Source organism: Mustela putorius, unplaced genomic scaffold (genome assembly GCF_011764305.1).
Source record: "Mustela putorius furo isolate JIRA1106 unplaced genomic scaffold, ASM1176430v1.1 tig00001012_pilon_pilon_pilon, whole genome shotgun sequence".
Taxonomy (NCBI): Eukaryota; Metazoa; Chordata; class Mammalia; order Carnivora; family Mustelidae; genus Mustela; species Mustela putorius.
Genome location: NW_025421531.1, coordinates 3,117,286 through 3,188,462, shown reverse-complemented (window position 1 = coordinate 3,188,462; position 71,177 = coordinate 3,117,286). Strand labels below are relative to the sequence as shown.

Below are 71,177 nucleotides of genomic sequence, written 5' to 3'. Positions count from 1 at the left end.
TTGTAACATGGCAATATCAGCTTCTATAAATCGTTGGCCTCTTTCAGCCCTTTATCAGACCATTAGGGATCCTTTACATCATGCCAATATTAATGGGAAATAATAAATAACAGCCCAAGGGAGGTGTCATTATTATTAAATGACTCCCAACAAGGGAGGTGGGCAACTGCTCAGGCTATTTTTTGGTTTTGTTTTTTGGTTTTTTGTTTTGTTTTGTTTTTTGTTTTTTGTTTTTTTTTAGAATTTACTGCCACCTACTGTCTATTTTCAAATAGATTTCTACGGGTGGTTTCAGTCCCTCCACCATCCAAACCAACCTGATTCTTAATCTTCCTACTTCTCCTGGCGGTGCCACCATTTTCTGGGCTACTAAAACTTAAAATCCTCTTATTTGACTCTCCCGTAGCCCCTCAGATCTCTGCAGTCCCTCAGCCAACTAATGTGACCTCCTATCTACACCCACTTTCCTATTCCTACTATTACTATTAAACCGTGCTTTGTATAAGGACAAAGCTCTATTAAAGAATGTTTTCCTCTACATTGGGAAATCATCAAGGACACCCGGGCCGCTCAACGTCATTTAATACGTAACACGGACTTGAGGCTAGCCTCCGTTTCTCTAGCACCTCTGGGAAAACAGCACTCTTAGACTAGTTAGTCTCATGGCAGAAACAGTACCAATTTTACATGGCACCAAGTGGGGCAATGACCCAGCACAGCTCCTTTTTTAATCTTCATAATACTAGGAAAATTAGGGGCATGTCCCTCTGCCTTAGGAAACAGGAAGGCTAGCCTTTCTCCTTTGAACCAGAGGCATTGTTTTATTGTCTTTGACTAGGAAAGGTCTGAAGCAACAATTGAATTTGTACTTTAGCTATTGCCAGAAGGGACATTAATTAATATAAATTACACCATAATTAAATCATAGAAATAAGTAAGCATTCATCAAAATTTAAAAAGAGCAATTTTATTTAATCTTCTCCAACTGTTTAAATTGAATCACTCTACTATTTAAGTTGCTTTTTCACACTATTACTTATTTGGGTCACCTAATAGACACCTTCTTCAGCAAAAAGTACAGAATGATACAGAAGTTTGCTTTGGGAAGGTATAGACACGTGATCACAGCCGAAACCAGTTGTTAAGGGAAGTCTTGGTTTGCCGAGTAGCACGGACTAGAATTCCCAAGTCTGACCAGTGAGTACTGCTCTCTATCAAGAGCAGGACCTCCACATTCAAGGATACGTATAGGTGACCTCTGAGCTCCCTGAGCTTTCAAGGCCCTCATCTGAAGAATGCAGAAAATAATGGTTTCTCCTTCACAGGGTTATTTAGAACAGGGCCCAGGACATTATCCAAGTATGATTCCAAGCTCTCCCCACCCTTTGCCCCACGCCGTGGGGCTCATGCCTGTCTGCAGGGGTCAGCCTGTCTGAGAAAAGAGTTCAAGTCCAGCTCTTACTATTAACAACACAGAAGGACATGTCACTTTCCCATCGGGTATCTAAATTGGATAGCCATCATTCTAACGAACAGCTCAGAAAAGTCTATATTGTTTGGAGGCTGTCGTTGTTATTTCTAAGTATTTCACATGTGCATGGGGGATCAGAGAGGGTCCAAGCTGGTAAGCCGCTCCAGGTTTTATTCATGTGATTTTAGGCCTGGAAGGAAGAACAGGATCACATGTTTTCCGCCTGTGGAGGTGCCTTACCACGTAGCAGGTTAGTATGTAAGGGCAGCTGCTCTTCTTTAAGAACAAGATGGGAACCAACTGATTGACTCTTCTGTGCCACATAAAACCAGGATTAGGTATCTTTCACGGTGTTGCCTAATTCCCTTTATTTAAAGGTCCCTACATTAATTCTGTCTTGAGCTGTCTAGAGCTGAGTTTTAGTCTTCTTATTGTCAGAAAATGGGAACTATGTCATCTAAATATGTTTGGCATTTGTGTTCACTTCCAGAAAGCTGATAACCAGCTCATTGCCCATGCGTGCCCATCTGTTCAATGTGAGTGTCTGGTTCACCACTCTCTTTGCATCCTTTGACCGTACTCCATAGGACTTTGCTGTGAACTGCCTTATCTTGCACTGCATTTTCTTTCCGACTCCTTTCTGAAAAAAAAGTTTTCATGCTTAAATGAAAAAAAATGAAATAGCAACATCAATAAAAGCAAAAATACTAGGTATTATAAGCAATGTGAGTAAATCACTGGATGGTATTCAAGATTTCTGTTCAGAAAGGATTAAATAGAAGCAATGAGTAAAAAACACTGGAGATGTTTTATATAGGCACATATAATATATAGATAGAGAGAAAGATATATCTATATGTGGATATATATATACAGGTATCATATCTTATATATATCCCATAAATCATATGTATTTTTATGTAAATACTATATATGCCTATGCAAAGTTATCAGATTCTAAAGTCAGACTGTCTAGGTTTGAATCCTAGCTTCACCCCCCCATCAGCTCTATGTTCTCGGGCTATGAGATTTATTGTGTCATTCTCAGGTTCATCATTTTAAAATAACAGGTAAAAATACTATCAATAAATGTTGCTTTGAGGATGAATGAGATAGTTATGATGTGGCAAAGATTCAATAAATACCAGGTTTTACTCTTATAACTCCCTTTTACTCATTTATAATAACAATGTTCCTGACAACGTTTGCAGGTCCCATATCCGGAATTTAAAGAACATGCTCACATGTTTTAAGGCGGTATCTTCCCAAAATGCTAAGGGTTGAAAAGTCCTTAACTGTACTTCCTGTAAATAGTGCCTCACTCAAACTCCAGTAATCTACAACATATGAAGATCTTTAACAGGCACAGCTGGCTAGGACAGAAGCAGCTGTTATTAGGAAAGAGGAGCTCAAGGCTTAGTAACCCAGAGCAGCCCCCTTCCTTCTGCAGGCCTCTCAGGATACACAAGGATCATGGTAGAGGGAAAAAGATTTTATTTTATTTTTTTGCTTCCAGAGCAGTAGTTGCATGAAGGCTTGCTTTGCTGTTTCCTCCAACCTCACCAGGGTCAGGTCTTCCGCTCAGTGGCCAGCCTTCCAGGTATATGAGGTCAGAGGAGGGGGCCTAGCAAGATAGCAGCCTGGGATGATGAGCTTCTACGCTGAACAAGCCTCACACCCTGACAGTCAGAGACAGGGTCACAGGGTGGGGTCGGTGGGTGCATGGTGACAAGGACATCTGCTACCTTACAAGCTCAGTCTCAGTTCTTGAACACCCGCCTTGGTCCCCTCTTCCCACATCCACCCCAACAGCCAATGCACAACACCCCCAAGTCCTTTTGGCTCAAAATCATCAGCAATCAGATGACACACGGAAAAAACAAACAACTGGGTTGCTTATTATGTTTTATTGTGTTAAATGGTTTAGGTGGGATAGTCTATTTAATATAATATGTAATAAACAAAAATGTGGTGGAACTTGTGAAAGCTAGGTTTCTGAAAGCTGAGTGTTCTTAATTCTTTCTTTTTTTTAGAGATTTTATTTATTTATTTGACAGAGAGAGTGAGAGAGCACCAGCAGGCAGAGCAGCAGAGGGAGAGGGAGAAGCAGGTACCACACTGAGCAGGGAGCTCGATCTGATGCGGGACTTGATCCCAGGACGCTGGGATCATGACCTGAGCTGAAGGCAGTTGCTTAGCCCACGGAGCCACCCAGGCGCCCAAGTTTTCTTAATTCTTAATTTATATTATTATTTCACTGTATCCTTACTCAGAGGAGCCACATAAATTACAGTATATTTTTAAAGTATTGGTTCATGAGTGGTTTTGAATATTCACTGAAGGGAATGGAATCCAAATCCCCTGCTGGAGGGACTGGAGATTCAGCTAGGAGTCTGCCAGGGCTAGCTACTACATAATCTGAGACTGTACTATCCAATCCAGTGACCACTGGCCACATGTGACCACGGCACCCACAATGTGGCTAGCACCACCAGGGCACCACATCTTTTATTTTCCTTCATTGCTATAATTTGCGTTTCGAAAACTGAAGCAGGGTAAAATATTTTTCTAATAACACCCCTTGATCATTTTGGCAGGACCACACGTCACATCAACCATTTCTCTGGTGTGACGGCATACGTGGTGAGCAAGCGGGCTGTTTCTAGTATTACTTGTAAGCATTTCCCTGACCCTTTGGTGGCCACCTATGGATTCAATTAAAATGACTTTTTTCTGGGGCGCCTGGGTGGCTCAGTGGCTTAAAGCCTCTGCCTTCAGCTCAGGTCATGATCTCAGGGTCCTGGGATCAAGCCCCACATCAGGCTCTCTGCTCGGCAGGGAACCTGCTTCCTCCTCCTCTCTCTCTCTGCCTGCCTCTCTGCCTACTTGTGATCTCTGTCAAATAAATAAATAAAATCTTTCAAAAAAATGACTTTTTTCTGTATGCCAGAGGAATATTATGATGTGCTTATTTGAATGTTCTATGTAGACGGTACAAGTTTCAGGGATACCCATAAATCTAATTGGTAGTTAAATAGAAAACATTATCTTAGTTTTAGCACAATTTTCATTTTTTAATTCAAAATGAGGCTGTACGACTACTGCTGCATTGCTTAGAGGTCCAGGAGTTAATACTATCATGGAAAAGATCTGTTGTAAATGCCACATTGAATGGCAATCATCATTTACTGAAGTGGTACAAGATGAGGAAGCTGATTTTTGTATAAAAGTTTTAAAAAGATAACTAAATGTGCAAAAGTAAGAGACATTTTCACCAAACACGTGGCCATGGTGAATTTGGTGAGTTTCCTTTACATATTAAAAAAAAAAAAATTGTTGAAATTGTATTTCAAATTAGAGTCAAATATTTAAGATTTTTTTTCTTTTTTCCCTTTGTAGACAATCTATTTTCTTTCTTTAAAGTTTTTAATTTGGGGGGTGTCTGGTAGCTCCACTGGTTACGTGTCTGACTCCTAATTTTGACTCAGGTCATGATCTCAGGGTCAGGGGATCCAGTCCAGGGTCAGGCTCCCTGCTCAGCAGGGAGTCTTCTTGGGATTCATTCTCTCTCTCCCCATTTGCCCCTCTCCCACTCACACTCTTTGAATAAATAAATAAATAAATAAATCTTTAAAGTTTTTTATTTTGTTTTTATCTGATGAATTTGACCTGTTGCAATTAAATATTTAAGGTGTACAGCATGTTTCTTTGGTACCTTTACATAGAGTCATATGATTGCCATTGAAGCAATATTGATCACATTCTGTCATGATAGTACAGCATTACTGACTGTATTCATTATAGCGTGCATTAGATCTCTATGGCTTATTCACCACTGGTTATAAGTTCATACTCTTAAGCACCATCAATCTCCCCAATCCCCATCACCTGGTAACCACCATTTTACTTCTCTGGTTTTTTTTACAGGTTTGACTTGCGTAGATTCCTCATCTTTTTTTTTTTTTCTTTTTTACAGCTTTATTGAGATATAATTGAAATATTTAAAACTGCACATACTTAAATGTAAATAATTTGATGAATTTGGTTGTATGTAGACACCTGTAATATCACTACAGTCAATGAAATAAACATATTATCACCTCCCAAAGTCTCCCTGTGCCCCTTTGCTGTGTGTGTGTGTTAAAAACACTTAACATGAGATCTATCATCCTAATGATTTAAGTGCACAATACTATATTGTTAACTATAGGCACAATGTTGTACAACAGACCTCTAGAACTTATTCATCTGTTAGAAGTACATTTATACCGTTGAACAATTCCCCATTTTCTCCTCCCCACACCCACCGGCAACCAATATTCTCTTTTCCGCCTCTTAACTTTTCTGCTTTCTTAAGTTTAACTAGTTTAGATACTTCCTATAAATGGAATCATGCAGTATTTGCCTTCCCGTGACTGATGTATTTCACTTAGCATGATGTCTTCCATGTCTATCCATGTTGTCACAAAATTTTCAGAATTTGAAAGAGGATGTCAGCTTGTCATTTTGGCCAGATATAAAACTGCTTTGATTCTCACATACATACACACACATGCATATATTTTTAGATGGAGACATGGTAAAAGAAACTATTATTTCAGTTATAGAAATTTTATTGGAAAATTATGAGGAAAATATTTTTAAAAGATATCTCACCAAAAGAACTTCAATTAAGCTACCAAACAATTGCTTATAAAATACAAGACCTTCTTAAAAATATCAAAACCTGAAAAATTACAAGTTTTCATTTTGTTTTGTTTCAGCTTTAAGTGAGTCACAAAATATAAAAGACGCTGCCCAGTGAGTAATTGGAGTTTATTTTGTCTCTTAGGACGTCTTACTTTATAAAGAAATATTGTCCATTCATAGCCTAAAATATCAAACTCATGGCGTAGATATTTTTTATTTTATATCTGTCAAGGAAAAATTTTGGCTAGCTTTAAAAAAGTTAGTTTCTAGCACAATAAACAATCTACCAGCTATGTTAACTCAAATCACAGATTTATTGGAATTTTTAAAAAGGAACTGATGTTTCCTTTCTTTCTTTGTTTCACTGTATGATACAGCTTACAAATATTTATGCCCAGTTTTCTGAAGCAGACTCCATGAAATCTATCATGGATACAGTTGTTAAAATCATTCAGTGTATACATGCAAATGCAGTGAATCATTATAAGTGAATAGAAGTGTTCAAAGAAGTAGAAGACAGTGAATTTAATGGCCTCATGACTTCTTTGCCAATACTCTTAGATTAAGTGATGAAAAAGTTTTACAAGCATTAATGTACTGTTAAGTCCAATTCCAAGGTTCATCCTTAAAAATAAAGGAATATCTACCAAATATCCAATAATCAGAGATAAAAAATGGCAACATGATCTATATTTTCACACCAATATCACATTGCATATAAATGAGCTAAATTTGGAGTTCCAAAGAAAGGAAAAGCTTATCAGTGACCGACGTAGACAGATGCAAACTTGAAACTGAAATCAAAGCTTTTCATAATAGAATCAATAATAATAAATTTTATACTTTCCTTTCATGAGTCAATAGGCAGAACATTTTCACTGTAATTGAAAGCACTATGTAAACTGGCTGCAAGAACTATAAGAAAAATATGAAGAACTCGATACTGACAGCTGCTTTTCAATCTGTCAATACTATTTTGAGTTCAATGTTAATACTGAATTATCACAAGAGTTAATGAATTTACTTAAGCAGACATCGATCTGAAAATGATGTCTTTTGCTTTGAAGTCAAATCTATTTTTTTTCTAAAAGATGAATGGGTTTTATCAATGTGGATGTGACTTTTGAAGGATAATGATTTTCAGTTATGAGGAAACTTTTAAGTAGGTTTGGAACACCTTAGGTATATGAATATACTTTTCTAACTATAACATCTATAAAATCATACACTGCCTGTGCTAGAGTTGGAGGGGTGAGTCTTCCAGTCTTCTATTCCCCATAAAAACCAAGCCATCTGAATTTGCTGTGCAGTATGGATAAAGTACACTTAATATGAAAAAAAGATTCTAAAATACAACATTATTATATTATATAGTGATTATATGTTGAAAGGTAGTATTTTGAGTACATTGTATTATATAAAGTATATTAGCAGAGTTAACTGACCTGTTTATTTTTACTTTTATGGCTGCAGAAAAGTTTTAAATGACATATGTGGCTTACAGTGTGTTGCTCTCAGACAGTGCTGACCTGGGGGAGCCTTCGAAAACTCTCCTCTCCTCAGTAGACACTGAATTTATGCGCCTTCAAAGGGGAGGAGAGGAGAGGAGGGAGGGGAGGAAGTCAGTCTGGGTCAATGACAGCTGCCCTGATCACTGGGAGAACTTTTTGTCCTGTTGGGTGTACACGTGTTTGTCACTGCTTGCCATTGTCTTCCTGATTTTTCCTCTTCTGACTGTGAAAAGAAAAGAAAAGAGAAGAGGAAGGAAGGTCAGTTCTGGAAGCTTAGAGCCAGATTTCCTCTGGAAGTCTAGCCTGCCAGTTAACATACGTCAGAATCTATTCAGAGTACCAAGGAGTGAAAGAGAATGCCTTTCTCTAGTAAGTGAAGGAAATAGCTTATATAGGCTTTTGACCCCAGAACAAGAAACGCTGAAGCAGAGAAAAGAAGAGACTGAGCTTCTGGGACCCTTTGAAGATCTAGGACTTTTTGACACCAGCAACTTAGTCTAAGAAAGTAAAATGTTTTTGCAAAATAAGGAAAGTGGGGTTAGAAGAAGAGGTTACAGCTAAAAATTGAAGTTTAATGGGGAAAGGATATTTAATTTGCTCCCTTATGTGTTTTACTGCTTTCGATTTTTCCTCTCAAGTATACAGGAATCACATGCAATGATTTGTGATTATTCGTAGTCTAATAATTCATGTTCTTATTTTAATAATCACATTTTGAATGAATGAATGAGTATGAATGATCCGACTGTTTGCTGCTTTGGTCATGGTTGGGAAAAGGTTTTGTTTGTTTGGGGAGGTGGAGTGCTAGGAGAAGTAACCCATTTACCTAGTGGCAGATACATGGAATCCAGACATGGAAACTGGGAGCAAACAAACACTTTCTGGAACAAGCTTACGAATTCAGCCGAGGTACTCTATCTGTGTCATAAGCAGCTCTTTGCCTGGCCTGGTGCCTGCCACCACGTAGGCGGCCAGCATCATTTGTTGGATTGAGTTGTAAAATGAGGTCATTTCCACAAAAAGATTTGTTGTTTAATCAGAAGACAGGGTGTAAACCATAAGGAATTAAATAAATATAATTGGTTTTATTTTTTGTATTTTTGTGCTTTGGATTTATTTTGTTAATTATAAAAATATTTTTCTTTCTTTTAAAAAAAAAAAGACAGTGGGTTCCCAGAACACAATAGAGACATCGAATTTACTACCTGAATCACACTCTCCAAATATTCTCTGTAATGACTTGGAACCATTTTTACCCCACATGCATTATCCTAATTGAAATTCTGCTATAAAATATCTGCATGCTGGGGCCAGTAAAAACTCATCATTTGAACACAAGTCTGGACAAGAGATCATGGGGCACCCTGCGGTCTATTTAGATGCTTCCCCTGTAAGATGGCTTCTCTCTTGTTTGTCTTGTTGGTTGGGTTATTTAAACTTGTGCGTTATCGCCATCATCTTCCCCCTCCCCCATTGGTAAGTGAAAATGCCTTCTAAGAATGTGGAAAAGCCTATGAAAAAAGTACATGAAGAGGTCTAGAAAACCTTATAACTAAAAAGAGAAGAGAATAAAAACAGCATTTTGAAAAAAGAAAATGAATACAAAACCGTAAATAATAAGAATGGACAATGTAACATGTATCAGCTACCAAAAAACATGGTCGCACAGAGCATTTGTCCACTCACTACTAATGAGTTCATTAAATGCAACTGGTGTTTTAAATCCATTATATCTTTCCAAAATCCTCTACAGATAATTGTGTATGTTTCTAAGAGTGGTTTAATGATATATGGGAAAACTGATCAGGATTTTAAGAAATGCTTTTTTATCCTTCTACTGAAAATAAGAAAATACAGGTTCAAGCTATTAGGAATTTCAATATCCAAAATATTTTCAGGACTATATTGGATTTGTACAACACCGGATGCCCAAGGTCACAGAGTGAAAACGCAATTAGATAGTGTGATGAATAAATCTGTTTTAAAGTTTTCATATCTAGAAAGGCCTTTCAAACTACAAAGAACTTAATATTTTTATGTCACTTAGAGATATTTGGCAAACATATGACTCTAGATAATGTTCCATACCAGAACTTCAAAGTAGTTGTGTGATGTTGAAATAAAGTTGGAATCCTAAATCAAAATTCAAAAAAATACATTTCAAGTTTTAGAGATCTTCATAAACTTTTCTTTTCTCAAAAAAGAAAAACAAAATTGAGTATGGAAGCCATAGTCCATCCATGGACTGTTGTGAGAATCCAGCTGGATTCTCTGCCTTTAGTTATCTCTATCCCTTCCTGTCCCAGTAGTCACCATGAAGCTCTCAGAATTTTCTGGTGAAACACTATTTGGTCATTACAACTTCTGGCTGAGGAAACATTCCCATCTCTTTTTGTGTCATATTGAAATGTCTCTTTTCAAATGCCAATGTCTCTTTCCAAAGGCCAATGATCAATGATCAAGGTCCAGCCACATTACCAAGTTTTCTTTAACAGTCACCATCACTCTGTTACCCTGCCCTCTTTTGTGTGCTAGTTGGTGGTTCTTTCAAACTTCATGGTTTGGCAGACCCTCTTGGGCTCAGTTAGGAACCCCATGCACAACTGTCTTGCTCTGTTCAGTTCTCCAATAACCCTGGGCACAGATACAACAAGGACATATCCACAAGTAGCTTCAAGCATAGCTCTGAGGATATGGGGTCAATTAATATTTGTTAAATGAGTGAATGAGTATGACATTATCTGCTTGAGTAACCACTGCCAGTCTTGAGAGACTAAAAATCTACAGGAGACTTCCATCTTTAATGATAGGCTGGACCAGATATCCTGAAATTTCCTGCTGTAAAACAAAATAAAATATAATTGACATCTGTTTAAATGCAAAGCTGAGCTCACAAGATAGAAAGAGAAATCCCTACAGAAGCAGGAAAAGAGTCATAAATCTGCACTCATGCCAAGCTACTGAGAGTGGTTTTGCAATTGATCAAGTGAAAGTTTGAGTTTAAAGAACCATAAGGAAGAGAAGAGACAAAGCCCAGTCAATGTGGAACCTGGAACCAAGACCTCTGGAGAACGCTACATTGCTTGGCAAAAGGAGGATGAGGAAGAAATGCACTCTGCTTCTGGAGATATATGGAGAATGAATACATCATTTACTGACACCCTTTTGGAAGCCCCACTAAAATCAGAACAAAAATATATTTTTTAATGAATTACTATGAGAACAGATTGCAGGAAAGAATCAGTAATGGTAAAATATTGGAAACTTAAAAACCTATGTAAGAGTAGTAACGGACTCAGAAGATAACTTAGGGCACTTCATCCTAAGTCTGCAGTAGAGAAAGCTAAGAAACAGCAGAATTTTGAACTGCCAATTTCCACCCAAACTCACAATTGACATGAGGAATCTCTAGGGGGTAGAGGTAAATTTGAGGGTAAAAATGAAATAATTGGTTGAAGAGCCGTTTGGTTGAAGAGCAGTTGGCCCCCCAGTTTCCACCCTGATCTCACTTGTCCCAGCCCACCACACCACAGGTGACTGGTTCTTTCAAACTGCAGCAAGATGACAAGAGTTAGTGGCTGATGGAAATAAAACACAAAGGCTCTAGACTGTCAGATACCAGCCCTTGTTTCGGACAGGTACATCATTCTGATAATAAGGGCCCAAACTGAAAGCTGGGATTCCCCAGCCACTTCCCAGTGATAGGCATCTAGGACTAAATCCTCTAGGGAAGAAAAAGGAGAACATTCTGGGGCCTCTGGCAAGCACAAGAGGAAGGGCTAAAGCTACTGATGCCAGGAGTCCCTCAAAGATACATCCCAGCCAGAACACCCCTTCTGCAGAGACCACACCTGGCAAGCCAAACCCCTTTCTCAGTGCTTCCAATCAGCTTGCTAGCATCCCATTCGTACAGATGAGCAGATACTCAAGGGTGATCACATGGCAAAGAAAGCCTCTATCGTGAAAGACACAAACCAAAACAAAAAAGTAAATAAACAAACAGGAAAAAGAAAACCACTTGGAGGAAGTGGAGACCATATAAGAGGAAGAATATTTAGGGGGAAGAAAGGTAGAATTACAAACATCCTCAGAGAGATAAGAGAAGATACTATTTCCATAAAACAAAAATAGAAAGCCAGAAACAACAAGAAAGAAAGAAAGAAAGATAGAAAGAAAGAAAGAAAGAAAGAAAGAAAGAAAGAAAGAAAGAAATATTTAGTAAACAAATTAAAAAGCACTCTGGAAATAAAAAAGACTGTAGCAGAAATTTAAAATATAATGAAATCACCCCGAATCGAGTAAAAATACATGATAGAAAATATTATTGAAAAGATAAAGCCAGGGCACTGGTTCAGAAAGTCCAAAATCCAAACAGGCAAATAATTCAAGATATTTTCCTCCAAACAGGCAGGTATGTTTTTCCAGAGAAAAAGGATGTATTGATCACCCAATATTATAGGTGAACATAACCCACACCAAGACACCTCATGGTTTCTTGGAACACTGAGGAACAAAAGAAAATATCCCACAAGTTTCCAGAAAGAAGAGATCACTTCCAAAGATCAGGAATCGGAATAACAAGACTCAGGCCTAACAGCGATGCTGGGACCTAAATAACAATGGAGTAATGCCTTTAAAATTATAGAAGGAATCAATTTATAAAAAATAATTCTTTTCTTAGCTAAACTAAGTGTGAGAGTAAAGACCATTTCAAACATAAAAGGTCTGAAATGTTTTGCCTCCATCCAGTACATTGATTTGTAAAATGCTGGTGAAGGCTGCGTTTACCACAAATAGGGGAGGAAGCTCAAAAAAAGGAAGATGGACACAGAAAACAGGGGATCCAGCCCAGGAGAGAAACAGAGAGACTCCCTTGGAGGAAGGTGAGGGGACAGCCTAGGATGAGACGGTACTTCAAGCATTAGATGGCCACCAATCCTACCTGGAGCACATTTGAAGGCTGCAAGCCATCCTTCTTGAAGAAGTTGCAATTGACAGAATGTTTGGTGTACCTGAACATCTTGAGAGAAGAATGCAATCATCGTGAAGAGGTTATGGATGAGTCAATGATAAATGCATAGGGACTTAGGCAAACCAAACTTCAGGACTCTAGTTATTTCCAGAAAAGATAAACAAAACTAGTTCAGAAAGGGAAAAAATATTAAAGTTGCTTGATTCATCTATAAATAGAGTCTGTATAGTTATGAAACAGCTAGTGCCGAGCATAAATCCTATAGTCCTATATTAAGATATAACTACATAAAATGAACCACTTACTCTCTTTCCTGGAGTTAACCTTGTGAGGACAAGGGGAGTGAATGTGATGATGGAGGAGGTGAAGTGAAAGCCAGCCCAGCTTCAGGTGCCAACCCAGAGGATTTGCGCACAATGACTAAGATGAAAAGTCTGAAAGTGATAAGGTAAACATGTTATTTAGAAATCTAGAAGTAAATCCCAAAAGAATTCGCTAAAAGAGAGGACAGAGGTTGACCTGAAGAGGGAAAACAAGAGAAAAGGTATGTTTGTTTTTCTTTTTTTTTTCTTCTTTTAAGGTTTGGTGATAAATGTTATGCAATAACAGGAATCTTTAAGCTGTGTAGAAATACATTTTGATAAAATTTGTGTTTATAGGTACATACACAAGTAGGCATGTGGGTGTATTTTTAAATATGTGTATGTATAGACAGTTTGATCTCTTTCAGTTTCTACTTACCAGCTTATATACAAAGATAAATCACAAAGGAATTTTTCTATTTCTGCTTGGACTTTGGGTCTTGTGGTGAGACAAAGAGAAGAAACAAAAAAATGTTTTCCTAAAACTCTTAACCCTCATAAGGGTGTTGGGTAAGAATTCTTACTTTAGAAGACTTTTCTTATGATATATTTTGGAAAACTTTGCTTACTGATGTATCCCATGATACTAGCAGTGTTTGCACATAACAAGCACTCAATAAATGTTTGCTGAATAAGTAAATAAATGTATGAAGATAAAATTAAATTAGTGGTATATAACAACATGTATAACAAAAGGGGAAATACTGATCAGTAGACCTGTTAAAATTAATATACTTATTATTAAAAGTTTAAAGTTAGCATCTATAATAATTGAAATGGAATGTAAAACTTCCAAATTATTATGAGGAAAAAAATTGAATTAAAAAAAATGACCAATCTAAAAAAATGAGAAAAAAGAAAAAAGAATAGAAAACATAGGGCGAATAGAAAACATGTAATAATATGTTAGAAATAAATCCACGTGGATAAGTAATCACAGTAAATGTAAGTGGACTGAAAACTCACCAATTAAAGGACAGAGATTATTAAAATGGATTTTAGAAAATTCAGCTTTATACCTTTACCAAAGACATATCTTAAAGTAAGGATACAGAAATGTCAAAAGTGAAAGGATGAAGAGAGATATTTTAGGCAAATACTTGTAGAAAGAAAGCTCATGTAGCTACAATAATATCAAGCAAAATACACTTTAACATAAAAAAATTACTGAAGATTAAGAGTATCATTAGATATTGATAAGTTTTTCATTCACCATAAAAAATAACAATTCTATCCTTTTCCATATGTACTAAAATAATTTCAGTATAAAGCAAAAATTGATAGAACTACAAAAAGAAAATAGCAAAATGAACTCACCCAGTGGTAAACTTTAATGCAATTCCCTCCAAAAATGATAGATCAAGCAGGCAAAAAATTAGCTAGAAATAGATTTGAGTAACGTAATTAACACATTTATTCCAGAGGCTATATATAGAACGCTGAACCCAGCAATTGGCAAATACACACTGTGTTCAAGCACACATGGAACACTTGTGAAAGTTAAATTTGTATTATTAAGTCAATTAAGCACGTCTCTGTAAGTGGGAAAGCTACCATATCACAGACACTATCTTTTCTGACTAAAATGGAATTACACATTTCTTTAAAATAACATTTAAAAAAACAAGGATGTTTGAAGATTTTTAAACATATTTCTGAAATATCTATGGGTCAAATAACAAATGAAGTTAGGAGCATGTGGGTATCTCATGTGGTAGAGCATCCAGCTCTTGGATTAGGCTCAGGTCAAGATCTTAGGGCCATGAGATTGAGCCCTACCTCGTGGGGAATCTGCTTGGAATTCTCTCTCCCCTCTCCCTCTGCCCTTCCTCCCACTCACATGAGTGTGCACTCTCTCACTCTTAAATAAATAAATCTTTAAAAAACACACAAATGAAGACAGCAATTGGAAAATACGTTAATTTCAAGTATAATTAAATAGTACATACCCGATATGTGTAATGAACAAAGGCGACGTTAGAGGAAATTTTTAAATGTTTGTATTAGAAAATAAGAAAGAATAGAAATTAGAGAGCCAAGTTTCTTAAGAAGTTAAAAAGACAATAGATGTACACAAAGAATGAAGCCAAAAGTTGATCTTTTTAGAAATCTTAAAACTGTTTTTTTAACTCGTTTTTTTAGAGAAAAAATAATTCGTAGTAAGATTTACAAATCAGTTACGACTATAAATATAGGCTATGTTTTAAAATACTAAGAAAATAGGGACTCCTGAGTGGCTCAGTTAATTAAGCATCTGATTCCTGATTTTGGCTCAGGTCAAGATCTCAGGGTCCTTGTCTCAGCCCCCTGTTAGGCTCCATGCTCTCTGCTCAGCAGGGATCCTGCTTCTTCCTCTCTCTCCACCCCTTCTACTCATGCTGTCTTTTACTCTCTCTCTCTCTCTCTCTCAAATAAATAAATAAACTCTTTTTTAAAAAAAAAATCTGGACCACAGCAAAGATGTTTTGTATCACTCCTTCCACTGAATATCGTGCTTCATGTTCTGGCCTGTGCAGCAAGTCAAAGAAATAAATGTTAAAAGAAATGTAAAGAAAGAGATAAAACTGTTATGTGCACAAACTTACCCAGAGAGTTTTTCTGGCTAAGCTGATTCTAAAATGTATATGGAAGAATGGATGTTCAAGAATGGGCAAGCTGTTTTTGAAGAAAAGGAATGAGGTGGACTGAATTGGAGCTGCCATCTCTACATCCAGATTTATTTTGAACTACAATAAATGAGACAGTGGGGTATTGGCACAAGGATAGAAATATGTAACTGGAATAGGCCAGAGAGCCCAGAAATATGGAAAATGTGTCTAAGATTAAAGTGGCATTTAAGATTGATAAGGAAAAGATAGACTAATAATTAATTAGTTCTGGGTTCATTAACTTCTTTCAAAATAACAATATTCCATCCCTGTATCATTCAATATCCATATCAATTCCAATTAGATTGAAGAATCAACTTGAAAAGCGGAAGTTAAGATTTTTGGGCAAAATTATAGGAAGATATCTTTAAGACTATGATACAGACAACTTCTTATACAAGGTATAAAAGGCACAATTCATAAAGAAAAAGATGGATAAATTAAAGTACGTTATAATTTAAAACTTCTATACAACAAAAGAAACGATAAAAAAAACGACAAGTCACAGACAGGGAGAAGATACTGTAACATATAATTAATAAATAATTAATATCCCGAAAAATAAAGATTTCTTAACACCACCCAACAGTTCTGTATATGTGATATGTTTTGCAACATAAACATGCAATTGACATCTCTACTGTATAAATGTGTATTTTAAATCTACAAATCCATATTATATTGATTTGAAAGAAGATGTGGCTAGAAAGAGAATCAGTGGAATTAGCTGAATGATAAAATAGAAATGAAGAAATCATTTGAAATGCAGCTCAGCTATTCAGAGGTAGAAATTATGAATAAGAAATGGAGAGACAGGGGCGCCTGGGTGGCTCAGTGGGTTAAAGCCTCTGCCTTCGGCTCAGGTCATGAGCCCGCATCTGGCTCTCTGCTCAGCAGGGAGCCTGCTTCCTCCTCTCCCTCTGCCTGCTTCTCTGCCTACTTGTGATCTCTATCTGTCAAATAAATAAATAAAATCTTCCTAAAAAAAAAAAAAAAGAAATGGAGAGACATAGAGGACTGATTTATAAGTTCTAGTAAGTACCTAATCAGAGTTCCAGAAAGAAAAGACCAAGGCAGAGGAAATGTTTGAAGACCTAATAACTGAGCCTTCCCCAAAACATAAACAGGGATGCCCATGTTGGAGAACAATGTGTGAATACTTCCTAAAGTTGAGTGTGTGCATTTCCCAACAACCCAACAATCTCACCCCTAGATATATATACATAATTTCTTGCACATGCGTACAAGATAACATGTACAAGAATATTCATGGTGTTAGTGTTTGTAATTGGAAATACTGGAAATAGTCATCAATATGAGAGAGATAAGTTACAGTATATCCACATAATAGAATACCATGAACCACTAAAAATTAATAAACTGGGGCTACATATGTCAACATAAAGAAATCTTGCAAAGATACTGAGGGATAAAACAAAGTTAAAGAAAGCATACGGTACGATGTCGTTTATTTAAAAGTCACAAATGCATAATACAATAAATATCACTCAGAGATAAATACAAATGTATTTGTATATAATATAAATATAAGGAAATACTCAGAAATAAAGAAACACCAAACTTGGATGGTGATTTCCTGTGGACAGAGTGGGGAGAAGTGGAGTTTATGATCAGAAAAGGAGCATGTAGCTATCTTTTATTGTATTGATAACACTCTATTTCTTAAAGAGAGTAAAAGGCTCACAAGTTCCTTACATCACTCTTTATAGCCTTTTTATGCCTGAAATATTCCAAAATCTATTTTTAAAGCAGCAAAAAGTCTTTTGAGGAAGCTGTCCAAGAAGTGGGGCTATTTTAACTGAAAGATTAATATGGAAGTTTCTAGAGACATCTAAAGATTCATAAAATACAGTGCATTCATGGGTTATTCTTGACTCTCCATCTTCCTTTCTCCCCGGGAAGACACTATTTCCTCTAGACCGGCCGCATCGGTCATCTTCACGGCACACAGCTTCTCCTTTCTCCTCTCCGGTTCACTGTGTCCTCAGCTTATAAACATTCTCAAGCCTCTACTGTCCTCGATAAATGAGTAAGGACCCCCTGTCCCCCACACCTGCTGGGAACGGCTGGCCTTCCCTCGCGCCCCGAGTTCTTGGAGGCGCAGCTGACTCTCCCTGCCTCCGGCCCACCGCTTCTCCACCTGCAAACCGCTCCTCCCGGGTTCCTGTCCGCTGGGCCGGAAGAGCTCAGCTCGGTTCCCACAGTCACGTGAAAGTCCAATTCTAAGTAACGCTTCCGTTTAATGGACGCCGGCTGTCCCTGACGTTGCGGATCTCCTCCTGCTCCCCAAGCGAAGCTCTGTCGGCCCCTCCTCGGTGCTGCGACCCTCGCCGCTTCTCCTTCTCCTCACACCTCTTACTCCTCTTCTGTTTGCTTCATAATCTCTGAGTTAATCACGTTTGCGATAAATCAGGTGACCAAATGCGCATGGGTGCGCTTCTGAATTCTCTTTTCTGTTCTGTTCATATCCTTGTTCCAGAAACACACAATCTTCTTTAAGATTTATTTGAGACTGAGAGTGCGCAGGAGCGAGAGGGGGGAGAGGCCGAGGGAGGGAAACTCCACACTCCGCGGGGGGTGGTGGGGGGTGGGGGGAAGAGTAGGTGGTTCAGCCGACTGAGCCACCCAGGTGCCGCCAGAGCCACATGATTTAAATTAATTACTATGTCTTCATAATTGACCTTAATATAGGAAATATAAGATCTCCAGCTTTGTTTCACATCAAGATTGTCTTGGTTATCATAGGCTCTTTGAAATCTTTTTTCCCCTATATCTGTCCCCAAAATTTTTTGGAAATTTTTGAAATTCTAGAGTCTAAGAATATCAAATTTAGCTATTCTCACTCATGTCAAGGATTAGTTTAGGGGACAGTTTCTTCAGAAACCTGCCTATCTTCCCGCCACACGTGATCTCATATGTACTCGTGATTTCCAGGGCTTTTTTTTCCTAGTGATATATTTGGAAATCATAATGATTATGTATGTGTTTATTATAATTTTTATTCAATCTCTCCTGTATCCCCTATGCGTTAGATATTATTATCCCATTTAATAGATCAGAAAACTGACATAGAGAAAAGTAAACCTACTTGCCTTTCACACAACAGGTAAATTTTAAAGTTGGCATTCAAATTCAGGTCTGTCTGATTCCAAAGCCCAGTTTTGTTTTGTTTTTGCTTTCGCTATTTACTCCTCCTCTTCCAATGACACAATATAATAATCGCAGAATTTGAACTTAAGTTGTTAGAGGTTTGATGTTTACTTGTATGTTATTAAACTTTACAGCACATAATATTCAACATTCGTGAGGGCCCACGACATTCTCTAATTCTAAATAAAAAATATTGCTTATGTTTGAATTACTTATTGCTGAGTAACAAATCACCCCAGAACATAGTGACATCAAACAACAAGCATGTCATCACATTCGAGAAATCTGTGGGTTAGGGCATACTAGGAGGGGTTTCTTCTGTTCCACCGCTGTGGGGATTCCACTGGGGAACCCGGGATGGCTGGAGGCTCCTTCATTCATACTCCTGGCGCCTGATCTGGACTCTGAAAGGCTGGGCTCAGCTGGGGCCTTCAGCCAGGGCACCTAGATGGGGCCTTTCCATGTAGCAAGTGACGGCGGGGTTCCAGGAGAGGGAGCATGTCTGGAAAGCGAGCCTTCCCAGAAAAAGGAGGACACTGCAGGACCCTTTCTGATCTAGCCTCTGAAGTGCCAGGGAGAGATGGCATCATCTTCTCTTAGTCAAAGCGATCACATACCAGCTCAGATTTTTTTTAGAAGATTTTAGTTATTTCTTTGAGAGGGAGATAGAGTGAGCATGAGTGAGAGGGGCAGAGAGAGAGGAGAGAGAAAATCTTAAGCAGACTCCACACAGCTCAGAGCAGAAGGCAAAGCTCCATCCCACAACCCTGAGATCAGGACCTGAGCCAAGACTCAGATGCTTAACTGATTGGGCCACCCAGGTGCCCTAAGCCTGCTTAGATTTAAGGGACAGGGACATAGAGCCTGAGCCTGCCTCTCAGTTGTAGGAGTCTCAACAAATTTGGGACTATATCCTAAAATCACTAGTTTACAAAAACATCAAAACTTTAATCATATGTTGTTGTTGTTTTAATTTCTGCTCCCTAGTTTCTATTTATGGCTCATATTGGGTCTGGGAGTAATATCTTGACAGTGCTCATGGGTCTGTAGTTTCTCACAATATCCACAGTTAGATATATTCTTCAGGAGGGATATGACATTTGAACAGGTCCCCATGACTCTGCACCTCAAGAAGATGTGAGATGGTACTAGACACAAAGTCTATATCTCCCATTCCTCTCTTCTGGAGTTTTCCTATTGTCACGAACCTTGAAAAAACTGGCAACATATGGTACCCAAGAAATGTAACCAGGAGTGTTTCCCCGGCTTAAGAATCTTTCTTTTAAATTATGATAACAAGTAATATATGGGGAGATACTTAAATGAAAATAAATATTTTAATATTTCATTTGAAAGGTAATAGGGTACGTTTATGGAGTACTTAACTCACCACTCATCAGTACCACGCTCAGCACTTCTTTGATCTTTTGAGATTCTGTGCTTTTTCGCCTCAAAGTGCGGTCCTCTGACCACAGCATCCCCATCACCTGGGAGCTTGTTAAAAGCGCAGAATTCTGGGTCCCAGCCCAGACCTCTTGAATCAGAATCTGCATTTTGGTGACTTGTGCGTCCTTGAAAGCTTTAACATCCTGCTTCATGAAGTAAGCCCTACTACCATCTGCCCATAGAAACTTGCTGAAAGAGCACAATTTTGAGTTAGCCAAGCCAGAATCCAAAACCAGGTCTGACTAGCTCCAAGACCCCTACCTCTGACAACTACTCTCAAAGTCTTCCTAGTAAATTCCATCATTCCTGTTAGTGAGGGTTTTGCTCTATGGACAACTGCTGTGCGTTTAAAGGGAGGTTAGGGGGCACCTGGGTGGCTCAGTCATTAAGTGTCTGCCTTCAGCTCAGGTCATGATCCCAGAATCCTGGGATTAAGCCCCACATCGGGCTCCCTGCTCAGCAGGAAGCCTGCTTCTCCCTCTCCCACTCCCCCAGCTTGTGCTCCTTCTCTTGCTGTCTCTCTCTCTCTGTCAAATATGTAAATGAAGTCTTATAAAAAGATAAAAATAAAAAATAAAATAAAGGTTGTCAAAGCCTTCCAGGATTCTGAAAACGAGGCTCTAGAACAGGTTTCTTCAGGAGAGCAGCTTCCATCACCTTCAGAACTGTCTGGCCCGCTGTTTTCCCTGAATGATTGAGAGTACCTCGAAGGTGGGACCATTGCCCTGTTTGTTTTTACATCTCCAAAATTCAGCACAGAAGCTGGCACACAACATAGGATCCGCTCCTTATGTGCTCGTTAAGGAATCGACAGTAGACCTGTTTGTTCAAGGGATCTGTGTAGACTGCGGACAGTTAACTGGAAGCTGATGTTATTTTACAGTGAAAGAAGGCACAGGGGGTTTCTCTGGCACTTGTTATGAGCCCAGAAGTTCAGCTGCAGAAAACCAAGGAAAGAAGCTGCTCTTGGCTTGTCCGCCGGGCTTATCTCTCCATGCAGGCGGCCCCCAACCTCAGCCAAGCAATGCAACTTCCTGAGAAATGTGCTCCTTTCTTTCCCAGCTCTGGAGCACAGCTCCTCTGGGGTTAGAATTAAACTCCACCCGATTTATGAAGGACAGGACCTGTGACACGCTGGGATGCTGGATCCCCACACTTCTGGAGGGGGGGGTCCTGCCATTTCTGTCTTTTCCTCTTCTTTTCTTTAATCGGCTCTATCTCATCTCTTCCTATGGAGAGATCGAAGGAGAGGAGAACATGGACACGCGGCCACGGTTTGTGGCTGGAGCAACCAGACGTCCTGGTTTGCCCAGGACAGACTGTTTATGCTTGCTGTCCTGGCGTAGTTATTAAAAACATCCTCTTTTGCTGTCAAAAACGTCTCTGTTCGGATGATAAATGAGGGGGGGGACCAGAGTCTCTGGGACCCAGTGATGGTTCTGAAGTCAGCTCTGGAACCAGAACAGGGCTGGTCTGTCACGCAGGCATCTACTTTCTGGAATGGTCCATCATCCGTGGTTGGCCATTTCTCCAAGTGTGGTCTTCAGGCCACCTGCCTTGGTCAGTTAAGGAGGTGCCCGGGCCGCACCTCATTCCTGCTCAGTCAGAAACAAGAGCTTCCTGTTCCCCAGGGCCTTGCTTCCCTCAAAGACTCCTGAGGACCTTCTCTTCCCCCAGCCCACATCCTCCTGACCCTGGGTCCCCAAATCCTCAGTTTTCAGTCTCAAGGCATCCAGCTTCCCATCATCCTTCAGCAGGGGCCTGAATGCCGCCCTTGTCTACACACCATGGTGCTATAATTAGGGGGTCGCGTCAGATGCCCGGCAGCTCTTTGATCCCCCCAGCGGAGGAGAGAATCGCCGGAAGGGACAGGCCAGCCTGAGGTTAGATAGTCCCGCACTCCTTCCTCTGGGCTCCGGGTGACTGCCGGCCATCAGGAAGGAGCTGAGCTATTCTTAGCCAAGGTGTGGGAGCCTGGCAAGAGCAGCAGGCGCTGCCCCAAGGGTCAGAGACAGGAACTGGCCACCCACTTTGGCTGCTCCCCCACCTCCTTTGGCTGCTCCTCACACGAGGAAATGACCACCACACTCCCTCAACCCAGCAGCGACTAGGGCTCAGGCTCGGGCCACCCCCGGTGTCCCCTCAGCAGCAAACATGGCTCAGGCTCCCTCTTCTGGGTCAGGGTGTAGGCACAGTTAGCCACCAGCTCACTTCCTTCATGGAACCCTCTCATTCCACAGATGCCAAGGCCGAGCTCCTGAGCGGGGAAGTGATTTGTCCGGGTCCCCTGGACACTCGGGGTCTGACCCAGAACTCTAACCAGTGCCGGGCAGGGTCCTAGGTTATGGGAACTGCAGGGTTGGGCTAAGGTTTCCAAGTGCCAGTCAGAAGGCATGGGCCATCTGTGACAACATCCTCTTAAGTCCTCAGGAAAATGATGAAAAATAGGATAAGATCACCAATCGTACTTCTGTAGAAAGGGTTTCCTTTTGAGCTCATGCTCTTCTCAACTTGAAGTTGTTAAAAAAAAAAAAAAAGACCTTATTTTTATGAAATGACAACACTAGCATATGATAATCTTATGTCGGCCCCTAATATGAAAACATCTTTTACGGATGTGTGAGGTGAAAACATATCTGCAAACCGATAAAGCAGAGAATATTGACAAAAAAAAATAATAATAATAAATAAAGCCACAGTTCATTCATTCATTCAGGAAATATTCAGGGGGGGTCTCCTTACTGGCCTGCATGGCTCCAGGACACAAAACACACACGGGTCCGCCCTCATGCTGCTTACAGCCAAATGGAGATGACAACTGACCAACAAATAAGTGTATGACGGTCAAATGTCACAGGTGCTGTGAATGAGGTTTTTAAAGGATGGTGCTATCAGAGAGAAGCTTTGTTTCAATCAGGCGGTCAGGGAAGACCCCAAGATGAGGAGCCAGCTGACAGAAAGCAAGCACCGAAGAAGAGCAGTCAGTCAAAGGGACGGCTCGGGTGGAGATCTGGAGTTGGAAGAGACCTTGGCAGGATTTAGGAGGCTGACACAGCTGGTGAGGGGGAGAGTGGACGAAAAGGCCAGCCTCAGAGCGGAGGCTGACAGGCAAGGTGAAGCCCAGCCCCTTCAGATCTGATTGGCCACGGTGAGCAGTTGGGACTTTATTTTAGAGCAAAGGGAAGTCATTGAAAGGTTTTCAGCAGGGGAATGAAATGTCCTAGTTTTTAATTTTAAAATTTTATTTCTCCCTGCTGTGTGAAGAATGAACAGGGAAAAACTCAAGAATGGTCAGAGGGAGACCAGATTAGAGACCACCAGAATTTCAAGTGAGAAATGCAGGAGATACAGAGAAGTGATACTCCTTCCTCAAGATTATGCTCTGTTTGTAAGCAAACATACACACACACACACACACACACACACACGATGAGTCAGATTATTAGGCAAATTCAATAAACTCAAATGTTTGGACACAGATCTTTGGAGACAAGAGCTGAGAACACTCCAGGACCTTCCCACTCCCTCTTCAGTTCTCATCCTCTGGCTTGACTATGAGGTCTTCGGATGGTCACCGTGCTTGCTCCCCTAGGTCAATCATTCCTCGGAGACACTGTCTCTGCTGTCCCCAGCCAGTCCTCCCAAAGTTCCTCAGTTTGGATGTGACCATCTCTGGAGAAAACACACATCTGGAAAGCAGCTGCCTGGCCACTCTCACAAAATGCTCGTCGAATCCAGTTGAAGCTGGAGTGGAGGGAAGGCGTGGAGAACGAAGGGAAAACATGAAGCCCGTCCAAGATGGGATCTGGGTAGAGTGTCAGGGGCACCACCCCAGCTTTGGAGACATGCCTCTAGGGTAGCCCTTGGGATTTCAACTGGCCTTTGTGCCTTCCTCTGATCCCTGCAAAACCAGATGTGTCTCACAGCTGTGTACCATCTGCTACCCTCCATCCCAGAGGAAGCTAGATTTTGGGGGTTAAGGAAGTGAGGCAAAGACAGTGACTCTTCTTTGGCTCTGGAGGGTGGATTAGAGGATTGAGTCTAGACTTCCCACGAAGTAGGCAAATGGGCTGGAATCCATCTGCACAGTGGCTCCCCCAAAATTCTCCCCTGGCATGGAAAAAAATGTTAACGGAAACTCAATGTCCTGGGGCTTCCAAACTCCTTTCCTACTGAATGGTTCATAGACTCTGGCTTAGAGATTTCATCTTTCCCATTCACTCTACTTCCTGCCCCTCTTCCTTCCTCCACACCCCAAACACTTGCACCTCGACTTTCCAAACCTGGATCATTACAAGTCTAGCAGCATCTAGTTGGGCTGACGTGCAATCTTCCCCAAAGGAAGAGAACTGAACTCCCATCCAGTAGATGATGTTATCAACCCCCTCCCTGATCTCAGAAGTTTGGTGCAACCCAGACATATGGATCTTTTTAGAGACTCATGCAATTTGGCAGCCCTGTTTCACACCCTCCAAGCCCTGCTGCTCTGACAGTGCTCTGCTGGGAGTGCACCAGGAGAGGGAATGAGCAGATCTGTGCAGATCTATTATTCTTGTTCTTCCCAGTCATTTCTCCTGCCAACTCTCCACTCAATCTGGAAAACAAAAATTGTTTCTTTCCTGGTTCAATCTTTGGCTGAAAACAGAGAGAGAGAGAGAGAGTGAGAGAGACAGACAGAGAGAGAGAGAGAGATATGAGAGAAAGAACACAGAACTGCACTGGTCGATTTTCTAAGACAAAGGCTCAGAGCTCCTCACTAGCTGTATTCTCTGCCTTGCTCCTCTTCCTCTTCTCTATCTCTAGTCACTCCAGGGAGAGCTATTCACATGCCACACGTGTGTGTGATTGGTGCTGCTGAATTGTGCAGTGCACAGCCTGAGTACTGTCTACTTCATCCCTGCCTCCTCCATCAGGTAATCCATCCTGAGCCTCTGGTGAGTAAATTCAGCCTCATTTTATATGTTCTAAAATATGAAAAATGTTTCTATGGAGACAAAAAGAGGTCTCTGAACCTTTGCAGATCTACATTTGCCCCCTTCCCCCAGCCAGACACAGAGAAGACTGGCCTGTCTTGGAGGAAAGAGAATTTTCTTGCTGCCCCTAGAAGAAAGAACAACTCCTCTGCTTGGAAAGCAGCAGCCAGAACTGCCAAGGGAAGTATTCTGACACTCAGAGGTCTTCTCCCAGCATGAGACCTCTGGTGACCTGCCCCACCCCCAACTGGGGAATCTGTAAATTTTGAACCCTAAAGGGTGAGGCCATCTTGGTTGAAGAAATTCACAGGAATCACAAATTCATAGGAATCAGGCCGTTCTTGGGCCATTTTCCCCACCCTCTGCCTCTAAGGTGGTCTCTTCTGGGCCCACAGAACCAACACAGATGATAAGCAGGAGAAATAAGAATTGAGGAAAGCTTTGCTTTTTTCTTCCAGAGCCAGGCCTGGACCAACCACCTTATTTTATTTTTGATGGTTTCAAGACAGAAAAGACCTCTACACAAAGCATACAAGTCAATAGCTTGGGACAGATGTTTCCTTTCCAGCCACATTTTCCTGCTCCAAGTTAAAAATAGCCACCCTCTTTGCTTTGGCTTCCATAAGATGTATGTTATTAACACTCTCCAGTTGGGTTTGCAGAGACGAAGACTGATGGGTCCCCGAATTTTAAAGCCTATTGGCCTATGAACTAGATGCAATATTGAGTGCAAGAAGATCCAGCTCCTTGAAGGGGGTTCCAGGACCCCTTCATGAGGGAAATCCCTTCCCTATACCAACCTTCAGGTAGCACCAGACAGAATTTCCAAGTGAGGAAGGCAGTTTGCTAAGTGGCGCCTCTTGTTTACCCATAAATCCTTCATCCTGGAATTTTCTTGAATCAATTACATGCTGACCCCCCCCCCCCAGGGCAGCCTGGACCCGCTTTGATACCCTGGCTTTAATGGAAACATACACGCTATCCACTAGCATTCATGAGCAATGACAAGATAGAACTGCACAACCTGGAAGATTTACTGAAGGCCTAGAACAGACACAAGGGAAAGCAGCAGAGACAACACCGGAAGTACAGCCGCACTCCCAGTCACAAACGGTGGAGGTCTGACCCATTCTCGGAGCGCTGCTTCCCGGGACTTAAAGGATGTTTATCCAAGTTGGTTTCATCATAGGCACATTCACCCTTTAGCCAAGCTGTGTTCAGAATCACGAGGCCGCTCCCAGAGGGACTGCCCAGGTCCTGACAAAGCTAAAAAAAAGAACTATAATCGTGAATAATCATCACACTTCTCACCTTCTCAAAATGAAAATAGCTTTGCTTATTATTTTTGTTTGTAAAATTAATGCACAGCTCTTGCAAATACCAAATGCACGGGCTGCTACAGGAGTGGAGAAGAAAGTGAAATTTACCCATAACTTCACCATCACACACAACCCTTGTGTATGTACTGGATACATGTTACCACTTCACGCAACAAAACAGCATCACACTGTGACATGCTTTCTTCTCACTTACATATTGCCAGCTCTTACCAGGTGCAGCAATGCCCAGAGAAGCTATGGGTTGTGAGAAAGTCTAGCCAGAATGCCACAGCCTTTCTCTTGGACTCAGAAGCTTGTCCCTTAGCAGCCAAACTGAGATGGTGGCCTGAGGCCAGTGCTTGGAGGGGAGGGGGAAATGAGACATTACATTTTATGCCTCTTTTCTAATCATCATTACATTTTTGCCTTTAATGGTATCCCAAGGGGTCTGTGAAAGATGCCAACAGATTTTCTTGGGCGCCTGCTTTGGGTGGTCAATCCAAGCTCACTCCCTTCTAAGGAACAGCCTCACCCACTCAAATGCAATGAGGGGTGTGATCCCAACATACATAAACAACCACGAGTCATTTAAAAACTCGTATAACTTAAAAATTTGTAACAAGTTAAGACACAAATTACTCACGAACAAGTAATGATCTGGATTAAAAAGGAAACATACTCCAGATAAAGAACAGATTAATGAGACAGAAGGAATTTTATCAATAACAATTTGAAAAGTTTGATAAATACATAATTGCCTAGGCAAATAATAACATTTGCTCAAGAAGAAATTTTTTTTAAACTGAGAATTCATAACAATGAATGGAATCAGTGTTTTAAAATGGTCTCACACTAAATACTGGGCCCAAATGGTTTCATAGGCAAGTTCTAACAGATTTTTAAGGAAGTAATCATCCCAATCTTATAAAAACTCTTCCTGATAGAAAAAGAAAAAGAAAAGAAATACTCTCCAACTCAGTTTATAAGGATTTTATAACCCAACACCAAATCAAACAATGACATAGTGATGGAGGAAAAAATACAGGCTCATTTCATTTATGAATACAGAAGCAAAAATCATAAATAGAACATTGGACTTGCAAATTAAATTCTACAGTTTATAAAAATGATAATAAACCATGACAAAGTTGGGCTTAATGCAAAGTTGGTTTAATGTTAGAAAAATCTATAAATGTAATTTACTGTACTACCATATTAAAGAAGAAAATGTGTATCATTCCGATAGATCTAGGTAAGACATTTTTAAAAATCATAGTAAATTCATTATTAAAGAAAGAAATCTTTCAGCAAATGAGGAATAGAAGGGAACGTGTTTAGCATGATACAAAGCACATATAAAAAATTAAGCAAATGTTGGGAAAACACTAGAATATTAGCCTTTAAAATTGAGAATGAGGCAGAGATGTTTGGGATCACCACATCTTTAATCCTCACAGCGGACATTCTTGCCAGGACATTACCTTAAAAAAATAATAATGATCATTCAGAGGGAGAAGGACTGGAAATAAGAAATAAAATTGTCACTATATGCAGCTGATATGATCATTTACATAGAAAATCCAAGGAATCTACAAACACTTAGGAATAATAGGAGAATTTCACAAGGGAGCTCAATAGAAGATTACTATAAAACAATGAATTGTTGTTTCATACCCCAGCAACAAAAATAATTAAAAAGAAGATATGATTTACAATAGCATTAGAGGACATCCATCATCTAGAAATAAATCTAACAAATGATGAATTACAACCACTGCAGGGAAAATCAGAAACTTTCAGGAAGACCCAAACAACGGAGGGCTATGCCAAGTTCACCGAAGGAAAGATTTGGTTCTCTCCAAATTAATTTACAGAGAAGTTTTGATCGAAATCCAAAAGGCTGTTTTGGGGGAAGAACCTGATAAGCAGATTCTAATACATATGAAAGAGTAAAGAGCAGAGAAAAGCAGGCTACTTTTCTGAAGAAAATTAGGGTTTTCCCTTGTGCTACCCATATCGGGACTTAGAAGCTGCAGTAGATGAGACAGCAGCAAAGGCCCTGGGGTACACAGGGTGACCAGCAGACAGAGCCCAGGAACAGGCCCACATTTATACAAAATGTTGGCATATGACAGGATGGCATTTCAGATCAGAGGGAAAGGGGAAGTTACACAGTAAACAGAATGGGAAAGTGGTTATCTGTGTGAAAAATATATGACATTGGATCAGTGCCAGTTACTCACCCTTGTCTCTAAGTTCCAACCCCACACTTCCAGACTCTTCTCTATAATGTTGGGGAGAGTGTGTGTTTGCTCCATTATGGGAAAATATTAAATTCTTCTACAGAGGCCAAGAAAAGCAAACAGGATGGGCAAAATTCATCAGCTGTGTTCACTATAGATAATACATAAACAAGTCTTGCGAGACATTGGCAGAATTCAGATAAGCTAAAAGTAGGTAGCCAGTTTTTAATCTGCAAAGACATGTAAAAATAAAATAAATGGAATATATTGTAAAAACAATGGAATGAGCAAGAGTATTACTTACGGGTGGAAAGGGATAGAAAGATTAAGTCGCCATAGGGTAGAGAGCATATCACCTCAGGGCTGACAACCAGGTCATTATCTACCTAAATTGTCTGCCTGTTGGTGACACCATTCTGTTCCCTGTATGCTCTGCCCCAGAAATGCTAACAAAGGGGATGGCTGCACAGAACACTGACGAACTCTGTGAGGAGTAGACCTGGGACCAGGCCTACCTGCCCTTGCATCGCCCAGCAAAGCAAGTGGTGGTGGCAACATTGGCTCCAACCATGTTCTGTCTACTGCTCTCTTACCTAACTTCAGTTCTGGTCCTCACAACCATAACATCGGAGCAGAACGGAAGACTGGGGTTCTTTCACCTGGCTTGCTCCCTATCCCATGCAGACTAACCTACCCCAGCTCTTTCCTCTTCTTTCTGGCTGTATGTTTTCAACGGACTCAATAACCTTTGTGACCTGATCATCATAATTCAGCCTGAGACTTCTGGCTCTGTTGTCCCTAGAGCTGGTCTATGGCATAGCCAGAGGCTCCCGCTTCATGGAACTAATGTTCCACTAGACACTGGGGCCCGGAATTCACACGCCATATTTCCCAGACCCCCTTTCCTGTGGGTTTCCAGTTAGGTTCTGCCAAGAGGAGGCACTGGAGAGAGACTGGGAGGCGGGAAGAGGAAGGAACGGGCTTTAAGTCCTCGTGGCCTCCCCGTGGCATCTGAACACCTCTGCCACAAAGGCTACCTTCCTTGCTCAAATGGCATCTAAACCTGAGAGTTTTTAAAGAGCCCAAACAAGTTTGCAACACGGGAAAAGGTGTTGATTCTATAATATGAAATCGGAAAATCAAAATGAACAAAAGTTGTATTTATTATCCATAAAAGGTAAACTTAGCCAACTTGTAAGCCACAATTCAACTCCAACAGTTTTATATAAATGTAATAAAGTTTGAATAATAAGAACCAAATGATGCATACACTTTAAAACTCAAAAAAAATTTTTAATCATTTTCTTTTTTTTTTTTAACTCAGAGAAGTTATATTTAACATGGAGTGCAAGTCTATTTTAAATGGCTTGATACGATGTGTGTGTGTTGAGGCTGAGATGGAGCAACGTGCCACAGTAAGAATGGTCATGACCTAGAGGTCTGTAAAGGGCCTGACAGAGTCTCTCACTCTGGATCTTTCTGTGGCACCCTCCACTATGAGCAGTGTAGTCACCATCCTCTTCTAGCACCAGATTAAGTGGTGAAGTAGGGGGCAGAGATGCCAACGGGCAGCCAAGAAAGTCTAGAGCTTTGAGGAGACTTGAGAACTTACCTCTCTCTGACCGTGAGGAAACAGGGGAAAACAGGAAACCGGAAACAGACCGTGAGGCCGGAGCCCCAGGTGGACTCCTCTCCAGTGGTCGGACTGAACCAGAGTGTGTGAGTGGTGGGGCCAAGCTTGTGTGTGCTTGAAGTGGTGTGTCTCAGTGACTCTGGAAAATAGGAAGGGTAACCACTAGTCGCTACCCCAGTGGCACAGGTGTGGTGCAGACCAGAGAAGAACAGCTCTGGTTTCTCAGAGGCAGGGATGTGCTGGTTTCCCATCCCTTTACTCCTATTTTTCCTCCCGGAAGGCTGCCCTCCACTTTGCATCCGAAGTGTCTTCTTTCTAAACTAGGGCTTCTTGAACTTAGTGTGCATAAGAATCCCGGGTATGCCTATGAAATTGCACATTCCGGACCCTAACCTTGATTCTGTGTAGACCACGCTTTAAGAAGGTCTGCACCAAAGCTAGTGAGAAATTCAGGTGCTAAATAGACAAGTTCTTTTCTGTCTCCTGTGGGCCAGCTAGGGCAGACAAACGACATTTGAAATAACCAGAAGAAAAGGCAAAGAGTGAAGGAAGAGCCATCTAAGCCAAATTGGTTTTCCTGTCTAACAAGGATTAGAACCTCACATTTTGTTCAGGACCTCTCATTGGGTGTGAAGCAGCCCCAGTCCCTGGGACCGAGAAAGTTGGGGGGGGGGCGGCTAAGAAGGGGAGTGGGAGAGGAGCTCTCCTCTTTTCTTTATTATGGGGAGTCCCAAGGACAAATGCCTGATTTTAAAATGTATTTTTCAGCCTTTTCTGTCTCTAGCTGCAGGCCTTTGGGATCACAAGGGTGATCAGATCTGAATCACCATTTACACTTTGAAACAGATTCATTCCATACCATTGTGTTCTATCAAATTTGCATCTTAAGCCTTTGGTTTTACTGCATGATGAAAGGCATTGTTTCCTACTTAAAGGAAAATTAGCCAGCAGGATCAGAATAGAGAGCTTTGGATTTTGTTTTTAGGCCTGGACTGACTTCTGTACAAACCAAATAATAGTAGATCAGAGAAAGACTGTAAAGATTATTCTACTTTCATGATGCTAGGGAGTCTGCGGGCCAGTAAATCAAGAGAAATCAGAGGGAGCTGGTCTGACCTTCCTTCCCCCCTGCTCTGGCTGTGTGGCGCCCACATCATGGAAGACAGTGGACTGGGTATTCCTAACCCTGTGATTCCATTCGGGACCTCAGAGCACATTCCGAGACTGTGGTTTGTCTTATCCCCTCCCTGGTGCCATCATCTATTCCTGCCTCGCCCTCTGTCCTCCAACCTCTACCTCCCCCATTCAAACCAATCTGCAACTAGGCTGACTGCCCAGCTCAGTTTACCAACCTCTAGAACAACTAGTGAGGAATAAGGAGCTCCAGGATCAGTCAGGTAGTAGAGGGTGGGGTCAGGGAAGTCCTTTTCCTGAAGAAAGAGCAAGATAAAGCCTGCAGAGCCACAGACCCAGAGCTGGAGACGGGGTGCCCAACAAAGAGCCTCCTAGGGGTGGGGAGAGTCCTTCGTCTTTATGATGATGGTGACCGGCTCAAACTATGGGGGAAATTAGGGACCGTCACAGGAAAAGCCCTCCAAATTAACACAAATAGACAAATCCTGCAGGGGGAAAAAAATGAGAAGAAAATCGACAAGGATGCTTTGGGCGGGTGAAACGAATGACTGCTACATTTATGTGTCCTGCTCTGTTTTTATGCTTCCTTACCATGCGGCACAGTCTCTGGTGTGACAGTCACGAAATGCAGCAGGCATGTGCCGAGCTTTACCTAATATTCAGTATACTCACACTTGTAAACTCAGCTCCTCACAGCCAAGTCCTTCAGCGACACTGTTCTCGGCTTAAAGTTGAATATAAAGGAAAACAAAAAAAGAAAGAACACACACGGAACTCTGAGGAAACCTGAACGGCCACCGGCCAGGCTGACACAAAGGGGTTAAAAGTTAAGTGGAAGTCGAGCTTGAAGGAGTAAGACGGGCCTCTATATAAAGTTGAACGAGTCGTCTGGGGCCCACACAAACCTCCACCTTTTTTGGCCTCCACGGCGGCAACCCCGGCCCCTGCTAACGTCCTCCGCCTGTGGGACTGAGCGGGGAAGCTCACGGTAGTGGCGGCCAAGGAGAGGGGCCGGCCTTGCCAGGAATAAAGAGGGAGGGGAGGGGAAAAAGCCAGCTCGCCCACCCCGCTCCCGGGCGGAGGGCGGGGGCAGCGCGTCCCGCGGGCCGAGCGCCTCTCGGGCTGAGCGCATCTCTCCGGAGTGGCGCGGGAAGGATGCTGGTCGGCAGGGGCGCGCGCGCGGGGCGCGGGATGCCGCGGGGCTGGACCGCGCTCTGCCTGCTCAGTCTGCTGCGTGAGTACCGGCTGCGCGCCCGGGCGGCCGGGGTGGGTCCTCGCTCTCCCGCGGCCGAGCGCGCAGAGCCCCCGGGGCGCGGGGGGGAAAGGGACCCCGACCCCCACCCACGCCCCACGCCCACGGCGGCTCCGGGCTCCGGCGCGACCGGGGCCCTTTGAACCGTGCCCCGCTGGGAGCGGCGCATCACCTGGGAAGCGGCGAGGTGGACGGGCAGGGCGGGGGACCCCCGCCGCCAGGGTCAGCTCCCCAAGGTACGCGCCCTAGGCTTCCCGGAGTCGGAGCCCTGAGACTCCTTGGAGTTGTTTCTAAAGTAAAGCGCTTCGAAGATTGCCAGAGTCTGTTCGCGTGGCTGGAGGTGCAGAGCGCAAAGTTGGAGCCAGAGCCAGGAGAGGGGAGGAGAGAAGAGGGAAAGTTTTGCGTCTGGGAGTTGATTCCGAAAGCCCAGGCCTGAGCGGCTGCTGGGAAAAAAGCGCAGGCGCCCGCTAGACCACCAGGACAGGGCAAGTCTGAATTGGACCTTTAAGGAACGGGATCAAGGCCAGCCTGGGAAGAGGCCCCGGCTCCGAAGCCCTGGAGGCCCAGGAGTCCCGCGGAGTTAGATGACCAGGGGAGTATGGAGTAAAGAACAGACCTTGAAACGATCCTTGCCTTTAGGATGGGAAAGCTGAATTACAACTGCCTCTTCCCACACCCACTCCCACTCCCAATCCGCTGGAGAGAAGCTGGCGGCAGATGGAGACTGTTCTGCGCGCTGCCTCCCTCTCCCTGGGCACCCCCAACCCTGGCACCAACTGAGACTTGTTACATTTGGGGGCTTTTTTCTCCTCCCTCAAACCCCCCTCCCCAAGTTCTAAAACTAGTGAATAGGTTAGCAGCCTAGTGGATGTCCTTCCACTCACCCACACTTGCCCCTACTCCTTAAGCTCTTGCTCTCACTTTGGTGAGGAGGTAATAGACGCTTAATAAATATTTATTCTTAATTGCTTTCATTTGGGGATAATGTTCTCCATCTCATCGCCTTGTGTTTAGAAGCTTTTCAGCTTAGTTGGTTGTTCTCCCTTTTGCTCAAGATTCTGCTTCCAGCCCTCTGGGGCTCCCAACTCCCTACTCTTCCTCCCTCCGAAAGGCCACCCACCAGGGCCCCACAGAGTGACCTGGGCCTGCCAGCTAGGCCCCTTTGCTCTCATTGTCCTCTGCTGTCCCCCTCTGCGCCCACCCAGTTGGAGAGAGACTCTGGGCTTGAGAAAGCTCTAAGTTAGGCTCTGGGTTGACCAGTTGGCAGCTGTGGACCTGTTGGGCAGGGAAAAAAGCTGTCACAGAGCTGATGAAGTCCTAGACCGGGGAACTCCCCTGGGTGCTAGAAGGTGCTCTCCCAGCGGGGGGGAGTTGATGAACAGCTGATCAAATGTTCTTCTCTCCTTTGGCTACACAGCTTATGATGACCTGGTCCCGGGCCGAGTGAGGCCCACCCTTTTTTTATTTCCTCAGCTGGCCAATTTCAGTCTTGCCTTGGCCTGCAGCAGGAGGTGGGGAGAGAGACTGAACTCTGGCAAAATCTGGGCCAGATATGCTGAGAATTCCCCTGTCTCAGCTTTGGGGGTGACAGCTGGGGCATAGATCCCTATTTTCTTTCTTTCTTTTTTTTTTTTTAAAGTTTTTTTTTTTTTCAAAGATTTTATTTATTTGACAGAGAGAGATCACAAGTAGGCAGAGGCAGGCAGAGAGAGAGGAAGTGAAGCAGGCTCCCCACCAAGGAAAGAGCCCGATGTGGGACTCGATCCCAGGACTCTGGGATCATGACCTGAGCTGAAAGCAGAGGCTTTAAACCACTGAGCCACCCAGGCGCCCCTAGATCCCTATTTTCGATCTTGCCAGATGTCTTGGGTCAGTCTGGAGCTTTATATCTTCCCTGAGAACTTTCTAGGGTTTGTTTATTTATTTATTTATTTAATGCCAGGAGTCATTTTCTGTCCTGGTATACATTGTGGGACAAATGAGTGAGTGACCATTTGCTAACAGAGGAATATTGCAGGAATTTCGTGTGGTTACTGCAAATTTTAGGGCACTGAGGGGTTGATGGGTTTTGTGTCATGTACGCTGACAGAGAGCTTTGTTCCTGGAGGTCTTTCTGTCCCCATGAGAAGTTGGCATAAGGATGAGCACAACAGCCAACCAAAAGTAGACTCCTCGGGCTGAGGACGGGCTGCCTCGGTGGTGACCAGAGTCAGAGTGGGAGCTCAGAGGCCACCAGGTAGCACTGCCATGCCACCAGCTAGGAGGAGAAGCTTTTCAGGAGAATAGGAAACCCTGCTTGTCAGGCTCAGAGTATCTGTTTCCTCCAAGACCTCCAGGGCCTATCTTTCCTCTCTCCATAAGGACACCCCCCCCCCCACCGTCCCGCCCCTTCACATTCCTCTTCTTCCTTTGGGTCCTTCGTGCGTGCTGACCCCACACCCATATCCTGTCTGGGGCTACATGTAAGAGGGGAAAAAAGAAAAGGGAAAAGAATTTTATCAGATATTTTCCAGAAGAGAAAGGACTCCACCCTTTGAATCTCTGCCACATGGCGACTGAGGAGGAGCAGCCTTGGGGACCTCTGACTAATTCAGTGGCCCCCAGTGGTCGCCCTTGGAGGGTCGGTCCAGCTGGCAGCACCTTTGCCAATACGAGTCTCCAGCAGCATTCCTGTCAGACTGAGAAAACACGCCCGGGCATCTTTGTTCTTATCCCTTTGGCTCCACCTCCTGGGCCTCCTTGCTCCCGTGTCCTCACCTCTTTGCTTCTCTGAGTCTTTTGTCTCCAAGAGCTCAGGGCAAGGAGGGCCAAACTGCAGCAGACAAACTCGGGCGCAGCGTCTTACAAAAACAAATTTTAAAAAGAGGAACAAATTCCACTTCGCGGGGCCTCGTTGCCTGATTTCCTTTAGAGCCCAGGCAGGAGGGCCTGGGCTCACTTTCAGGGCTGGGTGGTTACTCAGCTCCGCCGAGGGCGCCTGGCCTCCCTCTCTAGTTGACTTTGCCTGATCTCACGAAATGGTCCCGAGTGTGGGGAAGTGAGAATGTGAAGGTGTGGAACAAGAACACAACACCACCCTCCAAAAGAAAACGCTCGGAGTTGCCAGGGCAGAATTTCCTATTTTTCTGGATTTTGACTTTTCTAATGAGAACATTCTCTTCCCTTCTCAGCTAAGAAATAAAAACACATTATCTATAATTTTTCATCCCAAAGGCTCCTGACTTTGCTGAGGAGAAAGGGGCATGCATCCTGGGGGAGTAAGCTGTGCACAAATAGGGATGGACCAAGGTGTCCTCCGTCGCAGCACCTGTACTCTGTGGCCTCCCCACCCCCATCCCAGACCAATCTGCTTCCCTTTGGATGTGAAGGAAAAGGCCTTTTGGCTTAATTGGGAAGTCTGCTTCTTTTTGATCTGTGGGGAAAAGACACTAAGAACCCACAACTGATACCTTGTAGCAGAGCAGCATCTCTAGATGGCCAGTTTTGTTGTTAAAGAAAATGTCTTGGGGCGCCTGGGTGGCTCAGTGAGTTCAGCCTCCATCTTTGGCTCAGGTCATGATCTCGGGGTCCTGGGATTGAGCCCCACTTGGGGCTTTCTGCTCCACAGGGACCCTGCTTCCCCCTCTCTCTTTGTCTACCTTTCTGCCTGCTTGTGATCTCTGTCTGTCAAATAAATAAATAAAATCTTAAAAAATAAAAAAAAAAAAAGAAAGAAAAGAAAATGCCTTAATGAATCCCTGGGTGGGGAAAACAAACAAACAAACCAGGCCCTGGATATGCAGGGACAGACAGAAGACTGAGATAAAAATTAAGTGGAACTTTGTGTTTAACGGGCCCAAGAGACGCAGCTGCAGGGATCCAGAGTCCAGAAGGAAGAGAGTGAGAGGAGGGGAGGTCCCTGAACCACCAAAGAAACAGTAGTGCCCAAGGGTGGAAAAGTCGCTTCAAGAAGAAACTCTCTGATGCGACAGGGGTGCTTAACACAGTGACGTCTAAGGAGTTCAAGCTTATGCCGTTGTCTCTTCTGGGTTGGGCTGCGAGCTGGCACCAGGCTCTCAAACCTCTGATAGACACACATTTGCCTGGTATTAGTGTGCTCTGGAAGAAAGGACTGGGTGCTTGTTTGGCACCAAAGAGAACGGCAGCAGCCTGAGGACAGGGAGGCACAGAGCTGCAGGAAAGGAGTCCGTGGAGAATGAAGGAAGAGGGGACTGGGGGAAACAGAGGGCCCCCAGGGAAAGCTCAGAGCCTGGGGCTCCAGGGTGAGTAGGTGGGGGCCAAGACCAGCTATTTTCCTGTTAAAGGGGAGTCCCAGTCCGCTGGTAGCCCCAGGCCACAGACACTTGGTTTATGCTCAACTTCTCAACTTCGATTCAGAGGAACCATAGGAAGGTGACAGGCGGGTTCTTTGTGCCAGTCCGAGATGCCCAATCTCAATGAAACACCTAACAAGCACACTTCCTCGCTGCTCCCGGAAAAGGCGGGTGGCACTTCCCCAGTTCATTCCATTTAAAAACAAAACAAAACAAAACAAAACAAAACAAACAACAATAATAAGATGTTGTTTTCAGCTTTTCTTTGTAGGACAATGAAGTTAGCTTTCTTGTATCTTCTAATCATTAACTATCAATTCTGTTCTTAATTAGAATCAGTTAATCTTCAGGAACTTTTTTTTTTTTTTTTAAGATTTTATTTATTTGAGAGAGAGAGAGAAAGAGCACAAGCAGGGGAAGCAGCAGAGGGAGAGGGAGAAGCAGACTCCCCCTGAGCAGGGAGTCTTATGTGGGGCTGATCCTGGGACTCCAGGATCCTGACCTGACCTGAAGGCAAAAGCCTAACCCACTGAGTCACCTGGGTGCTCCAATCTTCAGTAACCTCTAATCTAATTCTATTCTTGGAACGAGCACAGAACGAATGTGATCTTTCTTCCTGACAATCCTTACGGATCTGTCTGGCCCCACTAGATGATAAACTCCCTGAGGACAGGGATTATTTAATTTGGCATGACACCCACCCCACAAGGCAGGAAGGAATCTTCTCTTGTTCTGTGCTCCCCACAGCACTAAGCATGGTCCTTTACACATCACTGGTGCTTAGGACAAAAAATAAGTGTGACTAAATAAGTGAAATGAGTCTTGAATAAAGTCTTAAATAAATTATTTATTCTCCCTTCCCAGATTCTTCTTTTCTGGATCAGAGGTTGGCAAACTTTTTCTGTCAAGAGCCACATAGTAAATATTGTGGACTCTGGAAGCCATATGTTGTCTCTGATGCATATTCCACCCTGTTTTATGTTACAACACTTGAAACATGTAAAAGCCCTTCTTAGCTCACTGGCCATACAACGCACAGCCTGTGGGCGGTTTGGGTCCAGCAGCTGTTCGCCAACTCTCGATCTAGATGAAATAACTCCAGGCCCTCAACCATATGAGACTTGGTTTCTAGAGCTCTCCTAATTCTGCTTATCCACCCAGGGTTGCTCCCTAACTTAATAAATTCCATCTTCAACTAGAGCCCTCAATAAGACGGCTCTCCATAGAGGAGGTGGGCATGAATACGCCTTCCACGGGCACGGTGCCATCTGAGGGCTTCTCCTGAGCTCAGACGGTCGTGCTTCACGCCCTGAGTAAAACAGATAAGTCCAAGAGACGCTTCCGACACTAAAGAAATTAATAATGTAACTGAGCGACAAGACCTATACTCAGGAAGCAGTGTATATGATTTTGTGCCAGATAAGTGGCAGAGAGACGTGTCTGAAGGCCTCTGAGAAGCAGAAGGAAGGGGCCCCCGACTAAAGATAACCGCTATTTCTTGAGCGTTTACCAGCTGGGCTAACTGCTTTATGCCGCTTCTCTCCTCTGCTGCTCAAAACAACTAGGAGGTAGGGGCGGTTTTTATTCCCATTTCACAGGTAAGGTCTAGAGTGTGGAGGAACCCTCGTTCCAAGCCCTGACAGCAAGCATGGGGAAAAGAAACCTCGGTACAAGGTCTGAGGGCAAAGCTTACCCTTTACACGGAGGCTTCACTGACTTTTCAGAAACAGAGGCTGGGGGGCGCCTGGGGGGCTCAGTTGATTAAGCCTCTGCCTTTGGCTCAGGTCATGATCCCAGGGTCGTGGGATGGAGCCCCACATTGGGCTCCTTGCTCCACGGGGAGTCTGCTCCCCGCCCCCACTCTGCCTGCAGCTCCCTCTGCTTGTGTGTGCTCTCCCTCTCTCTGACAAATAAATAAATAAAACCTTAAAAAAAAAAAAAGTAAAGAAAAGAAAAAAGAAAAACAGGCTGGGGCTTCCCAGCAGAGGCAGCAGGCTGCTGCTTCCCAGTACTCTCTCCTGGTGGGCTGAAATACCCAAGAATTCCTCCCAGAGACCCCTCTGGGGCCGGCTGCTGCCAGGATTGGAACAGAAGGGTCGGATGCAGCCTGCTGACCCAGAGATCAGGAAACACCTGCAAAAACCCCCACTAAACCTAAGAGGGTCTTTGGAAAGCAAGACCAAGAGGCACCTCAGTGTCTCAGTCAGTTAAGTGTCTGCCTTGGGCTTGGGTCATGATTTTGGGGTCCTGGGATCGAGCCCCACAGTGGTCATGGAATCCTTGCTCAGCACAGAGTCTTCCTTCTCCCTCTCTCTCTCTGCCCTTCCCTCACTTGTGCTCTCTCTCTCTTTCCCTCTCCTATAAGTAAATAAATAAAATCTTAAAAAACAAAACAAGTCCAAGTATAGTCTCCAAGACATGAGAATTTAGCTGGTTAGGGAGCAGAGTTTTCTGGATCAGAGATGCTATACACCCTCTTTCAAGATGAAAAGATTCTCCATTTTACTTGTAGGTAGAAATATCTTAAAAATGTAATATCTTGGGCCCCTGCTTCCTTAGGGTGTCCCTCAAAAAGAGGACTTTAACTTTTATGACTCAGTTGGATGAGGAAAATAATTTGGTTATGGTGCAACTCAGTGACTTTGTTCATGCTTATTAAGGTGTATGTATTTATTGACTCCTACCCTAAATGATTCCAGACTGGTGTGGGTTTTAATACCCATGTCTGTTTTTCATTTATCTGTTTCTTCTTTTATAAGCTGTTGTTTCTCTTTATTGATTGCTTCTAAGAGTCTCTAAGTTTTAGCTTTAGCTAGGATATCTGATAACAAAGCTTGTTAGAACCACGTGGAAAACAAGAATAATCGCCTCGGAATAAGTACTTATAAGTTAAAAGCATTACTTTTACTACATGACTTGCGTGACCTCTATTTGGCCATTTTGGCTTCTTACCCTCATTTTGCTAACTACCTGATACCTTGTTTCCTCCCTTTGTCCCAATATCAAACAGGTTACCCACAGTCAAATCAGTTGCTTAGGGAGACACAGCTAATAAAGGTAGAATCAGAAGTAAACAGCAGAAGATAGCCTTTTGTTTGATTTTAAATTGTACTTTTGTTGGATTTTAATCTGTTTGTAAATTTTAAAATGCACTGTTGGGTTGGGGCTAAGGGTTATGTTTCTGAAAGGCTCCAGTCAAGAATGCAATGGGGCGGTGCTTTCACCATTGTCTCCTAGAATCTAACTGGTAAGCTGCTGTAACTCCCTTATGGGGTTGGGGGAAGCTCAGATAAAGAAGGCTCAGCATTTGATGGTTTAATGCCATGGGGACGTGTGTGGGAAGATGGGATATAAAGAGACCTGGGGCCAGTCTTGCTTCATGTAAATTTTATTCCTGTGAGATGCAGTCTTCTCATGGGAGCCTTAGAAGCTGGGAAACCACGAGGTTCCCTCCTGGCCAGTCCCTCTGCTGCAGCCCCTTGGTTGGACTGGCTTCCAGGGCCCGACCACTGTGACCCTTCGCTCTACACCAACTCACAACATACCCCGTCACTGAGCCTTGCCTTTCTGGTCTCCATCTTTGATCTGTTTCTCCAGGTTCTCAGCAGGCATCCCTGCCCACTCCAGGCTCAGGGACGTGATTCTGAGGTTGAGCTTTCATTCTCTTTGCTGATGGATCCTGCTACCTGTTGCTCAGAATTTGGCCAGCTTGGGGGGCAAGAGGAGGCTGCGGCCACCGGGAGCCAGACCCTAGTGGGTCAGTAGCTGGCCTGGGTCCCGGGTTGCTTCACTCATCTGGCACAGACACCTCCATCCTCAGAATGAGCAGCAGGTCTCCGCTCACATCTGGAAAAGTTCAAAACTGTTTGCCTGGGTGAAGGAGGCCCTGGGGGAGGGGATTCAAAAGCATGACATCACCTCAGTCAGACCCAGCTTTCTTTGGAAAGAGAAAAGGGCTGGGCCAGGCTGGGCTGGCCTAAGCCAGATAGGATTCCCAGGACTTGATGTGTTGGAAGGAAGAAGAGGAAAGGGTGGGAAGGAAGCATGATGTCAAGGGGGAGTTCCAGCGGTGCCTTGGAGTCGTACCCAGGGAGGATGATCCTTCAATTCAGTGACCACGTGTCCCCACCCCGTGCCCCCTTCAGTGAGTTTATACCTTAGGGGCAGATTGCTAAACAGGTCCTATCTAAGGGCAGTGGAAGACTGGATCTGCTTCCCAGGTATTTTATCTTGATAAGCCCACCTTCCACCTGGCCCAGATAGGAGCCCATTCTTTTCTGTCTGGAAGGGAGGGGGGAGGATGCATCCTGATTCTTAGCAGTTTAGACTCCCTGACCCTCTTCCTCCTTCCATTCAAGTGTCCGCTAAACCTCAGAGGCCCCATTGCTCTCTGCCCCACGTAAACTATGGCTTCCCCTCTTGGCCAAAACCTTGGTGCCCAAAACCTTGGCCAAGATCCTTATCTCTAAAATGGAGATGGTAATATCACTTCTTCTTCCTGCTTACCTGCACATAATATTAAGATATGATTACTGTCCTCACCATGCATATCAATCTACTTGTAGCAGGTGGGGAGGGAGGCAGATGTGGGAGCGTGAGACCGCTCACCGATTTTAAGGGCAGCATTCTTGGTCCCAAGTGAATTACAATGAAACAAAACCCTAATTTCGCTCTGGATGCTGAGGGAAAGAAGAGGTGTCATTCTACATTACTATTTACCTGGAAACCCCCCAAAATACAGACCTAGATCTTAATCAGGAAAATTTAAAAATAAGCTTTGGGTGGCCTGGGATCCTCAGGCATCTTACCTTAAGGGTGGTGCTGCTGGACGCTGACCTCTGGGTACCAAGTCTGTCCCCAACGTTCCTAAAGCCCAACAAGAGTAGAATAGAGGCCCTCAGTCTTATCTAAGTACTCCCAAGTTATCAGTTAGCTTATAAATGAAATATCCTCTAGTCCCTTACCTCAAAAAACATACCTTCATGGCCTTCTGGAAGGCCAAGTTTGAATTTGGGACCCTGTCGGTCTCTGAATTCAAGGCCACAGTGTGGCTGAGCAGGAAGAGATGGCCTTTGGTCCCAGCGTGTCCTTCTGGCCTTTTCCCCCACAAATCTGGCACACATTGTGGGGGATCTTGCATGCAAGTGATGCACAATCACCCACATGCTTCACGTGTCCCCCTTCTTCCTGAAACAGCCACCTCTTGCCCACCCTCATACCTTGGAGGTGCATTCACCCTCTGAAGGATGGCAACTGGGAGAAAAGGCCCCTTGAAGATCCTCAAGTGGGCAAAGAGCCATTTGGGCAAGAAGTTCTAGGAGTTCTGGTCCCCACCGTATAACCTAGAAGAGGTTGGGTGCTAGACTCCTCATGGTTTGGGGCAAGGCAGTAGGAGGAGGAACAAAATACAGACTTTAAAGCTCAGGGTCCAGTCAGGAGGCTTCTCCTCTCTGGGTGTAAGGATGGCACTGGGAGGTGCCCCAGCAAACACGGAAGGGCAAGGACCCTCAGGAAGATCTTCAGAGAATAATTAAATCCAGGAACAGTATGCTATACCAATTCAACATTTGTTGTTCATTTTCCCAACGATCCATGGAGGGAAAGACACTTACTCTTGAGATGGGTAAACTGAGACACACACAGAGACACACAGGCACACGCATTAAACTATGTGGTTATTGGCAGAGCCAGAACTAGGCTTTCTTCCCACCCCATTTGATGGGCAGCCAGGCCTTATGTTCTCTAATCCATCCACTGGATTCCTAGGTCAGAGCTTCTTGAAAGAAATCTTGGGGCCGGGGGGTGGCCTTCTGAGTTCCTCAACAAAAGACATGGAAAGGAAGGGTTTGCAGACCATAAGGGAAAGAATGGAGGGAGTTTGGGAGTGGGAAAGCCTTAGACTGAGAGAAGCTTTTTAAGGGGGTTGCCTAGAGATGGCATGACTCTAGTGATTATTCCAAGACTGTATTACTCTAGGGGATAGAGAGCAACAGAAGAGAGGAAGACCCATTAAAAAGGAAATAAAGGTACTTCCTCTCCTATAGTTTAGATCTCTGTGATATTTATTCAGATAGAATTTGATATTTTAATATTTTATTTAACATGTTACAAACATTGCCTTATAATCTCATGTGGCTTTAGTTTTTTTTTTTCCACAATTGTTTATCTGTGATGATTATGGTATGTGAAATGCATCTAGCATTTATCCTGTTGTAATTCATTTAGCTGCTTTCCACTTTCCCCTCCTATAAATAGTACCATATTAGACATTTGGTGCATGCAAGCTTTTCCTTCCTTATTTTCCTAGGGAAAATCTAGTAGTGAGAAATTAGTCACCTGTCCAGAAGGATATTCTTGATGTCATGATGTCATGAGACTCCAGGATGATTTCGGTTCTGACTTGTCCTCCTCGTTTCTTTATAGCCTCTGGGTTCACAACTGTGGAAAACATAACTTCTATTACCACACATTCAACCCCCCAAGAATTAACTTCAGCTGTTTCTGCAAATGTATCCAACCAGGAAACCACCACACAAAGTCCTCTTGGAGATACCACCCTGCTCTCTGTCTCTCAGGACACCAGTGGGACCACAACAGCCATCTCAGGTAAAGTGCTTGTCTCAGGCCCCAGAGGGCTGCTGCTGGTGCCTGGGTAAAGCATTAGGATATTGCCACCACCAGGCCTGCTTTCCCCCACAGATGGAAATACGCAAGCCCCGTGAAATATGATTTGTGCGTCATGCTTAGGGGACCCTGAAGTAAGTTCTTGATGATTCTCCTATAGTGACAGCTTGCTCTCGGGCAGCTTTGGCAGCTAGTCCTGATCAGTCATTCTCCTTGTACTCTGCTCTCGTGCTGAGTTCACGTTAGTAATGAAATAAGGATCAGATGAGGACTCCCTAGAAATCTCTAATCTCTTCAGGTTCAAAGTGCTTTTTGACTTCTTTAGGGTAGATCAGAATCCAGTTCAATGTTAGAATCCCAAAAGAACCTCTAGTAATATTCTCAGTTATAGCTGTGGTTCCAACAGCTGGCTTGAAATCACTTTGGTAAGGGTTAGGACATGAAGTAGCTCTTAACTTCCCAAATTCCCTTTTCTGGGAAGTCCATGCCAATATCATTCTCTATAAGATTTTAATTCAAGATGGTGAACTGAGATGTGTGTAGGGGTGTGTGTGTGTGTGTGTGTGTGTTTATGCACACATGTGCACATGTACACTTGTGTTTTTGTCTATTTCAGAGACTACAGTCAACATCACATCTACCTCTGAGATCATCCTAGTGTCTGGGACCATGAACTCTACCGTCCAGTCACAGACCTCTTTAGCTACCACAGTAACTTCTATCCCCACCAACTTTTCAACTTCAGCTATGACCTTGCAGTCCAGCCTCCCACCTGGAAATGTTTCGGATCCTCCATACAATAGCACCAGCCTTGTGACATCCCCCACTGAATACTATACCTCCTTTTCTCTTATCCCAAGTATCATCAAGGTATGTGAATTGGGCCAAAAGTGGCAGATTGCCCCCTCACTTCATATTTATGCAGACCCTCTCTTCCTGTCAACCTCTTTTCATCCCAACCAGTGAGATTTGGTTCATGTACCAATTAATAAGGTAAATATGCAGCTTAGGAGTGCCTGGGTGGCTCTGTGAGCTAAGCGTCCAATTCTTGATTTCGGGTCAGGTCATGACGTTGGGACTGTGGGATCGACCCCCATGTTGGGCTCTGTGTTCAGCAAGGAGTTGATTGGAGATTCTCTCTCTTCCTCTCCGTCTGCCCCTCTCCCTCCTCAATGCTCTCTTTCTGTCTCTCTAAATAAATATATATATATTTTTTAAGAAAATAGGCAGCTTAAATATTGCTGGAAAGGATAGACAGGGAAGAGAGGAGTAGAGACAGGTAGCTGATCTATATTGTAGGTGTTGCATTTCTAGGGAATAGAAAGTCGGGGTGGGGGGTTTCTTGAAGGTCTGCTGTGGTTCTTGCTCGTACCCTTGGTCTGGGCTTTGACCAGGGCACCATCTTCCTTTGGGCATATTTAGAGACCATATTCCATTTAATGGGGTGACTTTTCCCAAAATGTTTAGGACAACTCCCATTTCCTGCATGTGAGAGGGTTTGACAGTATGCCAGGAATAGAGAAGCTGTGAAGAACTGGGCAGACCAGGGATGATGAGCTCAGTGTTGGGGTCCGTGGTTGTCAACAGCTTTCAGCAGGAAGGGGAGAAAACATGGGGGCGTGGAGCCTGAAGGCAGGCATGAGGAACCTGTCTGGGTTTCTATTTTTAAAGGAGCCAGACGAGGAATCTGGAGAGTCCTAGGGGCCAAGAAGAAAAAGAATGTCACCAGGTTCTGCCTGGCTACCCCATTATCTGTTTGCTTACATGGCCTTACTTGCAAGTATATAATCCATTGCAGGGAAAACAGCCCCAGTGGGAAATGTTTTTCCCCTCTTCCTTTTCTGTACCATCCAAGCTAATGTTTACCAAGACTGCAAATAGCTACTTGCTGGCAAGCCTGGGCTAGTAACACAGGTTTTGACTATCTGATGGGGATGGGAGTGAGACGGAGGAAGGGAGGAACACCATTATATAGCTCTAGTCCCCTAACATCTTTAAATTTCCTTTTTCCTAAAACCCCTTAAGAGAGTACCTCACAGAAACTAAATTGGAAAAGCGGTAGGGGGAGGGAGAGTGGGGAGCAACGATACTGGCTTATTTACTTTGTTTTTGTTTTAATACAGGGAGAAATCAAATGTTCCCAAGTCAAGGAAGTGAAATTGACCCAAGGTATCTGCCTAGAGCTAAATGAGGACTCCAGCTGTGTAAGTCAGACTCCCTCCATCTCACCTCTATCCTTTCCTCCTCCCTCTTCCACAACCCTTTCTGAACATCCTTAAGCCATCTTGGACTGGATGAGACTTGGGTGGGATGGGGAGAATTTAGCTTGGTCAGGCACTTTTCAACACTGAGCTTTTGGGTTTAGGGAGTAAGAGGCCCCCTCTGGTGGGCAAAGAAGGCAAAAACAATTTTATTTAAATTTAGTTACCTTTTTCCCTCCTCTTGAGTACATTGAATACGTACATTGTCAGATTTAAGTTTACTTTTGTGTTAAGAAAGTCTTTAGTGAAACATAAACCAGTAACTTAAAATACCAATTTAGTATTATAATTGACAAATAATGTTTTAATCTATATAGAATGTCTTTATGCTGTAATGCTGTATTTTCCATGTAACTGATTTTCCTAACATTTATTGAATGATCCCCTCCATTGTTGATTGGAATGCTGGTTTGTTTTCTTTTTTTTTTTTTTTTCAAGCTTCTATTAAGTTTTTATATGTACCAGGGCATATTCTTCAGAGCTATTTTATTTGTTTGATTTGTCTTTTTTGCTTATTTAAATTTTTAAAAATTATCGTCCTTTTACATTATAGTACTTTAAATATCCATCTAGGCAGGTCGTTGCTCACTACACTGTAAATAAAAATGTATTTTTTGTCTATTCTTTTAGAAAAACTTCAGAAACATCTTGTCAAAATTAAAGAAATTTTTTTTCATTGGAGCCACTATAAATCCCTCTATATTTTTCTGGTCTACTCTTGTACTGTTCAGCATATTGACTTTTTAGTTTTTAAAAACTAAAAGCTATGTTTTTTCCCTGTAGGTTTTATGAACTTTTTAAAGTTATTTATAATATAGATTCCCCATTAACTATTCTAATTGATCACTGGTGGTATATTAGAAAGTTGAGTTCTGAAATTTATCTTGGGTTTAGCCTTTTTCTTTAACTTACTTGTTACTTACAAGAGCTTTCTAGTTGATTCATTTTGTTTGTAAGGCCAGCTGTCATGTTACCTACCACTGCCGCTGTACATTGTTTTTCTCCTCCCTCTTAGTAGTTACACCTTGTTTCAGTTTCAGGTCTTATTGCATTGGTAAGACTATACAGTAAGGCATTAACTTTTAATGGTGATAGCAGACGTCCTTGCTTTGTTTCAGTAATCTTTCCTGACAGTTACAATTTCCTCAACTAAGAATGGAATGACAGGACTCTTCCTATTAAACTTGTAGGAAAAAACATTTCCTTACTGGTTGGGAATCCATTTAAGGGAGCCATGTATGTGGTGTGTGATTGCATAGATTGGAAAGGACCTGGGTGGACTATAGTCTGTAGAAAACATTCGGTTAGTTATTTTGTCCATTCTGACTACCCGTTTTACCTGGGATTATCGGTTAGGTCATTCTGACTCACAGATCTTTTAAAATTATACCTAAGGTCTTTATTTAGCCTAGGACTTTTAAAAAAACAATGGGAATTGCAAAGACACAAGTTCACACAATAGACTAACAAGTGCAATTTGCAAAATAGTGAACTTAAACATGAATGTACAATGTACAGGTAATACTCTGTACTGATTTTCAACTCTACTTATTTTTTTTAAATTGCCAAACCCTTTGGTAATTATAGCTTTAAAAAAGTGAGTTTTGTGTGTGTGTGTGTAATATCCTGGTTAAGCACTTATTTTCCTATGCCAGAATGCTGCTTCTTTGTCCCACCGATTTAGAACTAATTGCCGAGCATTCTAAGCATCTGTCCATTGTTCTTTTTTTCTTTTTTTTTTTTTTTTTTTTTTTTTTTTAAAGATTTTATCTATTTATTTGACAGAGAGAAATCACAAGCAGGCAGAGAGGCAGGCAGAGAGAGAGAGAAGGAAGCAGGCTCCCGGCTGAGCAGAGAGCCCGACGCGGGGCTCGATCCCAGGACCCTGGGACCATGACCTGAGCCGAAGGCAGCGGCCCAACCCACTGAGCCACCCAGGCGCCCCTTTTTTTTCTTTTTTTTAAAGATTTATTTATTTATTTATTTATTTATTTGACAGGCAGAGATCACAAGCAGGCAAAGAGGCAGGCAGAGAGAGAGGAGAGAGCAGGCTCCCTGCTGAGCAGAGAGCCTATTTCGGAGCTGGATCCCAGGACGCTGGGATCATGACCTGAGGCGAAGGCAGAGGCTTTAACCCACTGAGCCACCCAGGCGCCCCTGTCCATTGATCTTTGAGGTTCACATTTAACTAGGGTCATCATTCAAGACAAGTGCCGGAAACTTACTGCTATTCCAGAACCAACCCCTCTTATTGTGCTGTGGTTGCTTTCTCTCTGTATTCTTTACTGTCTCCTCTATTCAGGCCACAGCTGAGGTCTGTGCTCCCTTCTGAGATCTGGGGAGGCTCTGTGTAGGGATGAAGAAAGGCAGCAAGCCCTCTGGCATCCTGAGGAAGGCTTCTGCCCCGCTCATGATGAATGAGCTCTACGGTAGCACCCGATCCTGCTACCGGTTCCCTGGTCCCTTTGCCACTGCTGGTCCCCCTTTCTTCCTGAGGGCTCCTCTGCCCCAGCCCCTAAGCAGCAGTACCTCCAAAGCCGCCCCAAGGTAACTTTTCCCCAGTCAGCAATCCTTGCTCAGAATCTTGGGCCAAAGTTCCCGACTGTGTTTCAGATTCCTTTTCCTTGAGTCCCAGTGCGCGCTTGTCTTGATCAGTCTGTTCCGGGGGCTGTGAGCGGCATGGTGCCTGCTCCTTTTCCTTGGGTTGCATTTGTACTCTTAGCATCAGAGGGCCTCAAGGCACTGGTTCTAACCGTGGGAAACTCAAGTCCTAGTCACAGCCTAATGAGAAGCATGAAGGACTTGAATTCCTATAGCATCGTGTCCTTGAGTACTTGGGTCATGTTGGCTGCTCCTGTATCAGGGGTAGTGTTACCCATGACAGAGCTATGGATGCCTGTTCTCAGCCCTCCAGACGCTCGCTCTGCACTGGGCCGCACGGAGGATTTGACCTGGCAGCGCTCACTGTGTGTATCAGACAGACCTATCTTCTGTCCGTGTGTCTGCAGACACTTATTTCTCAGCCTCTCTCCTTTTGCTCCCCAGCCTCACCTTTAGACAGAAATCACCAGCTGGGGGAGGGAAGGCAACCCCATGCTCTTCTCAAGCACCTGCTACCCCGTCTTCAGGTCCTCATTAGCAGCCCCTGTCACTCGGAGTCTGACTTTCATTCTCTCTGCCACGGCGCCAGGGCAATTTAGTTTTTTGTGGTTATGGTTTCCCAAATACTTACCAAAATGTGAGATGACTTTGTTCTCTTAGACTCTACCCCTTTATCCAGGGGGGAATCCACCAAGAAAATTTTTAGTGGTGGCAAAGTACACATAACATAAAATATACAACCTTACCCATTTGTAAGTCCACATACCGTTCAGTGGTATTAGGTGGTCTTAAGAACATCCACATTGTTGTGCCATCTCCAGAACTCTTCATCATCCAGGGCTGAAACTCTACACACATGAAACCACCTCCTAGGTCCTGGCCACCATCATTCTACTTTCCGTCTGTATGAATTTGATGACTCTGGGTACCTCACGAGAGGGGAGTCATACAGCTTTTATATTTTTGTGACTGGCCTTTCTCACTTAGCATCATGTCCTCAAGTGTCAGAATTTCTTCCCTTTCAAGGCTGAAGAATATTCCATTGTTCATATAGACCATATTTTGTGGATCCTTGCATCTACCAAAGAATTCTGAGATCGCTTCCAGCTTTTACCACAGTGAATAATGCTGTTGTGGACGTGAGTGTACAAATATCTCCTTAACACTCTGATTTCGTTTCTTTTGGTTAGATACTCGGAGGTAGAATTGTTGCATTATATGGTAAATCTATTTTTAAGTTTTCTAAGACTCGCCATACTGTTTTCCACAGCAGCTGTGCTGTTTTGCATTCCAACCAACAGAGCACCAGAGTTCCAATATGTCCACATCCTCACCAACGTTTATCATGTTTTTTATACAGTAACCATCCCAATGAGCAGGAGGTGGTATCTCCTTGGGATTATGATGGGCATTTCCTGATGATTGGTGATGCTGAACATCTTTTCATGTGCTTACTGGCCATTTGCATATCCTCGTTGGCAAAATCTCTATTCAAGCCATTTGCCCAGGAATTTGTTTTTGAGAATTACCTTTCTTTCTTCCAAGCCACATGTGTTTCTATGCCGAGGCTGTACCTACTCAGCCAGCTCACATCACCCTTATTCTGTCACATTGACTCCATCGAAGGCAGTTTGCTTCCAGCCTCCAGATCATCTCCCCCAGCCCACGCCTTCCTTGCCCTCTGCCCAAACACTAAAGGTCAGTTTCCATGCAGAAAAAAATAACTTACAGATGGAGTACAGATGAAGACAGTGTGTGTGTGTGTGTCTCTCTCTCTTTTTTTAAAGAATTTTATAAAGTTCTTAAAAATCAATTTATTTATTTAATTTAATCTAATAATTTATTTATTTACTTTATCTCAGAAAGTGAGAGAGCACAAGCAGGCAGAGTAGCAGAGGGAGAAAGAGATGCAGGCTCCCCACTGAGCAGGGAGCCTGATGTGGGGCTCAATCTCAGGACTTTGGGATCATGACCCTAGCCAAAGGCAGTTGCTTAACCAACTGAGCCACCTAGGCACCCCAACAGTGTGTCTCTTGCAGAGAGCCTGAGATCTAGAGACAGCCTAACTCCTTGCCCTTGGCCTGCTGCCCCCTTGTTGTATGACTTGTAGCAGGCCCTTCACTCTAGTCGCTAAATGAAAACAAGGTTTTGCCTCCAATGTCAAACTCACACCCTAATAAAGTGGGAGAGAGAGAGAGCGAGAGCATGAGAATTGATTCTAAAATCTCAGCACTGAAAACCCTTAAGGCTCATTTAGAAAAATACCTGTCCCTCTCCTCCCCACTCCAGTGCTTAACATGCTTCTTTAACATGTTAAAAGTTTGAGGTTGCTACCAGGAAAGGTTAGATGGCTTTATTGTTGTCCGTATTATTTTTGCAAAGTACCATGTGTGAACAGATGTGGCTAGGGGCTCACAAATCTGATTCTCATGAGCAAAATGGCAAAGGCTGTGGCTTCCTCCTGCCCACTCTCCCATGATATCTGCCCACAGCCTCTCTGGGGGGAGGATGTTTATTTCAAGCTTCCGGAGAAGCATTGTGCTTTGTTCAGGATCCACCTGCTCCTCTCCGGCCCCGACACAATTCACTGATGCCGCTGGACTCCAAAGTGGGAGGCTGGCCGCTGTTATTCCCTTGAATTCAGTCCAAGAAACTAAGCGAAGGGTGTAGGGACCCTGTGTGGAGGCCAAACCAGTTGGGACCTTAAGTTGAACAACAATTCAGTGAGTTCTTTTGTTTGTTTGGTGCTATGCTTAGGGCAACCTGGGTTCAAAATGATGGAATTATGTAATGTACACCCACTCCCCCAGCTAAGAAGCCTTACAGTCTAGCCAGAATGAAATAACTCTGACTGTAAGGCAGAATATAATCAAACCTCGATGTGTGGATTCTGGGGGATAGGGTGTGCGTAGTGTTGCTGTTATTGAATAGTAATCGTACTATGCGGTTTGTCCAGTGTCCCCTTAAGTTCTACACACTTTGTGCGCTGCTCTTCCTACAACATCTCCTTGGTCACAACTCAGTCTTCAGCTGAGGAAACTCACACTCAGACTAGCTGCATGACTTGCAAAGAACCTAGTCAACAGCAGAGGCAAGGTTGATGCCCAGTCTACGCAAGATAGGACCACTTCATGGAGGAGGTGGGAGTCTTGAAAGATGGAGAATCCGAAGGAGAAGGTGGTGTCCTTCCATCTTCTCATAGCCAAGGTTGTGAAGGTCACAGGCTCTCACACACTTGGGCTTCCCTTGTGGTACCCCGCACCCCCGCGCCATCTGAAGGCCTGTCCCTACCAGCTTTTCCAGCACAGTTTCCCCATTCTCCAAGGCTTACTTTGTCACATTTCTGCTAACCCCAGACCTGATGTGTGCTCACCCTCCTCTGAATGTCCAAGCACTTTACGGTCCCTTTGTTGTGGTGCCTACCATGGAACTAGCTCTGCCACCTGTCTCTTTGTGCCTCAGTTTCTTCATCTGTCAAATGGGGAGGATGATAACACCCATCGCAGAGGGTTATGCAAAGCCTAAGTGAGTCAGTACATGTAAAGCACTCAGAGCAGCGCTGGAGACGTAGTAAGCGTCATGTATGTTCACAGCCAGGCACGCAGACTGAGAGCCCTGACCCTGGGGCGTTCATAGCTGCCCTCCCCCCCCCCCCCACCACACCACCACGCACTGGATATATGTGCAGAGATTTTCCCACAGCCTCTTACAATTCGGCTTCCCACGTGTCAGAAGAGGTGACTATGGTTGAGGTGCAGCTTCTTAAGATTCTGTGGTTTGAGGAAGTTTGTGCCATTTTGTGTGGCTTTGTCTAGATTGTGCAGGAGCCCTTGTCCCTCTGCCTCTCAGGCAGGAGACGTACCTCAGCCAGAGACTCCAGAAGCCCAGAGTCACCCAGGGCAGGACTTCTGTCCTCCTCATCCAGAAGGCATGGTTGTGTGTGTGTGTGTGGGGGGGGTGCTCACAGGGGAGCAACAGAAGGCTCCCCGAAGAGAAAGGGGCCTAGAGAAGAAGGAGACCAACCGCGCGTCCAGACTGCCCACGGCAAATGCTCTTTGTAAGAACCAGATTTTTCCAGAAACAGGGCCTTTATCCAAGTACTTCCTGAAAGACCTTTGCCTCAGGGGTGAAACAGTAGTGGCTCGAGAACTCATTTTTCTGTGACCTTGGCTCTTGAGGGCCTCCTGAGGCTCCCTCTGGACTCCTGTCTCTCGGACGTGGAGGTGAGCTGGCGCCGCTCTTCGGGCCTCCTCCTCCGAGCCCAGGGAGCTGCTCTTCGACTCCCTTAATTCCAGCTGAGGGAAGAAAGCTTGGGCCTCGATCCAGTCCCGACTTTGCCTTGTGCAGGAGCAAAGGAGCCTGGCTTTCCCGCAGTAGGAAAATACCCAGGCCCCCTTCCAAGCCGGGAGCGCCCCAAGGCGAGGCGCGGCCCCACAAACAGGAAGCGCGCCCCCCGGCGGAGGCTCGGCGCGGACGCGTCTTACACGCGCCGGCAGTTTTCCCCGAACAGGAAAGCTGGCGGAGCTGCTCAGGCATTTCCTCCTCGCCATCTGCCGTCCGGACGGAGCAGAGAGTCTTGGTTTCGGTTCCTTTCCTGGGCGGGGCGGGGTGGGGGGCGCCCTGACCGAGGCTGCTGGAACACCCCACCCCCCCCCCCCCCCCCGCGCCCCGGGACGAGCGGGGACAGGGAGTTGGAAGGGCACAGCCGCTGTTTGCGATTCATCCCCGGCCGGGGACTCGGCTGCCCAAGAACACGTGAGGGTGTGTCCGCAGGGGGCTGGGTTCCGGGGTCCGAGAGTCAAACCCGCGACCCGGGGAAACCTGTGACCCTCAGGGACAGCTAGGCTCCAGGCCGCTAATGAGGAAAAGGGGGTGTTGGGAAAATTCCGCTTCAGTCTGACTCAGGCTCTGGGCGAGCCCCCTGGGGGGAGGAGGGAAGGGCCCGCGGATGCCACGGACTCTCTAGCCAGAGATTTGTACTCTGTTCCTCACTTCCCTGGGGTTTTCCTCCAACATTCCGGGCTGTTGTAACCTTGAAACAAAGGATTTTGCTCTTTGTCAGTTACACCCTGTTCCTATTTTCTGGTCTTGGCAATTTCTTCTGAATTTAATTGGAAATACTATATGTGTGCAGGGACGGTCCTTAATAATGTTCCATGAACTCGTCCCCGGCCCCCTTACAGTGCCACCTACGATACTGAATCATAGATGTTTTGGTACTGCGAAATTCTGGAGCTTTTTATTTATTTTTTTTTTTTCTGATTAGATTTTTTCCACGTATACAGTTCACAGGATTTTTTTTCCCCCTCTAGTTATAATTGTAGGGGGAAAGAAAGGGGCCTTCCTATTTAGAGAGTAACAGTGTGACTTGAATCAGGATTGTTGCCTGACACTCCGGATGCAGTTCAGGGTACGTGGGTAACCTCACCTTCTGCTCGCCATTTCTCTCTGTCTTCCCAGGAGGACTTTAAGAAGGACAATGAAGAGAAACTGACCCAAGTGCTATGTGAGGAGGAGCAGGCTGAGGCTGGGGCCGGGGTGTGCTCCCTGCTCCTGGCCCAGTCTGAGGTGAGCCCTCACTGCCTGCTGCTGGTCTTGGCCAACAGAACAGGTAAGGGGTGCCTCTGCCTTGGGGCCTGGGGGGGGGAGTGGGGCTGAATTTCGAGGTTCCTGAACAGAAATCTAGTATTTGAGCTTAAAGAGCACAGGTGCTAGGGAGGGGAGCTAACTATGGGAGAGGCTCTCCTAGGATGGACTATCCTGGCCATCAGACCGTCATCTAGAACATTCCAGGAGGACACAGCCCTTCCAGCTTCTAGATTCAGCAGCCCCTGTTTCTAATTCTAGAACGTTCCAGTAAGTTCCAGCTTCTGCAGAAGCACCAGACTGACCTGGAAAAGGTAAATTCTCTAAGATGATGGACATTCTCAGAGGGAGAACTGGGTCAGGGGAATTCACTCGAGTAGGGGAGAAAGCAATTCCTTTTTCTAGACCCGTCTCTCCTATCTCTCCTTCCCTGACAATCTTTACCTTTCTGTGCCTGAACCAAAATTTTATGGTGCAGCTTGATCAAGAGATGTCAGTCTTAAATCCTGTTTAGAAAAATCCCTGAGGTCAAAGTCTTGTGTTTCTCTACTCTTTGGTCTAGCGTGGGCTCCAGAACTCACATCCCACACGGGACGGTCTGTCTTTTCTGTATCTTGCCTTCCAGCTGGGGATCCGTGGCTTCACCGAACAAGATGTTGGGAGCCACCAGAGCTATTCCCGCAAGACCCTGATTGCACTGGTCACCTCAGGGATCCTGCTGGCTATCTTGGGAACCACTGGCTATTTCCTGATGAACCGCCGTAGCTGGAGCCCCACAGGAGAAAGGCTGGTCAGTTTGGGGGTCCAGGGTGAAGAAAATGAGGAAGATAGTGGCCTTCTGGGGCAGTCCACAAATGTCATGAAGTGGGGGGAGGAGAAATCTCAGAAAAGGTATTTCTGTGCCCTCACACATGGACGTGCATTCACGCACATTACTGTGTCAGTGGATGAGGCTGAGTGATGTGGAACAGATTAGGGAGGGGGCCCTAGGGAGGTCAGCCCACCTGCTCACTGGGGCAGTGGAAGGCTCCTCTCACCTGTTTCTGATTTTGCCTGGCATAGTTTAGCTGGGTATGACCAGAACAGGCTGCTAAATCAGCCACACTTATTTGCATGCATATTAAGTGCCCATGGGTCCCATCCAGCTCACAAGAAGGGGACACAGAGTAGGAAAATCTACTCTTGAAGTGTTCTGGATGAGGAAGACAAGGCTGGGGTTTGACTCTTGGCCTCAGCCTGCTCCCTACTCTGGGGAGGTTATCCCGTCCTGGGGACTGCCTGGTTGCTGGCGGGAGCTGGTGATTGAGTCGTGGTGGCACGGTGTGGTGCCTCTCCTCTGTCCTTTCTCCTCTAGGAGCTGGAACCCTGACTGCTCTTCAGGAAGGAAGGAGTCTGCACATGCAGCTGCAACCCCCCTCTGTCCATCCCCCTACCTTCATCCCCACCTCACTCCCCTGCTTACCAGATAATGCTCCTTTATTTATACACTGTCTAGGGCGAAGACCCTTATTACACGGAGAACGGTGGAGGCCAGGGCTATAGCTCAGGCCCTGGGTCCTCCCCTGAGGCTCAGGGAAAGGCCAGTGTGAACCGAGGGGCTCAGGAGAACGGGACCGGCCAGGCCACATCCAGAAACGGCCATTCAGCAAGACAACACGTGGTGGCGGACACGGAATTGTGACTCGGCTGGGTGGGGCGAGGCTGAGCAGGGTCTGGGGAAGGAGCCCCTCCCTGCACCTGCAACAGGCTGCCTCCATGCTGGAGCTACCATCCCTTACATTCTACCCTTTCCTGCCGCACGCACCCTCGGAGGCCGTTCCTGGGGCCCCCGCACTGTACCAGGCCTAGGGGTTCTTTCCCCCTGGGGGACCGGGAGGTGACCCCTGTCTTTTCCACATTCTGCTCGCTAAGCCGAGAATCTGGTCTACTTTGAGCAAAGGTGTGAGGGGGAAATTCCAAAGTGCAGAGAAGCTCCCAGCGGTGCGGGGAGCAGGGGACGATCTTGCATTGTTCACACATGAGCTTCCCTCACCCTCCTCTCTGCCTTATTGAAAGAACCCCCAGGGGAAGCATGGGCTTTTCTGGGCTCCAGTTTCCTCCCAGGAGGCTTTGCCTTTTCCTGTTTCTTCCTCATGTCTGTCTTCTCCCATTTAGGGAAACCAGAGCAACCCAGTGTACCCAGTCCTTTGTAATGATATAACCAGCAAGACTTGTTGTCTTAAACTATCTCCCTTATGCCCGCGCCAAGTCACTGTGGATTCAAGCACTGGCTTCCCTCCTGCTCTCCAGGCTCCCCTGAGCTCCACACCTTCTACTCCCACATCCACGTACAGAAGCCTGCCCTGTTTTCCAGCTGAGCCTGGAAGGAAGCTCCAAGTTTTGAACAATTTCTTGTGTCTGTTTGGGGAGACAGAGTAGGGGTGCATGGACACATGCATTCCTACCTTTGGGGACAAATGAGGGAGAGGGAATGGCTCAGTCCTTGTCTCTCGGGCTCACAGAGTCTCATCCTGGGCCTCGGTTTCCCCCTGTGGGTCCGAGTGGACGGGAACACGGGACCAGATCTTTGAGCCAAGCCTCTTGACCTGTGCATCTCTGAGGAAGCCCCTTGCTTGGAGGCTGGGTCCTGGCCTTATCCTCTGATCTGGATGACTTCCTCCTTCCTCCGCCTGACTCCTGGGCTGAGCTGTGGACTCAGTCTCCCAGCAGAATCCTTTCTGTCTCTGCTTCCCCCACCCCAGACCCTCACTGCTCTGCACCCCCATGTAGTTAGGTCCCCTTGGCAACTCCAGAGGATCTTCGTCACAAGCCGCCACCTCTGTAGGTGGCCTGGGTTTTTATTTGCATTTTTGATTTTTTTCCAGAGGGGTGAGCAGGGATCCTGGTTTCAATGACGGTTGGAAATAGAGCTTTCCAGAGATAGGAAGATTGGGTGGATTTTATTTCGGAATACAAAATGGTGTGTGTAAATACTGTAATTAAAGTGATACTGAGACACATCTGTTCTGTGTAGCTGTCCCAGCCAGCTGTGTCTGAATGCCACGGAGGTGTCTCAGTAAGACCAGGCTGGACTTTGCTATGATATGGAGCAAGGAGGGTGGGTAAGCTAGGAAAGAGGTGGGCCCATCTCGGAGGACACAGGCAAAAGCCAGCGTGCTGTTCTTTGACCAAGTCTCCCTCCACGCGGGGTGCTGGAGAAGGCTCACGGAAAGGCAAGATGTTTCTAGTCCTAGAAAGAAAGACCAGACCAGAGTGCAGCAGAGGCCCTCAGGATGGAGGGGGGTGTGCGGAGGCACAGGACCTGGGGCCTCTGTGAGCACGTCTCAGAGAAGTGGCACACTTTGGTCCCTGTATGCAAATAATGCATGTGCAAGAGAAGGAGCCCCATGCCCGTGGATTACCCCACCCTCTCTACCCGGAGCTGGGAGCAGAGCAGGGGAAGCTGGTGTGGGCAGCTTCTGCTCTAGAGACCTGGGGGCCAACTCCAAGAGGGAGTGGCTTCTGCCTTCAGCACTAAGATACCAGACTCACTGCAAACACATCTGCAAGGGCAGCCCCCAGAGGACCCCTGCCCCCATAGGAAGTGGGGGAGGGAGCCCTGCCAGACACTGCACAGTAGCTTCAGGAAACACTCCCAAGTGTGTCAACAGTGGCAGAGGCAGTTGGGGCCAAACAAAGGATCCTTCCATTCTTATCTGGCCAAAGCCAGACCTTTCCCTTTAGCGCTCCCCCACCCCAACTTCCCCCCCAGATGTTCTCCAACCGCTCTCACCACAGGTTCCTCTGCAGGACTCAGGGGGCAGAGTCAGGGGTGAAGGGGCAAGGAATGAGATCTAGAACTTTCCTTAGAAGGTGAGGCTGACCCTGGGGGGTGGCAGGAAAGGGAGACAGTCATCTGGAAAGAGAAGCCATTTGACCTCCATCTAGTCATGTCCTGCCATGAGAGTGACCCGATGGGGTCTGGCAGGTTGTGGAGGGCAGGGAGAAGAGGTGTACAGGGTACAAGCTTCTGGGAAAGGTGGAAGGAGGAGAAAAAGCACCTGGGTCGTTGAAACGTGTCCAGCCTCAGGCCCAGCAACCTGCTATCAATCATTTTTTTTACCCTGAGTCTGCCCACCGATGTAGGCTTTGGGAAGTAGGGGTGAAGTAGGGGTGTGTGTGTGTGTGTGTGTGCATGTGTGTGCGTGTGTGTGTAGAGGGTGCCGTGGCGGCTTGTTCTCCCGGGTAGCTGGACAGCTTGCTCTGAAGGACTCCTTGCTTGTTTAAAAATCAAACTTTCCCACCTTTGGCCTGAGCACCCTAGTGCAGCAATGGCTCCACCTGCTGGCCATGCTGGGCTCCTACCACTCAATCAGTTCTCTTGTTTCCATGTGGGGGTTCTCTTCCCAGCTGCCCCACCCTTAAATAGTCCGGTAGGTCTCATACATGAGGCTCATACAACTATGAAAAGTCACCGCTGAAGAGGATTTTAGAGACACATGTAACTGAACTCCCTATGTCACATTAAAGAAAAACTAAGGCCCAGAGAGGAGACGTGGCTGGCTTGCCCAGATGCCCTGGAACTCCGGTGTCCTGCACCCGAAGCTCTTCCCTTCATCGTACTATCTCATGCTTCCACCAGGCTTCAGGGTTTCTCCAGTTGGATGTCATGAGGCTGGCGAGGGCAGGGTCAGAATAGGTTTGGGGCTTCACCTCTAGAGCCTTTTATCGACATGTGTTCCCATGCCTGGACAGCCAAGCAGGTCCTGGGGTCTTGGGACAAAGCAGAGACTGAAGACCATGGGAAGCTGTGAGGCTCGGCTCACACTGCTGTGCCCATAGCCAGCCCAGGGAATGAAGGGGAGTGTCACACAATCCGCTGTGGAAAGCATACCCAGAAGTGTCTTCTGCTCAAGTCGCATCTGAATGGATAAACACAATTGTCCTCTGAGTCTGGATACGTGGGACATCCCTATTCCATCCCCTCCAGGTAGATTAACCTCACACTTCCTCTTCATGCACATCCGGTAGCAGGTAAGCAATATTGGGCAACAGGATGCTGCTTCTCTTCCAAAAGCCCCCACCCAAGGAGTTCATGGCCAACCTTGATTCATTCCAAAAGTTTCACAAAACACACCCTGCTGGGGATCGGCCCTGTGCCAGGGGCTGGGGACAGAGCAGGAACAAATCCATGCAGAGCTTACGATTCTGGTGGAGAAGAAAGACAATAAGAAAACACATTTATCTAAGTAAATAAAGACTTATGTTTTCAGGTTGTACGAAGAGCTAAGAAAAATACAAAAGTTTGAGAGGGATGATCGGTACTTAGCATATGGTGGTCACTCCCACGGAGATGAGAATTGAGAGCACAGCTTACTCTAATGAAACGAGGGAGAGATCATGCCGTGCACGGGAGATGGCAAATGCAAACACCTGAAGCAGGGCAGGAAGGTGGCCAAGGCAACATCAGAGCCCGAGCAGGGGGCTCAGCGGGCCCAGTCCCAGTAGGCCTTTTAGGCCTCGGTAAGGAGTTTGGCCCTTAGCTAAAGGTGCGGAACCACTGGAAGGTTTTGAGCAGAGAAGTAATATGAGCTGACTTGTGTTTTTAAAGGGTGAAACTGGCCGCTGAGTTGAGAATAGGGGTAGAGAGGTGAGAAGCGGAAAGGAAGGGGGCAGGTGGGCTGATCGTAGCCAGAGCAAGGGTCACAACTGGGAGCTGGGTCAGAACAGCGGAAATGGAGCAAAGAGGTCTTGAAGGTCCAGCTAACAGGGCTTGGTCTCTCTGTGTATTTCTTCAAATACCAGAATGTAAACAGTGTATTTTATTTAATATGCACAGAAACCCAATGAAGCAAGGACTCTCAGAAAACAAAACTTGAGTTTTCAGAGTAATAGGGAGCTGTGCTCGAGGCTCAGGGGGCAGAAGCAAAGACAAGTAAGGTACAAGTTTATTGGAACCCACAGAGTTTTAAATCTCGAAGAGAATACGATCAGTACCTTTAGACAACAACGCAGTAAAGTGCAAGGCAGGAAGTGAGCAGTAACCCACGGAGTGCCAGGCCCCAGAGACGAACTGTACTAAATAGGAAAGAGAGAACCACTGAAAAGTTCCCATTTATTCTTGATTTATTCGTTTATTCAACAAACCTTTTTTTTTTTTTTTGAAGTATTCATTATAAGCCAGATACGATGCCAGTCACTTAGGATAAGATACAGTCTCTTTTGTCAAGTTTTTAGACTGGTGAGCATGGGGGTAGACACATGACAGAACAATTAGCATTGAATCTAAGTGATATGGTGAAGGATACTTTGAGTGGAAGGGGCATGGCTACCAGGAAAGGCTTCCCAGAAGAGGTGACATCCGGGACAAGCAGGGTTTTAAAGGAAGACATTAGAGATCAGTTTTCTAGGAAGAGCAAAGTGAGGGTAGTCATTCTGGAAATGCAAGGGGTTCTTTTCGAGTCCAAGCAGAGAATATGATTCTTCTTTGCATCTTGTATTTCTGTGCTGAGACTTTCTATTTGTTCTTTTATTTCAAGCACGTTATAATGGCTCATGGAAGCATTTCTATGATAGCTGTTTTAAAATTCTCATCAGATAATTCCAAAATCTCAGTCATCTCAGTATTGGTGTCTGTTAATTATCTTTTCTCATTCAAGTTGAGATGTTTCTGGTTCTTGATATTACAAGTGATTTCAAATTGCTATCCTGGATGTTTTAGGTACGAGGTTACGAGACTCTAGATTTCATTTCCATCTCCTGTTTTGGCAGACCCCATTTGATCAACTGCCCTGCTGGGGTGCCTCCTCCTTCGCACCAGAGGGGGGGGACGGAAGTCCAGGCCCCCCATTCAACTGTTTGTTCCTGCTGGGGTGGGTGCCCCATTATCCTTGACCCAGAGTGGGAGTTCAGGCTCCCTGCTATCCCTCTGTTGATGCCACCCTGATGACGCAGCATCCTTTGAGTCATGAGGTCCCTCCCCTGCCTCACTTTACCTTTCAGAGTCTTCCTACTTTTGTGTTATATACACGATCCAGAGTTTTTAGAAGTACTGAGCCCGAGGACTAGGAAGAGGTACATCTGCTTCATCTAGTCTGGAACTGTAATTTCATGCAAACAAACATGAAGGCGGAGGGGCCCATCCCAGGCCGCGAGGCTGGAGTGGTAGGCAGGTTCTAGAAAGCTGTCCTCAAAGCTCTCTCACACAGTTTGAAGTTATTGAGGACTTCAAGGAGCTTTTGGTTTTGAGAGTTACATCTATTGATAATCACTACATCAGAAATTAAATCAGGGGAATTTTTAATTACTCAGTAATTCATTTAAAAATGATCATTTTCTCCTTATGTGAGTAGACAAACTAACCTACCCATTCATGAAAATTAATGATATTTTCAAAATAAAAACACTGAGTGAGAAGAGGGACGTTGTTTTACTCGTTAGCCCATCTCTTCAATATCTGACTCATAGAACACTCCTGACTCCCTTTGGGTCGGTGTTCAGTCTGTTGTCACGTTCTGTGTCACGTGGCCTCTGGAAAAGTATGGTGTCTACACTTCAGAGAGAAGAAAAGTAGAAAATGGAAAACCACATTTTTTAGCATTATTGAAAAAATAGTTTTGACCTCAAAGACCTCTTGGAAATGTCCCAAGGACCCCCAGGGGACCGTGGATCATACGTGGAGAGCTGGGGCTCTAGAATTATCCTTTGTCCGTTGCAGTGGCTGCTGAGCACAGAAGATGTGGCTCTTATGAATCAGGAACAGAACTTCCCATTTATTTCATCTTAATCAATTCAAATTTTAAAACCAAAGCAGGATGAGTTTTTTGTTATTGTTAAATATAATCTTCCTGTTTGGGTAGGAATACATTTCACTTTAACCCTTGAAGACAACATCTGCTTTGAGATGTGCTGTATGTATTAAACACACACCGGATTTTAAAGACCTGTGGGAATAAAAAGAAAAGAAGAGCCGTCTCATTACCTTAATTACCTTAATTATTTTTAATTAATTAAAAAATGTTTTTTTACATGGGGCTTGTGTTGCTATGGTAATATTTTGAATCTATTGGTTTAAGTAAAATCTATTTTCAAGATTAACATCATTTGTGTGTTTGGGGGGTTTTTTTGTAATTGTTTGGAGGTTTTGTTTGTTTGTTTCACTTTTTAAAATGTACCTATTATCGGCGTAAAGGCACAGGACTAGCTCATATTAGGTTTCTGTCTAGCGGTGCTTCTCCAGCAGAATCTGGACGGTGAAGGCTTTGTAAGCCATGAGAAGTTTATTCTTTATTTTGAAGGTAATGTGGAGCCACTGAAAGGTCTCAAGTGAGGCTTCGACACCATCAGATTTGCACCGTAGAAAATTCACTCTGGCAGCAACGAGAAGTGTGGATTGAGGGCAAAAGCACCTGGGAGGTGATCACACTCCTGAAGATAAGAGATAGGGGGGCCTGAAAAAAAGTGGCTTCACTGGAGATATATTGGGGAGATCAAATTAACTGGCATTGGTTCCTGGGTGTAATGATGACATATAGGAGAATGTCCTTATTCTTAGGAAATGCCGGCAGACATGTTGAAGGACGAAAGGTCCTATTATCCACAATCTACTTTTAAATCCTGTATATTCACATGGAAAACTCATACACATACACGCACTGCACATCTGTGAGAGCCTGGCGGGTGGAAAGGTGAGCAGCCCGTTACTATTATTATGAAAAATATGCGTATATTACGAGAGGAGGTGGGGAGGAAAAGCAAATGCGGTATAAAAGGTGAGTCGTGGTGACTCTCGACGAAGGGTTCTACTGAATAGGGGCTCGTTTTACTCTCCATTTCATCTTTCTGTCTGTTCGAAATTGTTCAAAATAAAAAGAAGGGGGAACATGAAAACGCGAAAGCCCTTAACATGTTGATTGGATGTGGGAGAAAAGGGAAAGCGCAATCAAGAGTGATTTTCTCATTTCTCGCTTAACAAGGGAGTGGACGAGGCTGTCGTTCTTGAGATGGAAACGCAGGAGGAGAAATAGGACCGGGAGTGAGGATGAGTCCCGACTGGAAAGTGGGCACCTTGGGGACCCAGGGGGCAGTGTCCACCCCGAAGTTTCTGAGAGACAACTGTCTAGAGAGGCAGCCCCGCATGTTTTGGAGTCTAGACAGTAATTGGAAGTCCTGGAGAGCAGGCTAGTATCAAGGGTGTGCAGAGGGAATGAGAAGAGAAGAGAACCTTGGGGAACATGGATGTTGAAGGGTCAGCAAAGGAGAAGGCTGTGGTAGACAGCCTACTTCCACGTGGTAGACACGCTCCTCAGGACTGGCTTCTCCTACGTGTACCAGTCTGTGTGACAAGGGCGGAGGTGAGGACGCATCACTGCAGATATCAGATTAAGAAAGACACAGTGGCTTTGATCTTGGCCACACAGGCTCATTCTTCTGGGATCACTTGCTCTGGGGGGAGCCATCTGTCACGTCTCGAGCAGCACTGTGCAGAAGTCCACGTGGTCGAGAACCGAAACCTCCTGCCAATAGCCGTGTGAGGCAGCTCGGAAGAGCTTGGAAGAAAATAGACACAAATGAACGGATGAAGGAATGAGTGAATGAATGAAGGCTGAGACCGCACGAGAAGTCCAGAGCTAGCGCAGCCCAGGTAAGCTCTTCCATCCGGCTGAACTGCTTCCCAACTCCCGACCCTTAAGAAGCTGTGTGAGATCATCAACGTTGGGTGAAGCCGCTCAATTTGGGGGGAACTTGCTGTGCAACAAGAGACAGCCAACTGATACTGATGTCTCAGTGGAAACTTAGATGGGTGGACAAAGAGAGCCGCGAACTTTGAGACTGGGGTAACAGGAAACCAGGGAAAGAGAATATTTCACAGAGGAAGGGCTGGTATACCGTGTCAAAACTCCACCAAGTGGAAGAAAAATGGGGTTTTCCACAAAGGGGTGGTTGGCAACCTTGACGAACGTAATCAGTAGGGTGTAGGAGGGCAGAAACCAGATGATAGTGGACTGCCGCCTAAGTAATAATAAAAGATGTAAATTTTCCATTGTCAAACTTAATTGGGGAAAAAACCCCTAGTGATAAGTATCATAATCCCTATTTCAGGGATGGGAAAGGCAAAGTCACCCTGCTACTACTGGGTCAAATCTGGCCCCCCTACACCAGTGAGTTATTAAAGAATTCTGTCTAACTATATTCATTACTCTTTCTGGGAAGAGTTCTGATAAATTCCATTTTGGTAACCTCATCCCATTGGCAGTGATGCTCTTGCATCCTTTATAATTTCGGTGTCCCAGATGGCTGCCCTGCGGGAATAGATGTCCCTTCGTCTAGTTCTGCCTAATTCAGCCTCCCTGCCTTAGGTAAGCCCTTGGGAAAATAAATGACAAATTAAAGTGAGTGAAAAGCCATTTTCCCATTCATTCCATAGCTACTTTTTGAGCTCTTGGAAAGAGCCTCAGCCACTGGGCCAGGCTTCTGAGACATGGTGGGCTACCAATGAGATGTTTTACAATATGAAGTCAGCATTCCAAGAGCCAAAGAACGTCGGCCTTCTCTTCCCAAAGAGGGGGCCCCAGGCCAAGGTTGAAGAAAGCACTGCATCAAGAAATGAAGCAATCAGGTAATCACTCCATGGTGATTAATAGTGATAACTCCAGGGTGTCATACATGGAGCTAGAGATCTGTAGTTATTTCTAGCTTTCGCTCTGCTCTAAAATCTTTGACCTTCACTCAATCAGTTTGCTTTCCTGTGACCCACACCGCCTCCCCACTGACAGGTTTCCTGCGAAAGGCTTGCCCTGTGAGAAGAACCAACCTGGGACCTGCTAGAACTTTATTAAGTGACCATGTGACCTCATGGTTGGTCTCCCTGGCTTGGGACTCAGTCGTTCCCTGGGAGTCCAGCTCTGGCGTTATCTATGTGATCTTGAGTGGTTTACATTTTTAACCTGTATCATTTCAGGTTCCTCACCTGGAGAAAAAAAATAAGGATCATATTTACCTCATGTCATCACCGGAAGTAGAGCAGGGAGGAAAAAAATGTATATAAAAATATGCCTGCCAAACTTCTTCATTCTAGGGTGGTGCAGGGTTCGCCTCAGAGGTACTTGGCTCATTTGTTGAGGAAAATGCTTCAGGAGACTTGAGTGGTTAAGAAAAGCAGCTGAGCACCCTCCTATTCACGCATTTCAGTTTCTTCTCTGACCCCAGATTGAGAATAGCCCAGAACGGAGACATTTGTTCAGAGAGCTCAGTGTCTTTGTGTAACAAAGTAACAGGAAACCACTGTTTCCAGGGAGAGATGGGGAACAGTAGAGAGGTGGAAGAGAAGGTATCTTGGGAGGGAAAAATGGCCGTGGGCAGGGCTCTGGACAGCTGGACAGCCTGGAGGGCATGAGGTGGAGGAGGTGGGGAGCCCAAGTGTGGTGACTTTCAGCTGTTTGCCTTCAGTGCTGCTACAGGCACCCTATCTCGCCTCTGACCTCCAGTAAGTCTTCCACACAAAATGGCCCCCTGTTCTTAGGGTTTCCGGGATCAAAGGAAGGAAGGAAGACGTCCAGCTTGCTATGAGTAAGAGTGATGGGTCAAGAGAATGACATTGTCAGGAGGAAGATGCAAGAGGTTGAATTTAGCCAGAATAGGAATTCAAAAGAAACATCATCATGAAAATGTCAGCCTTGGGTACCTGGGTGATTCAGTTTGTTAAGTGTCTGCCTTCAGCTCAGGTCTTGATCCCACAGTCTTGGGATTGAGTCTTACATCGGGGTCCCTGCTAATCTGGGAGTCAGCTTCTCCCTTTCCCTCTACACCTCCCCCCTGCTTGTGCTCGCTCGCTCGCTCTCTCATGCACTTTCTCACGTGAATAAATAAATAGATAATATTTTTTAAAATTATTACAAAGAAAATGTCAGCTCATCCCCTAAGAATCTTAGAAAGTCTTGGGGGAGAACACAGACATCCCATAAAATCTGGTATGGGGACTGGATCTATTTCAAAAACACATGATTAGGGCACCTGGGTGGCTCAGTGGGTGAAAGCCTCTGCCTTCAGCTCAGGTGGTGATCCCAGGGACCTGGGACTGAGCCCAGGCTCTCTGCTCAGCGGGGAGCCTTCTTCCCACACCCTCCACCTCACCTATTTGTGATCTCTCTCTGTCAAGTAGATAAATAAATTTTTTTTTAAATTACAAACATACATGATCCGGGAAGGCTGATAAAAAAATCAGGTTACATAAGGATTAGATGAGAGACGGTACAGAAAGCATAATTAGCTCAGGGCCCAGCCTGTGATAAGCATGGAAACAGATAGCCTCTTACTATGATTTAGTGTGCAATTTCCTTTTTTCTTCACCCTGTTGAGCTTCAAGGCCTCACGATCTCCTTGAAAAAGATGATCTAGTCATTCATTCATTCTACAAACATTTATCAAATTCCTTGATACACTTACCTGTATATCAGGTAAGTTAAATAATCTCAGGCAGTGTTGGTCATCAGAGCTAATGTCACTCAGGGCTCAGGATGGGCCACGATCTGTGCTCCGTGCCTTACCTGGCTCACCTGGTGTGTTTCATACAATCCTCACAACACTCCTGGGGACAAACAGTTGTATTCCCACTTTATAAATGACCAGACCGAGGCACAGTAAAGGTAAATGACGAGCTCAGATGGCAGCCAGTGGGGGAACCAGCATTTGAACCCAGACAGTGGGATTTCAGTGGACTCTTTTTATTATTATTATTATTATTATTATTAAGATTTTATTTGTCCATCTGAGAGAGAAAGAGAGTACAAGCAGGAGGGAGGAGCAGAGGGAGAGGGTGAAGCAGACTCCCTGCTGATCAAGGAGCCCGCTGCTGGGCTCGAACCCAGGATCCCAAGATCATGAGCTGAGACGAAGGCAGAGGCTTATAACTGACTGAGCCACATGGGCACTCCATTCAGTGGACTCTTTCAAGCTTTTTGCTATTTTTGAATGCAACTACTTGTGTGTGAGTTATGCCCTGCAGGAGGTGAGGTATCATCAGGGAAGTGTCCTGGGGAGGTAAACCTACAAACAGGGGCAGGACTGTCTTGCTTCCTTCCTTCTCATCCCTCCCATTCCCTTTCTAGCTCTGAGCTTTCAACAGGGGGATGACATCAGAATCCCACAACTTCCGTGTCTTCAGAGCTGCTCATCAGCTGGTTCTGAGTTCTCCCATTCTGCCTGTGCCCACCAATAGCCAGGGGAAGGAGGAAAAAGAAAGAAGAAAAAGACCCATCAAAGCAACCAATGGACATTAGAAGCTGGCTATTTTGCCATAATGCAACATATCAGCAATCAATCAATCAATCATTTGGGGGGTGGGGAATAACTTTCCTATAATCAGCTATTAAAGTCTTGTACCACTAATTAGTCTATTAATTAGAACTGTTCTCATCCTTCCACATGTTATCAGCCTGCCAAGGCAAAGAAAACTCAGCCCCACGGGCAGGAGATAAGAGAAGTAAGAAAGACGGAAGTAGCTGATTCAAACAGCTGGGCATGTGTGTGTTTCAAAAGCACAGCTCTTAGTGCCCGGGGCAAATCCACCTGCTAGTAGGGAAGGAACGTTTATCAAAAACCAAAGGGCTGTTGTCTTTGTTGAGCAGAAAAGGAAGAAACAATTTAATCTTTAAAGAGAAAAACCACCATAACCACACAGGGGGATCTGTAAAGGGCAGTTCCACTGGGTGTCCCCCAGGGCACTGGACACAGTGAGAAGCACACATGCTTCGTGCAAAGGCAGCGCTGTGAGAAGACTCAGGAACACAGCCCTCCATGCGCTGATGCTAAAGCAAGCTCATCTCGGGGAACCGGCCCATACTGAGTTCCTACTATGTGCCAGGCACACCTCTGTGTTTTACATTGGCAACAGCTTGTTGGATGACTTCTCCGACATTCTTAGGGCGCCCTAGAGTTATTTCTGGGAGTTCTCAAAAAAGAGCCCCATAGGAACCCTCACAGCTGTGGTCATCAAACCATGGTGGCTGGACTCTTCCTCTCCTGTTCTGACTCTCAGTGGTTCGTGCCCCCTGCCCACCGAGAGCTTGAAAAGGCCTCTCATCACTGAGGCTGACTCAAAGGGCCCAGAAACTCACAAGTCATTCTCGCTCGAACAGTTCAAAGAGCCTCTGGGTTCCACTGCTCTCTCTATGGCCCCAGGAGGGGCACAGCAGGGAGGACTGTGGCCTTCAGACTCCCTCCTTCTCTTTTCCAGCACCTCTGCTCCCCTCCATCCTCCCCTAGTTACCGAACTGACATACCCATGCACTCAAATGAAAACTAGCAGACACGGAGGGGTGTGAGGGAGGCAGGTGTCTCCACCATCAACAGCCCACCAGCAGCTGTTAGGTTATCTTGTTTAGTCCTCAGAACAACCGTGTGACAGGCTATCATCAATCCCATTTTGCAGAATGTGGGACCCGTGGCTCAGAGCGGTGAAATCATTTGGCCAGTCTTCTGCAGGCAGTGACAAAGCACTTAGCAAGGTAAATATTTGCTGACAGACGGAATCGGAAACATGAAGGCAATGGAAGTTCTCCAGTTTGGGGGGACCTCAGAGCTCTCAGGGGTCCAACTATGTGGAAAAAGGGGGCTGTCAAGGGAGATAACTACCAAAGTGGCAGAGGAGTCAGAGATAGGGAGTATAGGGTCAGCTTCAAGGTCATTTTCTCCCTGCCCTACTCCTTCCTGCCTTAATACCTGTTGTTACTGATTTTACTTTCTAGCAACAACACACCACTCCTCCCTCCCAAAGAAACCCCTTCAGAAATGGTAAGCGGTTACATTTTCCAGCTGCATGATCCTCAGGATGTCAATATGAATGGGTCCCCACTCTGCTTTCTACTTCGGGGATGGGAGGGAGGGGTGGTGGTGATGTATGTTTGGGGAAAGCCTGGGCTTGGGAATCAGCAACCAGTCCCTGCTCCCTGACAACTAACTGGATGACCTCAGGCAAACTGCTTTGCATTAGCTACCTTCAGTTTCTTCATACGCAAAATGGGAAATGTCAGCTGCCTACCACAAGTGTTATTGTGAGGATCGAGTGAAGTAACGCACAATTACAAAATACTTCCACAGATATCTCTGGCAATCTTCGCATCCTCAAACCTGAGTATGATTATCCCTATTTTTCAGTTGAGGAACTCAAATGACTCAGAGAGATTGAAATTCACTAAGAACAGTGAGCAGTGCAATTACTCAAAAGCAGGCTGGGGTGCCTGGGTGGCTCAGTGGGTTAAGCCTCTGCCTTCAGCTCAGGTCCTGATCCCAGGGTACTGGGATCAAGGCCCACATCGGGCTCTCTGCTCAGCAGGGAGCCTGCCTCCACCTCTCTCTCTGCCTGCCTCTCTGCCTACTTGTGATCTCTGTCTGTCAAATAAATAAATAAATAAAATCTTGAAACAAAAAAACAAAAACAAAAACAGGCGGCCTGTCCCTACCGCACCTGACCTTTAGATCAAGCAACACCACCACGCTCTGGGGTACGTGTCATGTTCAAAGCCTTTGTTCATTCGGTAAATATTGGTTGCATTTCTACCTGGCACCAGGGATCGAGGGCGCTTTGCAGAGCTCCCCTTGTGGTGGAGAAAGCAGACATCTTATATGTAAGGGACAATACTGTGTGATGAACGTTAGAACGCCCTAGAACAGGGGAAAGAGAGGAGACCATAAGGCAATCTTTAGAGGAGGGCATAGCTTCATAAAACATCGTGGAAGGGCGTTCTCAGCTCAAGATGGGAAAGGGCATGGTGTTTAGGATGACTAAAGCATAAAGGGTAAGAGGAAAGTGACAAGAGAGGAGGCTGGAGGGACAGTTGAGCTGTTTAGAGAGGCCTGGCAAGTGAGTAAGAGTTTGAACCTCATCTTTGGTGCAATGTGGAGCTACCCTAAAGGTTTTTTTGTTTGGTTTTGGGTTGTTTGTTTGTTACCTAAGATTTTTAGCAGGGAAATGATTGAGATCAGTGGAAGATTTTTCTGGCTGGGATGTGAAGAGACTGGATCTGAGCCTGGCAAGACTGGAGGCAGATAGAGCATGTACATGGAGAAAAATGCAGAAATTCAGGCAAGAAATAATGGTGAGCTGAGCTCCAGATGGGGTCATGGGGCTGAAGACAAGGACAACCTTTGAAATAGATTTAGGAAGTAAAACCAAGAAGTGGCGATTGATGGGGAATGTGCGTAGAGAGAGGCAGTGAGAGGGAAGGGTCAGGGACGACATTAGCTTGAGTAACTACTGGGTGATGGTTTTCCTTATTGGATAAGGGGATTCTGGGGATAGAAAGTCTGCTTTCTAGCTATGAAATTGTATCCCAGCTTCCCCAGACACCTCTAAATTACGGCCATCTTGCCCAGAGGAGGAGGAATGGATGAAAAGATCCTGTTACCTTGAGAATTCCATCTGCCAGGTACCGAGTATGCACATGGTGGCTATACGTTGTTGGTACAGGGTTGGAGAGGAAGGGAGGCTTTGAGTTCCTTTGGAGCAAAGAGATTCATCTCCCGGCTTCCTGTGAGTCTTCCGTTCCCTCAACCAACTTCCTTTTCTTTGGTTTTGAAGTGCTGTTGGTCAAGGGCATTCCGTATAAAGCCCATTAGTAGTTGCCAAGGGGGGAAACTGATTTAAAAGAGTATTATCCGGAAGGACCAAGAAGACAACCAACCCCAAAATAATTACAGTTCCATGTGTATAGTGTTAATAGCCATAAGTGGCATAAAGTACATGCCTCCCGAGGTCGCAGATGGCACTTCTGAATGGGAAAATCAGAAGGAAGAGGCCTCAGGGTGAGTCTTACCAGAAAAGATGGAATTTCTACAGGAAGAAACGTGAGCTTGGGGTACAAAGGAGATATTCTGAAGGAAGGAACACTATGATAGAGATGGCAGTGGGTGCAAGTAATCACAAGCTCAGCCTCCTGCTGTATTAGGGTATCTGCAGACCCAGTTCTTAAACTGGGGTCCATGGCACTCTGA

The 71,177-nt window shown here is 44.9% G+C and overlaps 1 protein-coding gene and 1 long non-coding RNA gene across 5 annotated transcripts; one reads left to right on the top strand and one right to left on the bottom strand.

Annotated features, from left to right (window-relative positions):
- Window positions 1-23,704: 23,704 nt before the first annotated feature.
- LOC106003986 lies at window positions 23,705-33,442 on the bottom strand. 3 transcript variants are annotated; one of them, XR_001176794.2, is made up of 5 exons: window positions 32,997-33,442; window positions 31,791-32,296; window positions 30,418-30,577; window positions 28,806-29,035; window positions 27,538-28,043 (listed from the first exon to the last, which is right to left on the bottom strand). It is a non-coding gene; the product is annotated as an uncharacterized LOC106003986 (long non-coding RNA). The 3 variants fall into 3 exon arrangements; XR_001176795.2 differs by lacking the exons at window positions 27,538-28,043; window positions 32,997-33,442 and adding an exon at window positions 23,705-26,509 and having other exon boundaries at window positions 31,791-32,235; XR_001176796.1 differs by lacking the exon at window positions 32,997-33,442 and having other exon boundaries at window positions 28,806-28,902; window positions 31,791-32,235.
- Window positions 32,682-57,208, top strand: CD34 (CD34 molecule). Of its 2 annotated transcripts, none has more exons than XM_004775275.3 (8): window positions 32,682-32,806; window positions 43,561-43,743; window positions 44,378-44,631; window positions 45,885-45,965; window positions 54,084-54,234; window positions 54,471-54,523; window positions 54,835-54,999; window positions 55,705-57,208. In XM_004775275.3, the coding sequence occupies exons 1-8, from the start codon at window positions 32,728-32,730 to the stop codon at window positions 55,888-55,890; spliced, it is 1,152 nt and encodes a 383-aa protein (XP_004775332.2). In that variant the 5' UTR covers window positions 32,682-32,727; the 3' UTR covers window positions 55,891-57,208. The 2 variants fall into 2 exon arrangements, with proteins under 2 accessions (XP_004775332.2, XP_004775333.2); XM_004775276.3 differs by lacking the exon at window positions 55,705-57,208 and adding an exon at window positions 55,564-55,698.
- The last annotated feature ends 13,969 nt before the right edge of the window (window positions 57,209-71,177 follow it).

Bases quoted from the DNA above. Each gene is read 5' to 3' on its own strand.
- CD34 (XM_004775275.3), top strand. From the start codon at position 32,728: ATGCTGGTCGGCAGGGGCGCGCGCGCGGGGCGCGGGATGCCGCGGGGC. The intron at 44,632-45,884 runs GTATGTGAATTG...GTTTTAATACAG, and splicing joins TTATCCCAAGTATCATCAAG to GGAGAAATCAAATGTTCCCA. The intron at 54,524-54,834 runs GTAAATTCTCTA...CTTGCCTTCCAG, and splicing joins ACCAGACTGACCTGGAAAAG to CTGGGGATCCGTGGCTTCAC.